Source organism: Amblyomma americanum, chromosome 2, assembly GCF_052857255.1.
Source record: "Amblyomma americanum isolate KBUSLIRL-KWMA chromosome 2, ASM5285725v1, whole genome shotgun sequence".
NCBI classification, from domain to species: Eukaryota; Metazoa; Arthropoda; class Arachnida; order Ixodida; family Ixodidae; genus Amblyomma; species Amblyomma americanum.
Genome location: NC_135498.1, coordinates 66189456 through 66260867, shown reverse-complemented (window position 1 = coordinate 66260867; position 71412 = coordinate 66189456). Strand labels below are relative to the sequence as shown.

The 71412-nt window shown below is 48.6% G+C and overlaps 8 non-coding genes across 8 annotated transcripts; 6 read left to right on the top strand and 2 right to left on the bottom strand.

Moving 5' to 3' along the window:
• Window positions 1-38805: 38805 nt before the first annotated feature.
• On the top strand, window positions 38806-38896 carry TRNAY-GUA (transfer RNA tyrosine (anticodon GUA)). The gene is given in 2 exon segments: window positions 38806-38842; window positions 38861-38896. It is a non-coding gene; the product is annotated as a tRNA-Tyr (tRNA).
• A 219-nt stretch (window positions 38897-39115) lies between these two features.
• Window positions 39116-39206, top strand: TRNAY-GUA (transfer RNA tyrosine (anticodon GUA)). The gene is given in 2 exon segments: window positions 39116-39152; window positions 39171-39206. It is a non-coding gene; the product is annotated as a tRNA-Tyr (tRNA).
• Window positions 39207-39425: 219 nt separating this feature from the next.
• TRNAF-GAA (transfer RNA phenylalanine (anticodon GAA)) lies at window positions 39426-39516 on the top strand. The gene is given in 2 exon segments: window positions 39426-39462; window positions 39481-39516. It is a non-coding gene; the product is annotated as a tRNA-Phe (tRNA).
• A 529-nt stretch (window positions 39517-40045) lies between these two features.
• On the top strand, window positions 40046-40136 carry TRNAY-GUA (transfer RNA tyrosine (anticodon GUA)). Its single transcript is given in 2 exon segments — window positions 40046-40082; window positions 40101-40136. It is a non-coding gene; the product is annotated as a tRNA-Tyr (tRNA).
• Window positions 40137-40355: 219 nt separating this feature from the next.
• TRNAY-GUA (transfer RNA tyrosine (anticodon GUA)) lies at window positions 40356-40446 on the top strand. The gene is given in 2 exon segments: window positions 40356-40392; window positions 40411-40446. It is a non-coding gene; the product is annotated as a tRNA-Tyr (tRNA).
• A 1545-nt stretch (window positions 40447-41991) lies between these two features.
• Window positions 41992-42083, top strand: TRNAY-GUA (transfer RNA tyrosine (anticodon GUA)). The gene is given in 2 exon segments: window positions 41992-42028; window positions 42048-42083. It is a non-coding gene; the product is annotated as a tRNA-Tyr (tRNA).
• Window positions 42084-45916: 3833 nt separating this feature from the next.
• Window positions 45917-46008, bottom strand: TRNAY-GUA (transfer RNA tyrosine (anticodon GUA)). Its single transcript is given in 2 exon segments — window positions 45917-45952; window positions 45972-46008. It is a non-coding gene; the product is annotated as a tRNA-Tyr (tRNA).
• A 5518-nt stretch (window positions 46009-51526) lies between these two features.
• On the bottom strand, window positions 51527-51599 carry TRNAK-CUU (transfer RNA lysine (anticodon CUU)). The gene has a single exon. It is a non-coding gene; the product is annotated as a tRNA-Lys (tRNA).
• Window positions 51600-71412: the final 19813 nt, after the last annotated feature.

The following is a 71412-nucleotide window of genomic DNA, read 5'->3' as shown; positions in this document are numbered from 1 at the left end:
ATAGAAAGGTTGTTACTAATTCGGGTGTCAGCCATTGTGGACCGCAAAAGTATCCTCAGCCCGTGCCAACTCGGTTTCCGGCCACGGTGTTCGATATGGAATGTACATGCTGATCTTGAGAGCAGAATTCTCCTTGCTCGTCGTCAACGCCTGATCGCGGCTTTGGTTACGTTAGATGTCGCCAAAGCTTACGACAGTGTAGAACACTCCATCCTGATACATAGGCTACAGTCTCTTCAATTTCCAGATTATATAGTTGCATGGATATCTGCATTTCTTCATAACAGGGAATTCTTTTGCGTCCATAATGGTGTTCATTCAGAGAGGTATAGACAAACGCGAGGTGTACCGCAAGGAGCTGTTCTTTCTCCTGTGCTCTTTAATATTCTGTTAAGCTCAATTCCTCTCCACCGCCATGTACGCACTTACGTCTATGCGGACGACATTGCGTTTTTTGCTGCTGCGCCGGATATACATTCTCTGTATGGTCTGTTGCAGTCATATTTGAATACACTTGAGCACTGGTTGAGCGCATTACACCTGAAGTTAAATGTTGGCAAGTGCGCCACTCTTGTTTTCCCTCTATTCACTCCTGTAGTGGTATCTCTCACTTGCCAGTTAAAAATAATACCGCAGGTTCAATCCCTAAAATAACTAGGGGTCATTTATGACAACAAACTCACCTGGCGACCTCACATTGACCATATCGCGGCGAAAGGGGCTCGTGCCGTGGGCATGTTACGGAGATTATGTCATCACCGGTACGGCATGCGCAGAGATGCGCTATTAATGATCTACATAATGTATGTCAGGCCAATTTTAGAATTTGGATCAGTGTTGTTTTCAGGCTCGGCTACATATAAACTTCGCCCTCTCGTCCTTTTAGAGAGGGAAGCACTTCGCATGTGCCTCGGCCTTCCAAAATTTGTGGCTATCAATGTGCTGTACCTTGAAGCCCGCATTCCGTCTCTCTTATCACGACTTCAAATTTTAACTGTGCAAACTTACCTCAGGATCTATGAATCCCATTTCCACCGTTCCCAAAGCATTTTCTGTTCTCAGCCGACCTCCTTTTTTGGTGTCCCCTGGTCTCGTTTCAATTCCCCTCAGGTAGTGTTTGTGCAAAGGTTACTTCAGTCTTTAGATGTAAACATTTATGATGTCCTTCCTGCGCTTCGGAATGGGCCCACTATCCACATTGTTTTCGACGACATATTCCCAAAAAATGCAAAACTTTTGCCACCGAGTATTCTAAATGGTCTTCTAGAAGATCATCTGAGGACCCTACCAACAGATATAGCAATAGCCACTGATGCATCGCAATGCAATGAAAAAGCAGGTGTGGGAATATTTTGCTCGCATTTAGGCTGGTCCTTTTCTCTGCGCCTTCCAGATTTCACCCCTATTTTTCAAGCAGAGTTTCTAGCAGTTGTACTTGCTCTACGCAAGCTAGACCCCTCTATTACAGCAGTTGCAGTAATTACTGATTCTTTATCTTTGTGTTCGTCTCTCGCTGCACAGGTTGACGGTCCCATTTTAACAACTTTCTTATCCCTACTTCCTCCGCATTTGAGCCTTGTTCATTTAGTATGGGTTCCCGGCCACAGCAGTGTGACAGTAAATGAGATTGCTGATAATCTCGCAAAGGCTTCCCTCAGCGGCCCCGTGTTGCCAATCATCCCGGCTACAGCCTACATTACAGCTTCTAGATTTCGGCGACGTGCGTTTTTAAGCACGCAAGACACATCACTTTTATCATCGGTGGATTATGAGCACCTTAAATATTATTGGAACAGGAAAATTTGTTGCTCTCGGCAGCTTGAAGTATCACTGACGAGGCTACGCTGCCGCATCCCCCCTCTTAATTTCTATTTACACAAGTCGGGTTTGGCGCTCTCTCCCCTTTGTGCATTTTGCCGTGAGCCAGAATCTATTGAACATTTTTGGCTGCATTGTCGCCGATTCAACTCACTGAGAAAAAGGTTGCTGGAGGAGCCCTTGCAGCATCTTGGCCTTAGTTTGAGCAGCCCGCTCTTGCTATCATTTGGCGCCACCACATTTGGGTTCAGCCACAGGTCTGTTTGCACCGCTGTTCAAAATTTCCTGATAGAATCTCACCGACTGCCTTGCTAAGTGTTCCAACCTTTTCTTTTCTATCAATTATTACATTTTGACTAAATCATTAATATTTAATCACTCTCTTTATATTATTCTTAAAATTTTAAAATCAAAACATTCATCCCTTTTCTGTTCATGACGAAAAATTCACCGGTGTTGCGCTCCCACGTGCTTTTCCTTTTTGTAAACTGCGTTCAGGTGAATAGCCACCCGATTCTTGGCCGATCCCCCAGTGTGGGTATGTGCCATCTTTTGATAGGCTAACAACAACAATAATTTCGACCACCTGGGGCGCGATTACGGATCAGTCTCAATCGAAACTGTCTCAAAAAGTGTCTCATATTGCCTCTCTCCTATTGGTCGGCGGCCATTTTGATTTTTTTCGTCACTGACTGACGTCGTAAATGGCGCAGAAGTGGTGACGTTGGCCATCTAATAATGCGGGCAGATTGAGACGATTTTTTGAGACTGGAAAAAGTAGTATCAACACGTTTGAGACAGAAAATGGCGGCTGTTTACATCGTCGTATACGCGGGTGACCGCGCGAGCAACGGTGTCGGAGGGTGCATGAAGACGACTTTGACGCGCGGGAGAGTTATTTCGAGGAGACTGCGCAGTGTCTGTGCGACGAACTCGCCGTTGAACTGGGAAGTGCGCGGGTGAGTGCGCTGTCAGTGGAGCGGCAGGTGCTGTGCGCGCTGCGCTTCTTCGCCTCCGGTGGGTTTCAAGGCGCCGTTGGAAATGAAGAAAACGTCGGCGCAGCCCAACCGACTGTGAACATGCCTTTGCGGCGGGCAGCGGAGACCAATGTCAACGTTGGGTAACAGAAGGGGGGTGTTCGCTTTCCGAGGAGACCCGAGGAGAAGGCGGCGGCGAAGGAGGGCGTCCTTTGCCTAAACGTTCGCCGCGGCAGCATCTCCGGCGTCGTCGGGTGTGTCGATTGGGCACTCATCACTATCAAGGAGTCTGGGGGCAGTGCTGCGAACGAGCCGCAAGCGGTTCTACGCTGCGGACGTAATAGTGAGTATACCTCGGCCACTGTTTTTGACCGCATGAGTTCAAGTGCTACAAGTGCATGAGCTACAAGTGCGGGCCTCGGCAGCGAGAGTGAGTACGGGCTGTGCTTGTTTTTTCTCAGATCTGTGGCGCGAACATGTGCATCCTGGCCGTGGACTCGCGCTGACCCGGATCCTTCCGCGACGCGTTTGTCTGGCGGCATTCCGAGGCGGAGGAAGGCCTGCTGGACGACGGTGATTTTTTTTTCTGGGTAAGCAGTAAAATAGCCGTGTCACCCGTCGGGCGAACTCAGTCACATCTATTGAGCTCCAGCACTATGCATTTGGTCGGATCTGCTAAAGCTACAAGAATCAGTCTGGACAGTTACACAAATGCAGACACTTTACAGTATGATACAGTGTATTGCCACCCTTTCCTTTTGTTAAATATAATTGCAGCAGAAACACAGGACACATATTACATTGTTGAAATGCATAGCCTTTCCTGTTGAAGAAACCAAAGCAAAATGCACCTGACAGCGCTTGTGTTTTGTAGGCAATCATAGCGCATCATTTATATGAATATGGTGGTAAAAGACTGACCTTACAGTAGTGCTCACTTATACATCTAAATCCTGCATGTATGTATGCTCTTGAATGTCATATTCAGCAAAGCCTGGATGTGGGCTACTTGGCGTGAGTTTTCTACTGTATAGCAGAGTGTCCTGTAATGCTGTTGAGATCACTGAGAAAGGACATGCTTAGCTGCATAATTTTTTGTTATGCAGGAGACTATGTCTACGCACTGGAGCCATGGCTGCCTGCACCAGTTGCATGACATTACAGATCTGACTCAGCAGAAGGCCTGTACAACACGCCACATGCTCTCACACAATTTGTGGCTGAGCGCTGTATTGGTGTGCCGAAGAGCTGCTTCCGTTGCTTTCAAGGACACCGGATGCACCAGTGCCAGTGGAAGTGGACAGTGCGCATCATCACCGCACGTGCTGCACTTCACAGCCTCTGTTTGGATGTGCCCATATCACCAGAGGGTGCAGGCGACACTACCTCTGACCCAGATAACAACGGGTCACCTCTAAATGGTGGCTGCCTCGTACAGACAGGATCCCTCCTCACCTGCCTCCTGAGAAGAGCATGCGGTGCTGTACTTTTGGCCTCTCTAGGACGACCCGTCTCCAGAGGAAGGCGTACCGAGGGATGGTGCAGCGGCAGTTGCGATGGAAAATCTAGCGTCCAGAGACGACTCACCATGCTGGCATAGAGAGTCATATCAGGCACTCTTCCCCTGTTGCCACTGTCATTTCCTTGTGTCATTGCACAACACACATCTGCAAGTGTGTGAGCAATTGTGTGATGTGGTTGTGCCCTTGGCCAACCTGTGTGCAGCGAGAAGCCAGCAGTGACAAACAAGTGCCCCCCACCGGCTGCCACTTCATTTTCAGTGTGTTTGCTAGTATATCTTCCAGTCCCTCAGCAGCGTGTTGCACAGTCTCTTCCTGAAGACGGAAAAGGTGTTGAAGCAGCTCGCCCAATTTCTGAAAAGCATCATTTTGAACTCTCTTTTGTCAATGCTTATGTCAGCCCACCTGCCCCTTCTCTGCTGTCTCCTTCCAGCTTGGTGGAGTGCCTGTGGTCATTACCTGTGTGACGAACATGCATGAACCAAACGTGTAGTGCTGGAATAAGGCATGAAATATTTGTGATGCTTGTTGGAATCAAAAAGCTGTTTTTTATTGCATCATACATTCAGTAAGCGCGTTTATTTTTTTAGGCACAGCATTTGACACGAGTGTTTCTATTGCAGAAAAGGCAGTGTACATACAAGCATACTTTACCTTGATGTACAATTACCGTATGGCATTTCTGAGTGCAGTTAAGAAAAAAAATCTGAAAAATTGAGTTCAAAGTGCATGTTTTCTTTCATAAAGAGGCTTCCTGTACAATAAATATGGCATAGTATAGTGTAGATGATGCATTTTCCGGGCTACAAAACATTTTGGCACATATAAGTAGTGTAAATACCAAAGGTAAGCTTTTAGCGTAATGGTGTGTGGCTAGGGGTTTCGCTCTGTGCTAAAAGCTGTACCTACTGCAAGGAAACCGCTGTACAACAATGCATAATAAAGATTGTAAGGTGCAGTGGCTACAATGACTGCTGAATGACTAGAACATCTTCACTGATAGACAAAGATGTGTAAACATCACAGACACATCATCAAGGAGATGGTGTGATTAGAGGTTAGTTTACAATCACAAATCATGCAACACCGTTACTGGAAATGCTCTACAGCTCTAAGAATATACAGGCAGCTCCATTGTGGGAAATTTTGAGCACTCGGTTATTGCCCCATAACTGACACCTAGCTTGGTTTGCGTAACACAGGGCTATGAAGTCTTGTCCATGATGACACGAGACGGTGACAATGCCGAATGGCCGGACAAGCTCCTTGTGCTATCATATAATATGTGTGATAAGTGCAACTGCTGTCAAGCTACTTTTGGCCTAGGTATTTAATGTCCTAGTCATTTTCAACTGGCTGTTCCCTTTCAAACTGGAGTGGCCTGTATACAGGGTGTCTTAGATATGATGGACCATAATTTAAAAAAAAAATAAGTGGTCTTCCAACCTGAAAGGAAGTGCATGTTAGAAGCTATATGCAAAGTATTTAAAGCCCTTCAAACACTGCCCTCACCAAACCCAGTTATACCAACATCACTCCGCCTGCTGAGCAAAATACAATATTACACATCACTGCCCTGTCCTACCTACCTCACTGCCCTGGATCATATGCAATTCAAGCGCTGTGTACCAGCAAACATGAACAAACTTGCTCAACTTTCTGCCCAGTTGCAATTAGCCTCTATACAAGCAAACTACTTCTTTCCAGATTGACCCTGGATCTACTACATGATCAGTAAATAACGTTAATGGAACAAGCTCGTTCTCTCCTCGGTGACAATAGCAAAGTTATCAAGTCAAGTGCTTCCTTTCTCTCTAAACAAAGTGGAGCATAAACATCACAATTTCTGCATCTTGCACAGGAAAAAAAAAAGAAACTACGGCAACAACTGAACATAAACCGAACGGAGCTACAAAAATACGAACGGAACATCAAGTGCTTAGCCCGATGTGGGCGGCAACACTTGGTTACGAGGCAGAAGAGTGCTGCCACAGAGGCAGGCCGTGTCGGCTCTCATTTCCCGCACCGAGATTGCAAGCTATCAGCAGCTGCACCTGTCTGTCGGCAGTTGCTTCTATGTGATGATTCATGGTTTTCTGGTATTTTCTAAAGAAAATAAACAGAACCACACGTCACTCGGCGATCGATAGGCGCCGACCGAGAACACAGACTAAAGTTGTCTTCGTCGATTTTCGAGCCGAGCGCTGCTTGTAAGTTGATCTCGGCAGGCCCGTAGCATTCACTGCCTTCAATCAGATTTTTCTGCGCACTTAAGACATCCGCAAAGTACCTTGATTTTAGACGACACGCGAAAAAACAGGAACTAGCCATGGAATCAGCTGTTTTCTTGCAGGCCGCCATGTTCACGTTATGCCACTGCCAGCGCGCCCTCATGGCAAGAGAAGTTAACCTGCAGCAAATTTAATTGCAAAACTGAGAATGCTTCTAATTTTCCCTCGTGTTGTTGAGATTGCAACACAGTTTACTACCAAAATAAAACATTACTTGTTTTCTTCATTGCGTTTTTGTTCATTTTCAGACTAACATGTTCACGCTATACCGCTGACAGCACACCTTCGCGGCAAAAAAAGTGACTGAACAGCAAACTTAATTGCAAAAATGAAAACACTGCTTCTTTTGCTTGGTGCTGTTGGGTTTGAATTACAGTTTCTTAGCAAAATAAAACATTACTCGTTTTTATTCACTGCGTCTTTACTGCAAAACATTAGTCTACGGTCCCTTGTCGTGCGAATAATGGTTTCGGGGCGGAGCCCACCGCAACCTTGCTCCGCATTGGCCGATTCGGCGGTCGGCATTACTCGGTGTCGTCATTTTGACGTCACGATCTCAAAATTGAGTCAGTTTTTTGAGACTGATCCGTAATCGCGCCCCTGGGGATCTTTAACGTGCCCTGACATCGCACAGCACACGGGCGCCTTAGCATTTTTCCTCCATAAAAACGTTGCCGCCGGGGTCGGGTTCGAACCAGGGAACTTCGGATCAGTAGCCGAGCGCCCGAACCACTGAGCCACCACGGCGTCTGTCGTGGAGACCGACACCCGAAACGCGCCCGTAAGGGAAAGTAGATGAAATGAAAATCGGTTTTAAGGAAAGGAAATTACGCCTGTCTCACATATCTCGGTGGACACGCGAGCCGCGTCTATGGAAACCGCCAGTCGCTCGACCACAAACGCAGCCAGGGAGATGCAGCTTTTTGCTTTGGACCAGGGTTAACCAGAGCTAAACCACCAGCAATTTTTCTCAAAACCCGCGGCCTCCTCGGTCTCGGCCCGAGGCGAGAAGACCCGGAATGATGTCCCGACCGAACATCCCCAACTACGACCGACCCACGGTGGGAGGACCGACGAGATTTTCGGCAGAATCTCAGATGGAAGAAGACATCGCGACGACTCCCGTGCAGCAGCAGCGGCAAGTCCCGGGCGGACCGGAGGCAGCGGCGATGGCGACGGGAACCAAGCCCTCGAAAGCAGCACCCCAACACAAATTTCACAAGTAAGAACCGACACCAACGCAGATTGGGAGATTGCCATGTCGAGACGGCAAAAAAGGCGCCAACAACGCGGCGAGCGGCAAGTTTTGGCGGGAAATTCCGGAAATCCGGCGCGAAAACCCGGGAATCCCCCCGAGGAATTCCCGAAGCGACAGGAAGCGCCGCTTAGGCGGAGACTTCCGCCGCTGCCGAGAGAAGACCTCAAAATAGTCCTGCGACCGAGGGGACTCGCAGTCAAGGATCTGCAGACGCACCAAGTGGCGCGGGCGGTGGTCATGGCCACCGGGCACGGATGCAAGGTGGAAGACTTGATCATCCGACTACGCAACGGCTCGAACATCATCATCGTGAGCACGAGTAACGAAGAAGCGGCCCAGAAGATCAGAAGCATAACGCTGTTGAACTTTGGAGGCAAGGACTACGCCATTAGTGCCCACGTGGCGGCACCGGAAGGCACGCTGCGTGGCGTTATCCACGGCGTGGACCAAGGAACCTCGCCGGAAGAACTCAAGACCAACCTCAGAACCCGCACGCAAGGAGTAAAGATCCTGGCGGCCCGCATGCTGGGCAACTCTAGCACGGCCGTCATAACCTTCGACGGACCTACGCTCCCGAAGCAAGTATTGTATTACGGCGGGGAGATGTGGTGTTACCCGTACCGGCCCACGAGGCAAGTGTGCTACGCCTGCGGCCAACAGGGGCACCGAATGGACGTCTGCCCGTTCTCGGAATCCAGAACCTGCCGGCAATGCGGTTGCCGAAACCCGGAGGACATGCACCAGTGCACGCCAAAATGCCTGCTGTGTAGCGGAGACCACGCGGTAGGCACCAAGGACTGCAAACAACGCCTCAAGCCGGCGAGCGAGCTGAGATGGGGCCCCAAACAACAGCAGCGACGCGGACACAGCCGCAGCCGCGGAAGACGGCCGCGATGGTTCCGGAACGAGAGCCAGGTCCGGAGCGAGTCGCGGAGCCGCAGCCGAAGCCGGAGCCGGGGACCACAAGGACGGGACGAGTCCTTCCCGCCCCTCGGCAAGCCGGGCCAGAAGAAACAGCAAAAAAAGAGCGACGGCACTAGGGTGAGCTGGAGAGACGGCCCTCCCAAATCGCTTTATGCTCCGCACTCAAACACAAGCACACAAGACAACCAATTTAGGGAAGAGATTAAGAACCTTAAGCGCGAGCTCGAGCAGAGCCGTAGAGAGTCGAACGAGCTGAGAAGACAGCTCAATGAGCTCATTAGAGAGAAACAGGAGGTGAGAACAGGGCGCTCACCACGTAGAACACCAACCCCTCCCCCTATGGAGACACAACAAAGCAACAATGAGGGAAACCTCGACAGCAAAATAGAAAATTTCATGGCTCAAATAATGGAGCAAATGAACCAAATGAAAAACGAAATTCAACAAACTCAACAAAAGTTTGCCCTACAAGAGCAAAGCTTTAGGAATTACGTAAAAATCAAAACACCCAAAGAGTCAATGACGCTAGAGACAGACTATTTAACGAACGAAGGTTCGGCACAGAAACCCAGAGTACAACCAACTTTAACCAATCATGGCAGAACACAAACAACAGCAATTAGAAATTTGGCAGTGGAACTGCAGGGGGTACAAACGCAAGCAAGGCCTCCTCCAGCAATTTATCCACACCCAAGCAACCCCACCAGACGTAATCATCCTGCAGGAAACTAACAACACCCCCGCACTAAGGGGCTATACATGTCAGGAAAACGGCCGTACGGCAACGCTCATAAGCAACAAAGTAGTAGCCATAGTGCACGACGAAATTAAAGATACCCAGATAGAACGCGTAATTACGGAAATAATACCCAAAAAGAAAAGGAAAGCCAACAGCACCTTTATCGTAAACCTATACAGCCCGCCCAGCCAGACCAAAGGGGACTTCATCAGACTCTTTGCGGAGGCGAAAAAGAAGGCGGGACAAACCGCATTGGTAATTGCGGGCGATTTTAACGCTAAAAGCCCAAACTGGGGCTACCCCAAAGAGGACAAAAAAGGGCGCGGCATATGCACGGCGGCAGAAAGCGTGGGCTGTGAACTTCTAACCGACGAAAATCAACCGACCAGACAGGGAAACAGCGTGAGTCCAGACACGTGTCCCGACCTAAGCTTCGTCAGGGGTGCCAAGAACGCAGAGTGGGGGAACCTGCTCGAGAACCTTGGCAGCGATCACTACATTCTAAGAATCAGCCTTACGGCGGAACAAGTCAGGAGGAAGATTGGCACGGCTCGGCTAACAGATTGGGACGCCTTTAGAGCGCACTGCAAGCAGCTCGAAGGAGGAACCATCGAATCGGCGGAAAACTGGAGCCAACAACTAAGACAAATCCAGGACCTCTACACCAAAGAGGTAGTTAGAACAGAACAGACACCCAAGGTGGACAAGCGGCTACTAAGGCTATGGGAGGCAAGACGCGGACTCACCAAGCGGTGGAAGAGACAAAAACTCAATAGACAACTCAAAAAAAAAATTGCGGACATTACCAGGCAGGCGGAGGAGTACGCGAACCAGCTGGCAAGACAGGGATGGCAACAGTTTAGCAACTCGCTGAACGGCACCCTCAGCACGGCTAGGACGTGGCAGATCCTCAAGGCCCTCTTGGATCCGAGCAAAAACAAATCGGAAAGCAGCAAAGCGATACAGCGGCTAACCCATCAATACCAAGGAACAGACGAGCAACTACTAGAGGAAGTCAAGGTCAAATGCTACGGCAAAGACCAAGTCGAAAGTTACAAAGAAGAATACCGCGGAGAAGACAACCCCACGATGGACAGACCCATCACGAGAGAAGAAGTGATGGAAGCGGTCGCGTCGGCAACAAAAAACACAGCGGCAGGAGCAGACAAGATCCTAAACTCCTTAATTCGCAACCTCAACGACGAGGCAATAGACCAACTGACCAAATATCTAAACACGCTATGGCAGGAAGGAAGAGTCCCGGCGGAATGGAAACACGCCGTCATCGTGATGATCCCGAAACCAGGCAAGAAACTACAGATAGAGAACCTCAGGCCGATATCACTCACGTCGTGCCTGGGGAAGCTCTATGAGAAAATAATAACCAGAAGAATCCAAAATCATCTTGAAAATGAGCAACTGTACCTGGACAGCACGTTTGGGTTCAGAGCCAACCTATCCACGCAAGACGTGCTACTCGAACTCAAGGAAGAAGTGCTCGAAACGATGCCGAAAGCGGGCGAAAACGTGGTCATGGCCATCGACATAAAGGGGGCCTTTGACAACGTGAGCCACGTGGCCATCATGGAGGGCCTGAACAACGCCAACTGCGGAAAGAGAACCCACGAATACGTCAGGGACTTTCTCAGCAACAGAACGGCAACGGTAGGGCTAGGCGAGCTAAGAAGCGACGTCTTCCACACCCCGTGTAAAGGCACACCTCAAGGCTCGGTCATCTCGCCTGTAGTCTTCAACGTGGCAATGATTGGACTAGCAAACAAACTAAAGAGGATCGAGGGAATTCAGCACGCGATGTACGCCGACGACATCATGGTCTGGACCACCGGGGATCCCTAGGCGAAAAACAAGAAAGGCTGCAAGAAGCTGCCACCTGCGTGGAAAATTACACAAAGCAAAGAGGACTGCGGTGCTCGACAGAGAAATCGGAGCTCCTCAGAATCGGCAGACATCCCACCCAAGCAACCCTGGATGTCACCCTCGAGGGTCAACTCATACCCGAAAAGAACATGATAAGAATCTTGGGCATGTGGCTACAAGGCAGCCGCAAATGCAGTCACACCATTAGCCTGCTAAGCAAAGCGGCAGAGCAGGTGCGCCGCATTATCAACCGCGTCTCTCAAATGAGATACGGCATGAGAGAGGAAGACACCCTCAAGCTAGTAAACAGCCTCATAGTCAGCCGAGTTACGTACTCCCTGCCGTACCACGCAACCACCAAGGCGAAAAGAGAACAAGCCGACACCATCCTGAGGAAGGCTTACAAGACGGCTCTCCACTTACCCAGAAACTCATGTCAACCGAGAAACTGCTACAATTAGGCATCAGCAACACTTTCGACGAACTCGCGGAAGCGCTGCTGGGAGCACAAAAAGTCAGACTAAGAGGCACTCCTGCGGGACGGGCGCTCCTGAAAAGGCTGGGTCGGGACACTCGCGGACTGACAGACAGATACGCGGAGATGCCGGACCACCTTAGAGAAACCTTTAACGTTAAGCCCATACTGAGAAATATGGACCCTAACCTTCACGCAAACCGACGCAAGGCTAGGGCGGAGTACGTAGAGAAAACGTTAGCCTCGGAAGAAAACACAGTATACACGGACGCTGCCGTCTACCCGTGCGGGTCAGAACACGCAGCCGCACTGGTAGTCGTAGACAGCAAAGTAAGAATGCTAACGAGCGCCGGAGCAAAAGTCGCGGGCGCAGCGGAGGCCAAGGAAATTGCCGTCGCGCTGGCGGCAGCAGAAGGCTACAGAACCGGTCGCCCACTCAACATACTCACAGATTCGAAAGAAACGTGCAAAAACTATACAAAGGGCAGAGTCAGCAAAACGGCCCTTAGGATACTCGGCGGGGTAGCCCCTGCAGGGTTGGAAAAACTCACACATAATTTAATTTGGATCCCAGAAAACGCGGGAATAGAGGGGAACGAAAGGGCAGACAGCTTAGCTCGAGGGGAAGCAATCCGAGCCGGGCAGTCACACGCCCCGGGTCTTCACCTTCAAGCCTGCGAGGGGGGATACACAGAACGTTTAAACCTATGCAAAGGCGTCAGGATTAGATACCCGCCACCACACAAAGCTCTGTCAAAGGAGGAGGCCACTGCATGGCGCAGATTGCAAACGAACTCCTACCCCAATTTATATATACAAAGCAAAATGTACCCATCGCAATACAGGGACACCTGTCCGTGGTGCGGAGCCACACCCACACTCTACCACATCACATGGGAATACGAACGTAACGAGGCATTTCACAAACACAAACACCCGAGTGCGGAGCAATGGGAGAGCCGTCTCACCAGCAGCGAGCTCACGGCCCAGAGGGCCTTTATAGAGCACGCGACCGGTGCAGCACGACTCAGTGGAGCCTTGGAATAGGGGCCCACGCTTGCTGAAAGAAGACTCTAGTCGCCGGCGCAAGCACGAAGACGACGGAGCCTTCGATCCGCGAATCCCTTTGGAAATCAATAAATGTTTTCACTCACTCACTCACTCAAAACCGACAGAGGTTTTATACCGCCCGGCCCTGGCATCGGACTCCCATCGGCGAAATCCGTGATGGCGGCTGCGAGTGCTATACAGTAAAAAACACCCTACTCATTCAAAGCCAGCAATAATGGTTACATTAGACGGAGCAGATACTTTACATTTTGATGTAAATATAGAGACATCTTCTGCCTCCATTGTTGGTTGAAAGAAGTAATCTAGCGCAGCCGGCGTAGTAGAAAGCTTCTTTAGCCTTGAAGAGAATCATCTCCTATTTTTCCGCGTAATGTTTACGTAAATCCGCGCAAAAGACTTGTTCGCTATCGATGGCCCTTTATCGGAACGTGAAAGCTCTTTAGGATGAATGCTCTGGCTCCATGCGCAGTAAACAAACCGACGTCACTGCTCTTTCTTACTCCGCATATTTCGATATATCTGCATAGGTCGAGCAATATCGGCAATCATATTTATTAATGAGAAACATTACTTGGCTGTGTCGGCGAGTGCGTATCCGCAAACCGTGTTGACAGCCGTTGTGTCGTTCTCAGAACAGTTACGATCAAACGAACGATAGTAATAGACAGGGTATTTTGTGAGGGTGATGGGATGAATAGTTAATTAATTAAAACAGAGAACCGGAAAATCGTCGAAATAGCGTGGACGTCGATAAAGTGAGAGGACGGGAAAACAACCGTGCATGGAAGAAAAGTGGACAAATAGTCAGAGTGGAAATAAAGTTTGAAATGGATTTAAATATTTGGTGAGTGATAAATAATTGGACTAAAAAGTCTCAAGGACAGAGTAATTTGTTAATCAATTAGAAGCAAAAGTCGTCGGACGGCACAGTACTCAAGACGGGAAACAGCAATGGCGCCAAATTTGAAAACCCAAAATATGTGATTAAGGAGAAAAGAGTAAATGTGAAAAATTAAGGCGATAAATTAAGGAAATAAAGTGATGCAATGAGTGTAAATGCGGTGGCGGCGAACCAATGCGGCTGCCATTGTAACACATGTTTTCGCGTTTGCACACGTGAGCAGAATTAAGAACCCTCATTATTATTTTTGAAGCCTGATTTATTCTTAAGTTTTTGGATAGTTTTACGATTGACAGAATTTTCGATTTTATAAATCCTCCAAACAAGGGGTTTCGTGCTTTCACACATTTTTGTGAATCAGGAGTAATACAAGGCTTTTGCGCTTTCTTTAACATACGTAAAGTTATTTTAGGAAAAGCGCAATGGTATAGATAGCTGTGATTTTCTCTATGAACATATAGTATAGGATATTAAACCCTTTCCTTAGAACGATACATTCCAATTTATATTGTACAAGTGCTGTCAAATAAAATAAAGGGTCATTGCTGACTGCGGCGTTGGCAGCACAATCTGAGTGCCTACCATGCCTACCAATGCTTTTATTAGCAAAGATCTCATTTTTATCTTGGACTTTTTTTCACTCTGTTTTTATATGTTACGGCATTAAAGCATCGAGTACAAGCTTCTCCTGGCCTGGTGCTCGGCGTATTCAGGGTGAAATGCTTGGGAAATGGGTCTTTGACCCCATCTTGAGCAAACGAAAGTATCTTGTGCCATGACGCTCTTTGGCCACAGATGCCCTTGCACCATAAAAGTCCATCATCATTATCAAAACAATTGAAGAGTCAAAGTGTACTAAGGACTGTCCGAGAAACTGCCCGATCAATTTTTTAACGGGCGAGCGTAAGGAGATGAGGGGCAGGCCAGGATATAGAGACGAAACAAGTAAACAGTGCCTGGCACAAATAAATATTTAGGAGAATGCACTATTTTTCTTTCCTGTTTGTGTTGATTACAGCGAAAAAATTAGTTGTTTAGGCGTCTAGGCAGAGAATAAATTCACACAGAGTAGAGGAAAAAGCACTAAAACACCGGCGCGATCCGAACCTACGCCCTCCGCATTTCGCAAGCAGCCCGTTGGTAGAGCACTGGACATGCTGAACTCATTAATTCGGATCTCACTAGTAATGTTGTCTTTTGGTCTATTTTCTCTGAAATTATATTGTAAGCGATTGCGCAAAAATTTTTATACAGTAATAAAGAAACAACAAAAATATTCGCAGTTACATCATGCTTTCTTTGTTTTCAGTGACAGCTGCCTTCTTTCTATGACAAATGTTTTGCGCTGCTGCCTGAGCAAGCCAAAATCAGCGTGTCCTGCTGCTCGAGGAAAATAGTCTTGGTGGGTGATGCTGACCTGTAATTTTGAGGAGCTCCAAGACCATCTCCTCGTGTACACCGACGGCTCAGTGGCCTGCGACAGCTGCTCCCTTGCTGCGGCGGCCACCATCCGCGCCCTGCGACTGCACAGCCAGCAACACGCAGCCTTCCTGGGCTCCTCCACCACGGCGGAGTTGATGGGGATCCGGCTCGGGCTGGACCTGCTGCTCACCCTCGGCCCTCCGCCGCCCAGGAGTGCTCTGCTGTGCGACTCCCGCGCCGCCCTCAGCCGCCTGCAATCTAATGGCCGCGGTATTCCACAAGTGCGGGAAATTCGCTCGCGCATCGAGCGCCTCGCGCAGAGAGGTTGTGCCGTGCGTGCACAGTGGGTGCCCGGTCACTGCGGCATCGCCGGCAACGAAGAAGCTGACGACCTCGCGACCGCTGCACACCAACTACCTGCCAGCGATCTGCCCCTTGCGCTGGAGGACGTGCGTGCGGCCATTCACGACCATCTCCGAAAGCAGCACCCCGACCCACGCATCGCGGGAGGTGAGCGCATCGACAGTGTCACCGGCTGTCGCGCACTTACACGGTCACAACGTGCAATGATCCTCCGCGCGCGCATTGGCTGCGTGTGGCCCGTGGAACGACGGGTGCGTCACGGAATCGCGACGAGTGATGTGTGTGACGGATGCGGTGCAGTGGAAACACTAGAACATCTGCTCCTTCGCTGCTCCGCGTTCGCCGATGCTCGTCGCGATATGCTCGCGGCCTATAAGGCGCAGGGCATACTACCAGACTCCATCAAGACGCTATTGTGGCCGCAGGGCAGTGCGCGCACTCGTGAGCGAACTTTGGGGAGCCTCTGTGCATTCCTCGAACACACGGGCTTGACGTCCCGTCTGTTCTCCGTCAGGTAGTTACACGCAGTGACCGAACGCTCCGCGAGTTCTACCTTGAACGATTAATAACTGGACGCCCCACTCCAGTTGTAACCTACACAGTGCTGTCCGCGTGTGTGATTTAATTCCTCTAAAATGAACTAATCACGCGCACAACCTGGACACATTTCTTATTGTGTAAATAGTTTGTACATATTACTTCTCCCCCTGTCCTCTATTCCTGTCCCCTCACCTCTTTCATTTCATTTCTCCATTCTGCCTGCTGTCCTTTATTTCCGCTGCCCCAGCTCAGGTGCTTCAGTATCGATGGCAGATGCCGGGGCTAGCAAAAATCTTTTCCTTCCTTTTTACTATTATTTTTAATAAAACCACTACCACCACCACAACCGCCATGTCATGCTCAGCAGACCACCAATTATCCCGCATAAGCACGTAAAAAACGTAATTTGCTACACTCACCAGAGGAAACTAAGCTTGGAGGCTAACGAAAAGGCTAGATACAGAATCAGCACGTCGCGGTAGCGAGCTGGTCAGCCTTGAGAATGGTGCCACCGCTCTAAATGAGTATTTCGCTTCAGTTTCCGCACTCGTGAAGCTCATCTTCATGAGTCGGATACGCACTTTTGTTCACAAGCAATGAAAGGAGTAAAACAATAAGGCAGACGTCGGCTTACCAAACTTTATTCGCTCACTTAGTCTGTCAACGTCACTTGCCTACGACAAAATCAATAATCAGACGCAGAAAAATACTGAATCACTGAAATATCAAATGCTATGACTAATATTTTCACCATTTCTCAGCACTGCTAACGTGCCTGACGACTGGAAAATAGCACTCAGGAAAATCAGGGGACCACAAAGACACCCTAAGTCAGTCAACTTCCATCCTCAACAGCACGGCCGTAGGAAGCTACTTTTATGCGCAACCCAGTTAACCACATTTACTCGTTTTATTACAATACGTGGCCGCTACCCCGTGACTGGTTCACATTTTAGGCTTCTCGAAGGACTTTGATCGTGTCTTCCATTACCACATATTCTTGAAGTTGTCCGGCCTTGTAGCTATACAAATTTTTTAAACGTAAGTAGCGCACTCCTTGAGAAGGAGTGTAATAATTAATAATTTGTAATCATAATTCTTCTTGAGAATAAATCCCGTGTTCCACAGGACGCGTGGCTGTTTACTTTATTTTTAGTAATACACATGAATGACCTGACTTCTTACACTGTTTAAACTGAGGTTGTTCGCTGACACTGTCTTCGTACATGACGCCTTAATTGAGCAAGAATTCATGAACGCACTCCAAAAACGCTTAAACGCTGTCACACGTGGCGTTAATCTTGCCTCACGCCATTATACTTTGCGAAATACAAGGCTAAGAAATTTTGCCGCCTTCACATTGCAACTCACACTACAATACCATCTCAGCTTTATGCTGGTTATCCACGCGCCATCATATAAATACAAATTTTCACGTGACATCATCGCTGTAATTGGTGGTACATATCGAAACGCTCTGATGCGAAGACTCGCCGAACTTGGGACTATGGCGTGATCTAGGCCACTCAGACCAAAGGTTGAATACGCTTAATCTTTCTGGAACACTTCGTAAGCATACCTCGCTGCTGTCTTTGCAGGCATTTATAACGGCGCTGCGCGGTTTTTCACCTCGGCCTGCAGAAAACAATTAAGCTTGACGTCACAAAAAGAAACCTTGAGCTCACATCCCTGGCATAGCGTCTCCTTTAGTCTTGTTCATGCCTTCACACATTTTAACACCACACACAGTACTGACATGCACTAAAAAAGACATCTAAGATCTCGTTTATGTTGCAGGTACTTTTTGCAGCGAGAGCTACACTGGGGCTGCCAGTCAAGCATTTCGCGATGGCCGGGGGAGGAAATTTGTGCGCAAGCGCCGTTACCATGGCAACCGGAGAGGAGCAGCAGGTGCGGCGTGCGCTTCGCCATCGCCGCGTCCGCTCCAGCGTCGGAGCCGCGCGTGACGTCACGCGGATGAGCAGTTGTGAGGACGTGCCGATACCATAGTAACAAGAGAGACCACACAGGCGCGCTTCGCAGCCACCTCGCCGCACGCCGCTCTATCACTCGAACCACGCGTCGCATGCGCAGCATTGCGTATAAAAAGCGGCGATGTAATGGGCGGCTGTATCACAACGTTTGGCAAGAAAGCACAGAAGGAGAGTCCAGCCTCTGCGAAACAGATGTATAGACAAGAGAAGATTAACTCTTCCGATCCTGAGGTTGTCGCCAGGCACTTGGGTACTCAACAAAGAGAGCATGAGTGTCAGAAGGCGAAGAGAGCAGCGGAGACACCCGAACAGAGAAACGGTTTACCAAACGAATATGCCAGAATGGCGAGCGTAATAGAGGGCGCAAAGCCGCAGAGATGGAGCATCAAAAAAAATGTGTATACAGAGTGTCTCTCATTGCTAAACATATAGTGACCACAACAAGTTCAGCCAGGGAAACGTACCTTTCGCTACGTATATCCTGGCATAGCCGAGCTAAGCCACTGACAATTTTTTAGTTAGCATTCTTATTGTGGCGCACATAAGGGAAGCCTTTAAATTCCGCGTAGTTGGTTAATTAGGTACGAATAGTTAATCAAATTTTCATGCCTGCGTCAATTTGCTTATTGGAGCGCTTTAAGGGCAGATTGAAATCTGTGAGCCGACTGCAACTAAGGGGTAGGAAATAGGGAAACAAAAGTCTAGGTTCGTGTTGCCTTGTGAAGAACCTGTTTCCCCCCTCCATTTCGACGCGGTCCATCTTCACCATCGTGCGTCAGGACAACACCAGCTGGAGGAGCATGAAAGTCTCCCTCATGGGGGAAGCGGAAACAGCGACGGGAACGCCACCTCATAGGTTACTCATAGGTTCCTCGGAGCCGTTGTGTGTTCCTTCGAGATAAGGCCAGCGTCACGAGCGTTTGCAGCTGCACGCTCTCCTCACCTTCCGCGGCCGGCGCACGCAGATCCGTCGTGCCTTGCCGCTGGACTTAAGGTTTCATGCAGCGAAGCGAGCGCCGCAAACGTGCGCTCTCGTCTCCTTCCCAAGCAAATGCTCGGGGGTGGCTTGGCTCCAAGAATGCGGCGCGCACGGGAAAACCCGGCCGGCATTGTCGGCGGAGAACATTTCTCCGAAGTCACGCCCCTGCCCCAGCGGATAAGTCGGAAGCCCTTCTTACGTAGCCTTCTATTTCCGAGGAATGCCTCGTTGATGCTCTGTAGCTAGGTGGCCAGCTCTATGTATTAATTGCAAGTGTAATAAATACGATATGAGTATTCACGGTTTGTCGTCCCTTCCTTTTGTTCCCACGAGCACGAACCCCTCCGCGGTTAGCGAGCGGGAACGCAGCATAAGAGGAGTGGGAGTGCGGGAGCTAAAAGCTGTCCCCCCCCCCCCCCCCCCCCAAATTTCCACAGCCTAGAGGATTAGGACCGGCATGTATTGCTGAAAGAAAAATAATCTGAATAAAAGAAAACGTTGCCGACAACAGGAGAAAAAAAATGTGGAAAAAGAGGCGCAACACTCAAGATGTGAAATTTTTTCGCAATATTTTTGGATTTAGCTCTCACCAAAAGCGCCTGTTTTTTCTGCCTCCTATCTCTCTACAAGGGCCCATAACGCACGCAAACATTTTCTCCCAGACGCGTGTGCGTCTTCGCTTCCTTCTCACCGTTACTTGCAGATATTTCACCATGGAACAAACTCCCTGCTCAGTTTATTTATCTACAGATACTATCAGCCCAAAATAGGGCCTCAGTAGGACTGGCTTGATACCACCTAACGTGAGGACGGAAAGACAAGAAAACCGTGCAGTGTAGACACGAAAAACACAGTGCAAAATTACATGAAAATGAAGTTCCACAATGCCCCGCCGTGGTGGCTCAGTGGTTAGGGCGCTCGACTACTGATCCGGAGTTCCCGGGTGCGAACCCGACCGCGGCGGCTGCGTTTTTATGGAGGAAAAACGCTAAGGCGCCCGTGTGCTGTGCAATGACAGTGCACGTTAAAGATCCCCAGGTGGTCGAAATTATTCCGGAGCCCTCCACTACGGCACCTCTCTCTTCCTTTCTTCTTTCACTCCCTCCTTTACCCTTCCCTTACGACGCGGTTCAGGTGTCCAACGATATATGAGACAGATACTGCGCCATTTCCTTTCCCCCAAAACCAATTTAAAAAAAAAGTTCCACAATACAGTATGCTGGGGGAGTCGGTTTTTAACTTCCATATCTACAGCGCTAAAGACGGGACAGAATGAACACACACGTCACACAACAGAGCGCTCTGTTGTGTGTGCTCCTTCCTTCCCGTCTTTAGCGCTGTAGATATGGAGGTTAAATCCGAACTCGCCCAGCATACTGTACTGTGGAACTTCATTTCTCTTTTGCGTGTGCTCTCGATCCTTCCCAAGTGCTACCAGTAGTCGCTGCGGCTACATGCAGAGCTCCCTCGCTCGGCTTTTGCATTCGGAAGAGAATCCTTCCACCCAACCTTTCCGCCCTATTTGGCTGTGTTCAACCCTCAGCAAGCCATGCAAGAAGACTCTGCAAGCTTCTCCGGTCAGAATGGCTGCAGCAAGTGCGAGCGTACAGGGAACGCCTGAAGGTTCTGGTACATTTCTATACGGCTCCAGATCATTCAACGATCATGTGGCACCTGTTATCAAGGTGTATTCAGCGTACCACTGAATTCCTTTGGCAGGAGACGATCCCCAGCACATCGTGCGCTACTTCCCAAGAAGACCCCTGCGACAGGACAACATATCCAAGTCAAGGAGGGTGTCTCCCTTCCACACAACATCAGACAAGTCCTATGCCAGGGGCCCAAGTTCGCTGTCGAGCCGAAAACATCAAGACCGGAACTATTGAGTATGGTGAGACAAGCTTCTCGGCGTGAAAAACAGCGCTCTGTTGTGTGACGTGTGTGTTCCTTCTGTCCCGTCTTTAGCGCTGTAGATATGAAAACATGAAAACGAGTGGAGTGTACAAAGTAATATGAGAACACAATGGGACCAGAAGAGTGCACATACAGTCCAGGCGCAACACAGAGCAAAATATCTCAATGGAAGTTGTTTGATACTGCCTAACAACCGGACGGAAAGGAAACAAAGCAATGCAGAACAGTTTCAACAAAGCACTACAAAGCACATCGATACCCCAATGATCAACCTTTATTAAACACATCCGATGAGAATGATGAGAACAGTTCGCCACTCTCAACACTTACAGCTTGTTGAGGCAGCTTGTTCCACGATGGCTATTTCGCTTTATGCGTGCTAGTTTCATTAATGTATTTGCCTTGGTTTTTCAGTGTTTTCTTATTCATAATAATATATAACAGATTTAACCATTTTATCTTTCTTCGAACCTCTTAGGGCGGTAAGTCGGCTCTATAGTACAATGGGTAAAGAAAATGCAACGCAGCGCACGTACTTGCAGATGTTCTGGTTTTGATGTTGCTAAAACCAATCGCGAAAAATTTTCCTCCGTGGTCGCTGACACTAGAAGCAAATTTAATCACCCTTTTGTGATTTATTTATTCCCTTGTCACAGTTTTATTCCGAAAGGTCAATTGCCTTCTTGTGGGTTTCTAGTCTTCGTTGTTCTTGCTTTTTTTGTTATATTTGAGCGCAAACACTGTGTTATGTTGGGGGACGTGCGAGCTCCATCTCATGTGTTTTATATCATTCCCACCTGCCCCTCATGTTATGCCCTTCAGGCCTTTACGGCTGTAGATAATGCAGATGACAGTGATCGTAGTTACCGTATATCTTCTGGCAATTTGATGACATTTTACTGCAATTTGGAACAGTTATTTAAGTCAGGAGTTCTTGAAAATTGAGTATCTGAACAATTTACAACTACAGGAGTCCACTTAAAAGGCAACTCAATAGGACGAAGAAACGCGGGTGAAAGCCAATCAGAACAATGGTGATGTAAAAAATTTCTTAGTGCGAAACGCGGGAAGGTGTGTTGCTGAGCAGTCCGCTTGGGGCCATTGTCTCGTCCCGCCGAATCCCGAAGGGAGGGCTGCTCTCGACGCTCCTGAGGAAAAGAAGCCGGCCTCAGCTTCGTCCCCGTCGATAGCTCATTTGGTAGAGCGGTGGAGTGTAGAGGTCTCGTGCTACGGACATCCACATGTCGCTGGTTGGAATCCGGCTCGACGGAGTATTCTTTTTCATATTTTTCAGCCAATCTAAGAGCAACCTACGGCTGTGAAATGATCTCCGGCAGGTTGACGTCGTCACATCAACATTTTGAATCGCAGTGCAGGCACCCCGGGGCCATTGTGTCGTCAAGAGAAAACCGTTACGTTTTGGCGCCGCCTCCCGAAGGAAGGGCTGCTCTGGGCACTTTTGCGGAAAAGAAACGCGGCCGCCGCAGCCGGGTTCGAACCCGGAATCTCCGGCCAAGTTCTTCCGGTGTACTACAGGTATATAAAACGCCCTTCAAGCGAAGGCGTCCGCACGAAGCTAGTAAATTATCGGGAAATAGAAGAGGATGACGACAGTTCGATGCACCACGGCGGCCAGTGATGGAGCGACTCAGACCAATGCGCGGCGTCCTTGATACCTGCTTGCTAGATGTGGTGTAACAACGGAAACAGTAAGTGTAAAGGGAAATCGCTACCGTAATTTCTCAAATCAAATTGCGTTTATTCCCAACATTCGTACAAAGCTAAAAAAATTTTTTCTTGGCTCCCTGAGTAACCTTGCGCAGTGAACAAGTGCTGTGATTACCTTCAGCAGTTATTATGGTCGTCCTATTACCATTTTTACTAAATTGGTTTACATTTGCGTTATGCCGCGAAATTCAGCTTCGGAAACAAAATTGCGGAGCTGTCATAATCATAAACGGCAAATATTTAATATTGAAACCCCTTGCGAACGTTGCCTTTTAGATCTATCAGCCGGAAGCTTGTTGAGCATGGGTGCCACTCGCATGCGTAGTTCGTTCCCCGTGCGGTAGCTGTGCAGCGCCGAGGCAGCCGCAAGCTAAAGCTTTCTACAAATAATAGTTGCGGAACACGTGCATGTCATTGTAGCTCCAGAAGGCAGCTCTACGCAGTAACGCTAATCTCAAACGCTCTGTAGACGTAGAAATCACGAAAAGCGAATCTGCAGCACGGTGTTTATTTATAAATTTATTTATAAATACTGCGGTCTTGAACAACAAGACCATCGCAGGTGGGTACATAATTTGTTTAACACCAAAGGACAAAAAAAAAAGGAAATACAGCAGACAAGGCGTCACAGCAACGAAATTAGTACATCAAACTGTACTGTATCGTTTCACAACCTCAGAATATATATATATACTGCTGTCATAGATCCAAGCATATAATTAAGTAAATCTCAACAAATTTCTCATCAACCGAACATTCAAAATTTCGTCACTTGTTGCAGCAGCGCCTCAAAATGGGACAAATTATTCTCTTCGACTATATGACCAGCAAGGTTGTTCCATTCGGTAATAGTTCAAGGGAAATAGGAATATTTGTACCAGTTCGTTTTTGTGGATAAAGGTTTTACGGAAAGAGAATGTCTCAGGCGTGTTGCATAACCACTAGAGTAACTGTCAATTTCCGAGATGTCAATGTTGTATTGCCCATGAATTAACTGGAAAAAGAATTTCAAACGACAGATACGGTTTCAATCAGTAACGGATGGTAGGCCACTCTTTTTCATAAGATTAGTGATAAAGTGCGACCATAGGAATTATAAATAAATCTTACTGCTTTCTTTTGAATCCTTTCTAATTTGTTAATGTTAAACTTGGTATATGGGTCTCAGATCATTACGGCATATTCTAAGATTGGCCCCGCCGCGGTGGCTCAGTGGTTAGGGCGCTCGACTACTGATCCGGAGTTCCCGGGTTCGAACACGAGCGCGGCGGCTGCGTTTCTATGGAGGAAAAACGCTAAGGCGCCCGTGTGCTGTGCGATGTCAGTGCACGTTAAAGATCCCCAGGTGGTCGAAATCATTCCGCAGCCCTCCACTACGGCACCTCTCCTTCCTTTCTTCTTTCACTCCCTCCTTTATCCCTTCCCTTACGGCGCGGTTCAGGTGTCCAACGATTTATGAGACAGATACTGCGCCAGTTCCTTTCCCCCAAAAACCAATTATTATTATTATTATTATTATTATTATTATTATTATTATTATTATTAGCACGGTGTTCACCTTACTCACAAATTATCGTAAACTAAAAAAGGCACAGTCTAACGTTGTCAGCTAATTGTTCTGTCTTGCTGTAGCGGGCGTTTTCAAATGACGGACTGCTGTTGCGGCTCTCTTGGCGCTGCCCTTTCCCATGAAAGTAAGAGCGCTGTGTTGCGCCGCGTAGCAGTATACATTTTTATGAAGCGACTTTCTGCATGGCTGCCGAGTGCATAAAGGCAAGGTTAAAGGCGAGGGAGTAAGGGAAAGAAGTCAGTGTGTCTGAAGCGAAAACACCGCCTTAGCTAGAGCTGTTTGCGTTGGAAGTAAACTGAGAGCCAAAATCTTAGGCAATACTACAGCAAATTCTTTTGAAATACAGCATGTGGCAGGAGTATCTGAAATAGTGACGCGCCGTTGGAAAATTCGACATTTTTGTTAATAACCACACAGTACTTCGATCTTGCAGCTGAAACGAAAACAAGTATGTGTCTGGTTTGTTTCTTGAGTGAATTAAAGGAAGAATGTCTTGATTTTGGATTGGTTTGGTTTGGTTTAGGGGGTAAACGTCCCAAAGCGACTCAGGTTGTGTGAGACGCTGTAGTGAAGGGATGCGGATAATATCGGCCATTTGGGGTGCTGTATCATGCCCTGACATCGGATGTATGCGGGTCGCTTTTATTTCGATGGAGTCGAAATGCGACTGCTGTAGCTGGGATCGAGCTCGCCTCTTTCGGGCCAGCGTCCGAGTGCCATAGCCACTGAGGCAGAGCGGTTGCTGAGAAAGGAAGTCATGGTAACCTAGAACCTAGATTCATGAGTGTGAGAATGAATGAAGCGTTTGTTGACTTAGCACTGGCTTTCAACAAAGGATGACGCACTTGATCAACGTTTTTAGAAGAGAGCAAAAATGGTTGCATCAAGCCTCATCTTGAACCTTGAAAAGTTCATGCGCAAAGGCGTTTCTACATGAAGGATCCCTTTGCTTGAATTAAGTTCCTTCGCAACCTTTCAAGAAGTTTGGAGGTTTGAACAACGTAGCTCGATGACACAAAAAAAGCCGCAGCCATGCTTCTCGAGGCATCTGTGCCAGAGGACTTCGTCATCGATCACGATCAGTTGTTTCTTCAACCGCCAGAGTAATAATTAGTCTAGGACGAACATTGCATGCAAATTGGAGGCGAATTTCTCCCTGAAGCAATCTTCCGGGGTGCTAACGTGGACGCGGCAGCGCTACTTGTTTCCTCCAGCCGAGTCGGTACACCCGCGATCTTTATCGAAGTCAGAGCGAAGTGTGGACTCGCGAGACGTCGGAGGCACGCCAGCGCCAGGTTAGTTGCCTCGTCTAGCTACCGACAAGGCACTTTCTTCGTTTTCTACGCTACTTCGCGTCTCCGTTTCTGGTTTCCGCTAGCACAGCTCCAGGTGCTGCACACGTTTGCTCGGTGAGGTTGCAGTTGTAGCACTGCCCTGCAGCGGCCGCTATAAGATCGGCAAATCAACTCTGGTGCACCCTTTGGCAAAGCTATAAAAGAATTGCCGCCTGACCGTGCAGCCAACCGATGCTACTCTGCCGCCTCGGCCGTTGCCCGGCTAGCTAAGTCTGTAGAGCATGAGACTCTTAATCTCAGGGTCATGGCTTCAAGCCCCACGTTGGGCGTAATGTATATTTATGCTCCTCTTTTTCTTTTAAGCGAAAAGCTTCACCACGCCAGCTTGTGGAGCTGTCAGCGGGGCCGCGAGTTCTTGAATGTAGCTAGAGGTCACGGTGGCCACAACTTTCACCTTGAATGTAGGCAGAGGTCAAACCATGAGCATAACTGGTGGTAGTCAGCTTCGACACATGACGTCAGCTACAGCAGCGACACCAGCGGCTGTTACACAATCTATCTCGACTTAGACCTTGACCTTTGATTTTTGCTCTTTGACTTTAACCTTTGACATTTTACCTTGATCTCCGGTCAAGCGGAAACGCTTCTGCCAGCATCACATGCGCAGGTCATGAAAGTGGGTTCTACATAAAACGCCGGCGCATTTTGGTGCGTTCAGCGGGAACGCTAGGTGTGATCGATGTGACGTAATAATAATAATTGGTTTTTGGGGAAAGGAAATGGCGCAGTATCTGTCTCATATATCGTTGGACACCTGAACCGCGCCGTAAGGGAAGGGATAAAGGAGGGAGTGAAAAAGAAAGGAAGAAGAGGTGCCGTAGTGGAGGGCTCCGGAATAATTTCGACCACCTGGGGATCTTTAACGTGCACTGACATCGCACAGCACATGGGCGCCTTAGCGTTTTTCCTCCATAAAAACGCTGCCGCCGCGGTCGGGTTCGAACCCCGGAACTCCGGATCAGTAGTCGAGCGCCCGAATCACTGAGCCACCGCGGCGTCTGTCGTTGAGACCGACACCCGAAACGCGCCCGTAAGGGAAAGTCAATCAAATGAAAATCGGTTTTAAGGAAAGGAAATTACGCCTATTTCACATATCTCGGTGGACACCCGAGCCGCGTCTATGGAAACCGCGAGTCGCTCGACCACAAACGCAGCCAGGGAGATGCAGCTTTTTGCTTTGGACCAGGGTTAACCAGAGCTAAGCCCCCAGCAATTTTTCTCAAAACCGACAGACGTTTTATACCGCCCGGCCCTGGCTTCGGACTCCCATCGGCGAAATCCGTGATGGCGGCTGGAAGTGCTATACAGTAAAAAACACCCCACTCATTCAAAGCCAGCAATAATGGTTACAGTAGACGGAGAAGATACTTTACATTTTGATGTAAATATAGAGACATCTTCTGCCTCCATTGTTGGTTGAAAGAAGTAATCTAGCGCAACCAGCGTAGTAGAAAGCTTCTTTAGCCTTAAAGAGAATCATCTCCTATTTTTCCGCGTAATGTTTACGTAAATCCGCGCAAAAATCTTGTTCGCTATAGATGGCCCTTTAACAGAACGTGAAAGCCCTTTAAGATGAATGCTCTGGCTCCATGCGCAGTTCAGAGATGGGCGTCACTGCTCTTTACTCCGCATATATATCTGCATAGGTCGAGCAACATCGGCAATCATATTTATTAACGAGAAACATTACTTGGCTGTGTCGGCGAGAGCGTGTCCGCAAACCATGTTGACTGCCGTTGTGTCGTTCTCAGAACAGTTACGATCAAATGAACGATAGTAATCGATAGGGTATTTTGTGAGGGTGATGTGCGACAAAATTTGTTGTCGATGGGATGAATAGTTAATTAAAACAGAGAACCGGAAAATCGTCGAAATAGCTTGGAGGTCGATAAAGTGAGAGGACGGGAAAACAACCCTGCATGGAAGAAAAGTGGACAAATAACCAGAGAGGAAATAAAGTTTGAAATGGATTTAAATATTTGATGAGTGATAATTAATTGGACTAAAAAGTCTGAGGGACAGAGTAATTTGTTAACGGACGGCACAGTACTCTAGACGGGAAACAGCAATGGCGCCAAATTTGAAAACCCAAAATATGTGATTAAGGAGAAAAGAGGAGTAAGTGTGAAAAATTAATGCGATAAATTAAGGAAATAAAGTGATGCAATGAGTGTAAATGCGGTGGCGGCGAACCAATGCGGCTGCCATTGTAACACATGTTTTCGCGTTTGCACACGTGAGCTGAATTAAGAGCCCTCATTATTATTTTTGAAGCCTGATTTATTCTTAAGTTTTTGGATAGTTTTACGATTGACAGACTTTTCGATTTTATAAATCTTCCAAACAACTGGTTTTGTGCTTTTACACATTTTTGTGAATCAGGAGTAATACAAGGCTTTCGCGCTTTCTTTAACATACGTAAAGTTATTTTAGGAAAAGCGCAATGGTATAGAGAGCTGTGATTTTCTCCATGAACATATAGTATAGGATATCAAACCCTTTTCGTAGAACGATACATTGCAATTTATATTGTACAAGTGCTGTCAAATAAAATAAAGGGTCATTGCTGACAGCGGCGTTGGCAGCACAATCTGAGTGCCTACCATGCCTACCAAGGCTTTTATTAGCAAAGATCTCATTTTGATCTTGGACCTTTTTCTCTCTCTTTTTATATGTTACGGCATTAAAACAAAGAGCACAAGCTTCTCCTGGCCTGGTGCTCGGCGTATTCAGGGTGAAATGCTTGGGAAATGGGTCTTTGACCCCATCTTGAGCAAACGAAAGTATCTTGTCCCATGGCGCTCTTCGGCCACAGATGCCCTTGCACCATAAAAATCCATCATCCTTATCAAAACAATTGAAGAGTCAAAGTGCACTAAGGAATGTCCGAGAAACGGTCCGATCAATTTTTTAACGGACGAGCGTAAGGAGATGAGGGGCAGGCCAGGATATAGAGACGAAACAAGTAAACAGTGCCTGGCACAAATAAATATTTAGGAGAATGCACTATTTTTCTTTCCTGTTTGTGTTGATTACAGCGAACAAATTAGTTGTTTAGGCGTCTATGCAGAGAATAAATTCACACAGAGTAGAGGAAAAAGCACTAAAACACCGGCGCGATCCGAACCTACGCCCTCCGCATTTCGCGAGCAGCCCGTTGGTAGAGCACTGGACATGCTGAACTCATTAATTCGGATCTCACTAGTAATGTTGTCTTTTGGTCTATTTTCTCTGAAATTATATTGTAAGCAATTGCGCAAAAATTTTTATACAGTAATAAAGAAACAACAAAAATAATCGCAGTTACATCATGCTTTCTTTGTTTTCAGTGACAGCTGCCTTCTTTCTATGACAAATGTTTTGTGCTGCTGCCTGAGCAAGCCAAATCAGCGTGTCCTGCTGCTCGAGGAAAATAGTCTTGGTGGGTGATGCTGACCTGTAATTTTGAGGAGCTCCAGGACCATGTCCTCGTGTACACCGACGGCTCAGTGGCCTGCGACAGCTGCTCCCTTGCTGCGGCGGCCACCATCCCCGCCCTGCGACTGCACAGCCAGCAACACGCAGCCTTCCTGGGCTCCTCCACCACGGCGGAGTTGAAGGGGATCCGGCTCGGGCTGGACCTGCTGCTAACCCTCGGCCCTCCGCCGCCCAGGAGTGCTCTGCTGTGCGACTCCCGCGCCGCCCTCAGCCGCCTGCAATCTAATGGCCGCGGTATTCCACAAGTGCGGGAAATTCGCTCGCGCATCGAGGGCCTCGCGCAGAGAGGTTGTGCCGTGCGTGCACAGTGGGTGCCCGGTCACTGCGGCATCGCCGGCAACGAAGAAGCTGACGACCTCGCGACCACTGCACACCAACTACCTGCCAGCGATCTGCCCCTTGCGCTGGAGGACGTGCGTGCGGCCATTCACGACCATCTCCGAAAGCAGCACCCCGACCCACGCATCGCGGGAGGTGAGCGCATCGACAGTGTCACCGGCTGTCGCGCACTTACACGGTCACAACGTGCAATGATCCTCCGCGCGCGCATTGGCTGCGTGTGGCCCGGGGAACGACGGGTGCGTCACGGAATCGCGACGAGTGATGTGTGTGACGGATGCGGTGCAGTGGAAACACTAGAACATCTGCTCCTTCGCTGCTCCGCGTTCACCGATGCTCGTCGCGATATGCTCGCGGCCTATAGGGCGCAGGGCATACTACCAGACTTCATCAAGACGCTATTGTGGCCGCAGGGCAGTGCGCGCACTCGTGAGCGAACTTTGGGGAGCCTCTGTGCATTCCTCGAACACACGGGCTTGACGTCCCGTCTGTTCTCCGTCAGGTAGTTACACGCAGTGACCGAACGCTCCGCGAGTTCTACCTTGAACGATTAATAACTGGACGCCACACTCCAGTTGTAACCTACACAGTGCTGTGCGCGTGTGTGATTTAATTCCTCTAAAATGAACTAATCACGCGCACAACCTGGACACATTTCTTATTGTGTAAATAGTTTGTACATATTACTTCTCCCCCTGTCCTCTATTCCTGTCCCCTCACCTCTTTCATTTCATTTCTCCATTCTGCCTGCTGTCCTTTATTTCCGCTGCCCCAGCTCAGGTGCTTCAGTATCGACGGCAGATGCCGGGGCTAGCAAAAATCTTTTCCTTCCTTTTTACTATCATTTTTAATAAAACCACTACCACCACCACCACCGCCATGTCATGCTCAGCAGACCACCAATTATCCCGCATAAGCACGTAAAAAACGTAATTTGCTATACTCACCAGAGGAAACTAAGCTTGGAGGCTAACGAAAAGGCTAGATACAGAACCAGCACGTCGCGTTAGCGAGCTGGTCAGCCTTGAGAATGGTGCCACCGCTCTAAATGAGTATTTCGCTTCAGTTTCCGCACTCGTGAAGCTCATCTTCATGAGTCGGATACGCACTTTTGTTCACAAGCAATGAAAGGAGTAAAACAATAAGGCAGACGTCGGCTTACCAAACTTTATTCGCTCACTTAGTCTGTCAACGTCACTTGCCTATGACAAAATCAATAATCAGACTTCAGAAAAATACTGAATCACTGAAATATCAAATGCTATGACTAATATTTTCACAATTTCTCAGCACTGCTAACGTGCCTGACGACTGGAAAATAGCACTCAGGAAAATCAGGGGACCACAAAGACACCCTAAGTCAGTCAACTTCCATCCTCAACAGCACGGCCGTAGGAAGCTACTTTTATGCGCAACCCAGTTAACCACATTTACTCGTTTTTTTACAATACGTGGCCGCTACCCCGTGACCGGTTCACATTTTAGTCTTCTCGAAGGACTTTGATCGTGTCTTCCATTACCACATATTCTTGAAGTTGTCCGGCCTTGTAGCTATACAAATTTTTTAAACGTAAGTAGCGCACTTCTTGAGGAGGAGTGTAATAATTAATAATTTGTAATCATAATTCTTCTTGAGAATAAATCCCGTGTTCCACAGGACGCGTGGCTGTTTATATTTAGTAATACACATGAATGACCTGACTTCTTACACTGTTTAAACTGAGGTAGTTCGCTGACACTGTCTTCGTACATGACGCCTTAATTGAGCAAGAATTCATGAACGCACTCCAAAAACGCTTAAACGCTGTCACACGTGGCGTTAATCTTGCCTCACGCCATTATACTTTGCGAAATACAAGGCTAAGAAATTTTGCCGCCTTCACATTGCAACTCACACTACAATACCATCTCAGCTTTATGCTGGTTATCCACGCGCCATCATATAAATACAAGTTTTCACGTGACATCATCGCTGTAATTGGTGGTACATATCGAAACGCTCTGATGCGTAGACTCGCCGAACTTGGGACTATGGCGTGATCTAGGCCACTCAGACCAAAGGTTGAATACGCTTAATCTTTCTGGAACACTTCGTAAGCATACCTCGCTGCTGTCTTTGCAGGCATCTATAACTGCGCTGCGCGATTGATCACCTCGGCCTGCTGAAAACAATTAAGCGTGACGTCACAAAAAGAAACCTTGAGCTCATATCCCTGGCATAGCGTCTCCTTTAGACTTGTTCATGCCTTCACACATTTTAACACCACACACAGTACTGACATGCACTAAAAAAGTCAGCTAAGATCTCGTTTAAGTTACAGGTACTTTTTGATGCGAGAGCTACACTGGGGCTGCCAGTCAAGCATTTCGCGATGGCCGGGGGAGGAAATTTGTGCACATGCGCCGTTACCATGGCAACAGGAGAGGAGCAGCAGGTGCGGCGTGCGCTTCGCCATTGCCGCGTCCGCTCCAGCGTCGGAGCCGCGCGTGACGTCACGCGGATGTGCAGTTGTGAGGACGTGCCGATACCATAGTAACAAGAGAGACCACACAGGCGCGCTTCGCCGCCACCTCGCCGCACGCCGCTCTATCACTCGAACCACGCGTCGCATGCGCAGCATTGCGTATAAAAAGCGGCGATGTAATGGGCGGCTGTATCACAACGTTTGGCAAGAAAGCACAGAAGGAGAGTCCAGCCTCTGCGAAACAGATGTATAGACAAGAGAAGATTAACTCTTCCGATCCTGAGGTTGTCGCCTGGCACTTGGGTACTCAACAAAGAGAGCATGAGTGTCAGAAGGCGAAGAGAGCAGCGGAGACACCCGAACAGAGAAACGGTTTACCAAACGAATATGCCAGAATGGCGAGCGTAATAGAGGGCGCATAGCCGCCGAGATGGAGCATCAAAAAAAAATGTGTATACAGAGTGTCTCTCATTGCTAAACATATAGTGACCACAACAAGTTCAGCCAGGGAAACGTACCTTTCGCTACGGATATCCTGGCATAGCCGAGCTAAGCCACTGACAATTTTTTAGAATTCTCATTGTGGCGCATATCAGAGAAGCTTTTAAATTCCGCGTAGTTGGTTTATTAGGTACGAATTGTTATTCAAATTTTCATGCATGTGTCAATTTGCTTATTGGAGCGCTTCAAGGGCAAATTGAAATCTGTGAGCCGACTGCAACCAACGAGTAGGAAATAGGGAAACAAAAGTGGTGGTGGTGGTGGTAGTGGTTTTATTAAAAAAATAATAGTAAAAAAGGAAGGAAAAGATTTTTGCTAGCCCCGGCATCTGCCATCGATACTGAAGCACCTGAGCTGGGGCAGCGGAAATAGAGGACAGCAGGCAGAATGGAGAAATGAAGTGAAAGAGGTGAGGGGACAGGAATAGAGGACAGGGGGAGAAGTAATAGTTCGTGTTGCCTTGTGGAGAACCTGTTTCCTCCCCTCCATTACGACGCGGTCCATCTTCACCATCGTGCGTCAGGACCGCACCAGCTGGAGGAGCAGGAAAGTCTCCCTCATGAGGGAAGCGGAAACAGCGACGGGAACGCAACCTCATAGGTTACTCATAGGTTCCTCGGAGCCGTTGTGTGTTCCTTAGAGATAAGGCCAGCGTCACGAGCGGTTGCAGCTGCACGCTCTCCTCACCTTCCGCGGCCGGCGCACGGAGATCCGTCGTGCCTTGCCGCTGGACTTATGGTTCCATTCAGCGAAGCGAGCGCCGCAAACGTGCGCTCTCTTGTCTCCTTTGAAACCAAATGCTTGGGGACGGCTTGGCTGCAAGAATGCGGCACGCACGGGAAAACCCGGCCGGCATTGTCGGCGCATACAAATGTTCGCCGCCGATATCTCCGAAGTGGCGCCTCTGCCCCTGCGGGTAAGTAGGAAGGCCTTCTTACGTAGCCTTCTATTTCCGAGGAATGCCTCGTTGGTGCTCTGTAGCTAGCTGGCCCGCTCTATGTATTAATTGCAAGTGTAATAAAGACGATATGAGTGTTCACACTTTGTCGTCTCTTCCCTTTGTTCCCACGAGCACGAACCCCTCCGCGGTTAGCGAGCGGGAACGCTGCATCCGCGGAGTGGGAGTTCGGGAGCGAAAGGCTGCCCCCCCCCCCCCTCCCTATCCGCCCCCATATTTCCACAGCCTAGAGGATTAGGACCGGCATGTTGCCGACAACAGGAGAAAAGAGAATATGGAAAAAGAGGCGCAACACTCAAGATGTAAACTTTTTTCACGATATATTTGGATTTAGCTCTCACCAAAAGCGCCTGTTTTGTCTGCCTCCTATCTCTCTTTCTATTAGAACCCATAACGCACGCAAACATTTTCTCCCAGACGCGTGTGCGTCTTCGCTTCCTTCTCACCATTACTTGCAGATATTTCAGCATGGAACAAACTCCCTGCTCCGTTTATTTATCTACAGATACTATCAGCCCAAAACAGGGCCTCAGTAGGACTTTCTTGATACCACCTAACGTGAGGACGGAAAGCAAAGAAAACAGTGCAGTGAAAACACGGAAAACACAGTGCAAAAATACATAAAAAATGAAGTTCCACAATACAGTATGCTGGGTGAGTCGGTTTTTAACTTTCATATCTACAGCGCTAAATACGGGACAGAAGGAACATACACGTCACACAACAGAGCGCTCGGTTGTGTGACGGTGTGACGTGTGTGTTCCTTCTCTCCCGTCTTTAGCGCTATAGATATGGAAGTTAAAAGCCAATTCGGCCAGCATACGGTATTGTGGAACTTCATTTCTAGTACAAAGGGCTCTTTTGCTTGTGCTCTTGATCCTTTCCAAGTGGTTCCAGTAGTCGCTGCGGCTACATGCAGAGCTCGCTCGCTCGGCTTTTGCATTCGGAAGAGAATCCTTCCACCCAACCTTTCCGCCCTATTTGGCAGTGTTCAACCCTCAGCCAGCCATGGAAGAAGACTCTGCAAGCTTCTCCGGTCGGAATGGCTGCAGCATGTGCGAGCGTACAGGGAACGCTTGAAGGTTCTGGTACATTTCTATGCGGGACCAGATCATTCAAAGATCCAGTGGCAGCAGTTATCAATGTGTATTCACCATACCACTGAATTCCTTTGGGAGTGGACGCTCCCAGCACTTCGTGCGCTACTTCCCAAGAAGACCCCAAACGACTGGACAACAGATCCACGTCAAGGAGGGTGTCTTCCTTCCACACAACATCACGCAAGTCCTATGCCAAGATGCCCAAGTTCGCAGTCGAGCCGAGTATATCTAGACCGGAACTACTGCGCATGGTGAGACAAGTTTCTCGGCGTGAAAAAGAGCGCTCTGTTGTTTGACGTGTGTGTTCCTTCTGTCCCGTCTTTAGCGCTGCAGATATGGAAACGTGAAAATGAGTGGATTGTACAAAGTAATATGAGAACAGAATGGAAACAAAAGAGTGCACATACTGTCCAGGCGCAACACAGAGCCAAATATCTGAATGGAAGTGGGTTCATATTGCCTAACATTCGAACGGAAAGGAAACAAAGCAATGCAGAACAGTTTCAACAATGCACTACAAAGCACATCGATACCCCTCAGATCAACCTTTATTAAATACATCCGATAAGAATGATGAGGACACTCCGCCACTCTCAAAAGTTAAAGCTTGTTCTGGCAGCTTGTTCCAGGATGCTTATTCCGCGTTATGGGTGCTAGTTTCATTAATGTATTCACGTTTGTTCTGCAGTGTTTTGTTATTGATAATAATATAAAAGAGATTTATCCATTTTATCTTCCTTCGAAACTTTTAGGGCGGTAAGTTGGCTCTATACTACCATGGGTAAGAAAAATGCAACGCAGCGCACGTCCTTGTAGATGTCCTAGTTTTGATGTTACTAAATCTAATCCCGAAACATTTTCCTCCGTGGTCGCTGACCCTTTAAATAATATTTAATTACCGTTTTGTGATTTAATCAGTCTTGTGTCACCGTTTTATTCCGAACGGTCAACTGCCTTCTTGAGGGTTTCTAGTTTTCGTTGTTCTTGCCTTATTTGTTAAATTCGTGCGCAAAAACTGCTATATTGGGCGACGTCCGCGCATCATCTCATGTGTTTTATATCATTCCCCTTGCCCCCTCATGTGGTGCCCTTTGAGCCTTTAAGGCTGTAGATAATGCAGCTGGCAGTGGTCATAGTTAGCGTATATCTTCCGGAAGTTTGATCACATGTTACTGCAGTTTAGAACACTTATTTGCGTCAGGAGTTTTTGAAAATGGGGTATCTGAACAAATTATAATAAATACAGCAGTCCACTGAAAAGAGAACACAATGGAAGGAAGAAACCCAAGGGAAGCAGCCAATCAGAACAATGGTGATGTAAAGAATTTCTTAGTGCGAAACGCGGGAAGGTGAGTTGCGGAGCAGGCCGCTTGGGGCCATTGTCTCGTCCCGCCGCATCGCCAAGGAAGGGCTGCTCTCGGCGCTCTTGAGGAAAAGTAGCCGGCGTCGCCTCCGTCCCCGTCGATAGCTCTGTTGGTAGTGTGGTGGACTGTAGAGGTCAACTGCTGCGGACATCCATATGTCGCTGGTTGGAATCCGGCTCGACGGAGTGTTCTTTTTATATTTTTCAGCCAATCTAAGAGCAACCCACAGCTGTGAAATGATCTCCGGCAGACTAACGTCGTCACATCAACATTTTGAATCGCAGTGCAGGCACCCCGGTGCCATTGTGTCGTCAAGAGAAAACCGTTAAGCTTTCGCGCCGCCTCCCGAAGGAAGGGCTGCTCTGGGCGCACTTGAGGAAAAGAAGCCGGCGTCGCCTCCGTCCCCGTCGATAGCTCTGTTGGTAGTGTGGTGGACTGTAGAGGTCAACTGCTGCGGACATCCATTTGTCGCTGGTTGGAATCCGGCTCGACGGAGTGTTCTTTTTATATTTTTCAGCCAATCTAAGAGCAACCCACAGCTGTGAAATGATCTCCGGCAGACTAACGTCGTCACATCAACATTTTGAATCGCAGTGCAGGCACCCCGGTGCCATTGTGTCGTCAAGAGAAAACCGTTAAGCTTTCGCGCCGCCTCCCGAAGGAAGGGCTGCTCTGGGCGCACTTGAGGAAAAGAAGCCGGCGTCGCCTCCGTCCCCGTCGATAGCTCTGTTGGTAGTGTGGTGGACTGTAGAGGTCAACTGCTGCGGACATCCATTTGTCGCTGGTTGGAATCCGGCTCGACGGAGTGTTCTTTTTATATTTTTCAGCCAATCTAAGAGCAACCCACGGCTGTGAAATGATCTCCGGCAGACTAACGTCGTCACATCAACATTTTGAATCGCAGTGCAGGCACCCCGGGGCCATTGTGTCGTCAAGAGAAAACCGTTACGCTTTCGCGCCGCCTCCCGAAGGAAGGGCTGCTCTGGGCGCACTTGAGGAAAAGAAGCCGGCGTCGCCTCCGTCCCCGTCGATAGCTCTGTTGGTAGTGTGGTGGACTGTAGAGGTCAACTGCTGCGGACATCCATTTGTCGCTGGTTGGAATCCGGCTCGACGGAGTGTTCTTTTTATATTTTTCAGCCAATCTAAGAGCAACCCACGGCTGTGAAATGATCTCCGGCAGACTAACGTCGTCACATCAACATTTTGAATCGCAGTGCAGGCACCCCGGGGCCATTGTGTCGTCAAGAGAAAACCGTTACGCTTTCGCGCCGCCTCCCGAAGGAAGGGCTGCTCTGGGCGCACTTGAGGAAAAGAAGCCGGCGTCGCCTCCGTCCCCGTCGATAGCTCTGTTGGTAGTGTGGTGGACTGTAGAGGTCAACTGCTGCGGACATCCATTTGTCGCTGGTTGGAATCCGGCTCGACGGAGTGTTCTTTTTATATTTTTCAGCCAATCTAAGAGCAACCCACGGCTGTGAAATGATCTCCGGCAGACTAACGTCGTCACATCAACATTTTGAATCGCAGTGCAGGCACCCCGGGGCCATTGTGTCGTCAAGAGAAAACCGTTACGCTTTCGCGCCGCCTCCCGAAGGAAGGGCTGCTCTGGGCGCACTTGAGGAAAAGAAGCCGGCGTCGCCTCCGTCCCCGTCGATAGCTCTGTTGGTAGTGTGGTGGACTGTAGAGGTCAACTGCTGCGGACATCCATTTGTCGCTGGTTGGAATCCGGCTCGACGGAGTGTTCTTTTTATATTTTTCAGCCAATCTAAGAGCAACCCACAGCTGTGAAATGATCTCCGGCAGACTAACGTCGTCACATCAACATTTTGAATCGCAGTGCAGGCACCCCGGGGCCATTGTGTCGTCAAGAGAAAACCGTTACGCTTTCGCGCCGCCTCCCGAAGGAAGGGCTGCTCTGGGCGCACTTGAGGAAAAGAAGCCGGCGTCGCCTCCGTCCCCGTCGATAGCTCTGTTGGTAGTGTGGTGGACTGTAGAGGTCAACTGCTGCGGACATCCATTTGTCGCTGGTTGGAATCCGGCTCGACGGAGTGTTCTTTTTATATTTTTCAGCCAATCTAAGAGCAACCCACAGCTGTGAAATGATCTCCGGCAGACTAACGTCGTCACATCAACATTTTGAATCGCAGTGCAGGCACCCCGGGGCCATTGTGTCGTCAAGAGAAAACCGTTACGCTTTCGCGCCGCCTCCCGAAGGAAGGGCTGCTCTGGGCGCACTTGAGGAAAAGAAGCCGGCGTCGCCTCCGTCCCCGTCGATAGCTCTGTTGGTAGTGTGGTGGACTGTAGAGGTCAACTGCTGCGGACATCCATTTGTCGCTGGTTGGAATCCGGCTCGACGGAGTGTTCTTTTTATATTTTTCAGCCAATCTAAGAGCAACCCACAGCTGTGAAATGATCTCCGGCAGACTAACGTCGTCACATCAACATTTTGAATCGCAGTGCAGGCACCCCGGGGCCATTGTGTCGTCAAGAGAAAACCGTTACGCTTTCGCGCCGCCTCCCGAAGGAAGGGCTGCTCTGGGCGCACTTGAGGAAAAGAAGCCGGCGTCGCCTCCGTCCCCGTCGATAGCTCTGTTGGTAGTGTGGTGGACTGTAGAGGTCAACTGCTGCGGACATCCATTTGTCGCTGGTTGGAATCCGGCTCGACGGAGTGTTCTTTTTATATTTTTCAGCCAATCTAAGAGCAACCCACAGCTGTGAAATGATCTCCGGCAGACTAACGTCGTCACATCAACATTTTGAATCGCAGTGCAGGCACCCCGGGGCCATTGTGTCGTCAAGAGAAAACCGTTACGCTTTCGCGCCGCCTCCCGAAGGAAGGGCTGCTCTGGGCGCACTTGAGGAAAAGAAGCCGGCGTCGCCTCCGTCCCCGTCGATAGCTCTGTTGGTAGAGCGGTGGACTGTAGAGGTCAACTGCTGCGGACATCCATTTGTCGCTGGTTGGAATCCGGCTCGACGGAGTGTTCTTTTTATATTTTTCAGCCAATCTAAGAGCAACCCACGGCTGTGAAATGATCTCCGGCAGACTAACGTCGTCACATCAACATTTTGAATCGCAGTGCAGGCACCCCGGGGCCATTGTGTCGTCAAGAGAAAACCGTTACGCTTTCGCGCCGCCTCCCGAAGGAAGGGCTGCTCTGGGCGCACTTGAGGAAAAGAAGCCGGCGTCGCCTCCGTCCCCGTCGATAGCTCTGTTGGTAGAGCGGTGGACTGTAGAGGTCAACTGCTGCGGACATCCATTTGTCGCTGGTTGGAATCCGGCTCGACGGAGTGTTCTTTTTATATTTTTCAGCCAATCTAAGAGCAACCCACAGCTGTGAAATGATCTCCGGCAGACTAACGTCGTCACATCAACATTTTGAATCGCAGTGCAGGCACCCCGGGGCCATTGTGTCGTCAAGAGAAAACCGTTACGCTTTCGCGCCGCCTCCCGAAGGAAGGGCTGCTCTGGGCGCACTTGAGGAAAAGAAGCCGGCGTCGCCTCCGTCCCCGTCGATAGCTCTGTTGGTAGAGCGGTGGACTGAAGAGGTCAACTGCTGCGGACATCCATTTGTCGCTGGTTGGAATCCGGCTCGACGGAGTGTTCTTTTTATATTTTTCAGCCAATCTAAGAGCAACCCACGGCTGTGAAATGATCTCCGGCAGACTAACGTCGTCACATCAACATTTTGAATCGCAGTGCAGGCACCCCGGGGCCATTGTGTCGTCAAGAGAAAACCGTTACGCTTTCGCGCCGCCTCCCGAAGGAAGGGCTGCTCTGGGCGCACTTGAGGAAAAGAAGCCGGCGTCGCCTCCGTCCCCGTCGATAGCTCTGTTGGTAGTGTGGTGGACTGTAGAGGTCAACTGCTGCGGACATCCATTTGTCGCTGGTTGGAATCCGGCTCGACGGAGTGTTCTTTTTATATTTTTCAGCCAATCTAAGAGCAACCCACGGCTGTGAAATGATCTCCGGCAGACTAACGTCGTCACATCAACATTTTGAATCGCAGTGCAGGCACCCCGGGGCCATTGTGTCGTCAAGAGAAAACCGTTACGCTTTCGCGCCGCCTCCCGAAGGAAGGGCTGCTCTGGGCGCACTTGAGGAAAAGAAGCCGGCGTCGCCTCCGTCCCCGTCGATAGCTCTGTTGGTAGAGCGGTGGACTGTAGAGGTCAACTGCTGCGGACATCCATTTGTCGCTGGTTGGAATCCGGCTCGACGGAGTGTTCGTTTTATATTTTTCAGCCAATCTAAGAGCAACCCACAGCTGTGAAATGATCTCCGGCAGACTAACGTCGTCACATCAACATTTTGAATCGCAGTGCAGGCACCCCGGTGCCATTGTGTCGTCAAGAGAAAACCGTTACGCTTTCGCGCCGCCTCCCGAAGGAAGGGCTGCTCTGGGCGCACTTGAGGAAAAGAAGCCGGCGTCGCCTCCGTCCCCGTCGATAGCTCTGTTGGTAGAGCGGTGGACTGTAGAGGTCAACTGCTGCGGACATCCATTTGTCGCTGGTTGGAATCCGGCTCGACGGAGTGTTCTTTTTATATTTTTCAGCCAATCTAAGAGCAACCCACAGCTGTGAAATGATCTCCGGCAGACTAACGTCGTCACATCAACATTTTGAATCGCAGTGCAGGCACCCCGGGGCCATTGTGTCGTCAAGAGAAAACCGTTACGCTTTCGCGCCGCCTCCCGAAGGAAGGGCTGCTCTGGGCGCACTTGAGGAAACGAAACGCGGCCGCCGCAGCCGAGTTCGAACCCAGGATCTCTGGCCAAGTTCTTCCGGTGTGCTACAGGTATATACAGTGCCCTTCAAGCAACGGCGTCTGCATGAAACTAGTAAATCATCGGTAAGTAGAAGAGGATGGGCACAGTTGGATGCGCCATGGCGGGCGGTGATGGAGCGACTCAGACCAATGAGCGTCGTCCTTGATGTGGTGCAACAACGCAAAGAGGAAAAGTAAAAAGAAATCGATAGCGTAATTTCTCAAATCAAATCGAGTTTATTCCAACATTCGTACAATGTTAAAAGCTCCTATTGCAGAAAGCGGTCAACAGACCTTGACTAGGCCGGGGAACAATTGTGTCAGCCGCGACGTCACAACATGGTGTAAGAACATATTCTTACACCATGCGTTCCATACGCAGTACAATGAGTTATGAACGAAATGGTAATAGTACTTCAAGAATTAGATTCAGATTCAAACGTACAATGCGAACAATACCATACATGCAGTCCGTTCATCAATATAAGTCAATTGCGCGAGTACATATCGCCAGACAATTCCAGCGCTGCACCAGCACAGCTAGACCAGCACTGTCCGTTGCGTGTTACTGAAGAGCTTTCCTCACAGCTCTAGTCCAGGGAAAGAAGAAACGGCCTCTTTTCCAGCGGTATGTGATAGCATTGCGTTCAGAAACCCCTTGTGGGCTCCTTCCCACAATGTGATGCTTGCGTAACGCGTTAGGTGGACATCACCATAGAGTACGTCAAAGTGCGATGTCAGTGCATGTTAAATACGAGCTGGACAGAGTCAAAGCCTGAAATTAGAGGGGACTTCACTTACCCCCTCCCATTACAGGTTTTAAATTAGAAAAGGCACTGCTACCGAGTTCGTGAAAATCGCCTCCTTGGACGGATAATAGCGATCGCATAAGTGCAAGGAAAAACGAATCCCTGCCTCAAAGGCCGCATTTAAACGGAGACAAAATGCAAAATACAAGCGCGTGTTGAAGAAACCCGGCCGGTGTAAATTAATCGGGAACCGCGAATACGACGCCTCTATCTCTTTCTGCCCTCCCCTTTATCAATTCCCTCATTGGCTGGTTAAATTGCCCAGCGAGAATGAAGCACCAATTGCGGCGCGTTTCCTTTTCTCTAAAACGGTCACATTTGCAGTAAAATAAAACGAGACACCAAAACACTCAGTGCACGAAGCGAAGAAAGTGAATAGCGGCGCAGGCCCCTCGAGGCCATTGTCGAGTCAAAAGTCAAGCGATACGCTGCCGCGATGGCTTTTCCTGCAAGGGCTGCACACGACGCATTTAAGGAAAAGAAGCCGCCTTCTTCTTCGTCCCCGTCGATAGCTCAGTTGGTAGAGCGGTGGACTGTAGGAGGCTTTGCACTATGGGCATCCATAGGTCGCTGGTTCGAATCCGGCTCGACGGAGAAGTTTTTTTTCCCGTAGCTCTCCGAGTATCCTCGCGCTGTGAACAAGTGCTGTGATTACCTTCAGCAGTTATTGCGGTCGTCCTTTTACCATTTTTACTAAATTGCTTTACATTTGCGTTATGGTGCGAAATTCAGCTTCGGAAACAAAATTGCGGAGCTGTCATAATCATAAGCGGCGAATATTGAATATTGAAACCCCTTTCGAACGTTGCCTTTTAGATCTGTCAGCCAGAAGCTGGTTACGCATGCGGGCGACACGCATGGGTAGTTCGTTCCCTGTGCGGCAACTATGCAGTACCGAGGTAGCCTCAAGCTAAAGCTTTCCGCAAATAATACTCTCGAAACACGTGCCATGGTAGCTCCCGGAGAAAGCGGTACATGGCAAGGCTAATCTCAAACGCTCTGTAAACGTAGAAATCACGAAGAGCAAATCCGGTCTTCACCACACGCACAAATTATTGTAAACTAAAAAGGACGCAGCGTTACGTTGTCAGCCAATTGTTATACCTTAAGCAATTGGCGTTGTCAAGTGAGGATTTCTGTTGCTGCTCTCGTGGCGCTGCCCTTTCTCCATGAAGGTATAAGAGCGTGGTGTTGCGCCGCGTAGCAGCACACTCACAGCTTTACATTTTTATGAAGCGACTTTCTGCATGGCTGCCGGGAGCACGAATGCGTGATTAAAGGCGAGGGAATGATGAGAAAGGAGTCAGTTTGCCAAAGCAAAAGCACCACCTGAGCTTAAGCTCTCAGCGCTCGAAGTAAACTAAGAGAAAATCATGGGCAACACTACGAGAAATTTAACTACAAACGCTTGTCATGTCCTCGCCTCGTCCTCTGTAGTTACCGCGCTATACTTTTGTTGTAACGATGAACCAACACTCCCAGCATATTCCCTCCCGAAGTACAACGTCTAACAGCAGTATTTGAACGAGGGACGCGCTGCGTTACGGTAAAATCTGCCGATGTCGGTACCGTCACCGCGAGTCGTATCATTTTCGCTAGCTAGCACGCAGTACTTCGGTCTTCGAGCAGAAAGGAAAAATAATGTGCGGCTGGTTGCTTCCTTGGGTGAATCTTTGTAACTTATATTCTTTAAGAGTGCGAATGAATGAATGAATGAATATGCATTAGTCATTTGTTCACTTAAGACCGGCATGAAACAAAGTACAACATATTTGAACAACGCCTTTAGAAAGCAGTAAAATCTTTACGCCTCATCCTAAGCCTTGAGAATTACAGATGCGCTTAGATGTTTTTTCATCCGGGCTGCCTTACCCTGAGTAATATGCCATGAATAATTTCCTTCGTATAACCACTCAAAAAGATTAGTGGTGGAGGTTTCAATCACTTAGCTCGCCGATACGCGAAAAGTTGTTTCCTTGATGCCAGAGAAAATTATATGCAAATTGGGGGCACAGTTCTCCCTGAGCTCATCTGCCGTGCCGCTAACGTGGACGCGACTGCGGCCGGTAAGCCCGCAATCTTAATCTAAATCAGCGCAAAGTGTGGACGAGACGTCGGACTGCACGCGAGCGCCATATTGGTCGCCTCATCGAGCCACCGAGAAGACTTGCTGTTATCCCTCGTTCTTTGCTGTTCCGTTTTAGAGTTTCTGGTTTCGGCTGGCGCAGCACCAGGTGCCGCACACATCTGCTTGGCGGGGTTGCAGCAGTACTGGTGCTTTGCGGCGCAGCTAAGACATTGGCCAATGAAGTTGAGTTCAGTTGAGGTGTTGAATACTAAAGGTGGGATTAGCCTTGCTGTTTCTGCCGGCAATTGCTCCACCGTAGCGTCCCTTCTATGTTAATAATGTCCTAAACCTGTCGCATCTACCCCGCTATGCGCACAGTATCTTATAATAGCACACATTCCTCTCACGCAGTCGCCATTTATGCACACAATCACTCAAGACAGTCCACATCACAGTCCACTCCAGAAGTCACCATCTATGCACATATTCAGTCACAATAGAACATAGTCCATTGTAGTGCCACAATTCATACACTTATACTACCAAACCTGCCAACAGGCCCGAGTGTTTTGCGTACTGTTTTGCCTGGCGACGTCAGAGCTAGGCCATATGGCGTTGTAAACTTGTAGTCTAAGCGCATCTGTAATTCTCAAGGCTTAGGATGAGGCGTAAAGATTTTTGTTGCTTTCTAAAGGCGTTGTTCAAATATGTCGTCCTTTGTTTCATGCCGATCTTAAGTGAACAGATGACTAATGCACATTCATTCATTCATTCATTCATTCATTCATTCATTCATTCATTCATTCATTCATTCATTCATTCATTCATTCATTCATTCGCACTGTTTAAGAATCAAAGTTACCAAGATTCACCCAAAGAAGCAACCAGCCGCCCATTATTTTTCGTTTCTGCTCGATGACCGATGTACTGCGTGCTAGCTAACGAAAATGATACAACTCGCGGTGGCGATGCCGACATCGGCAGATTTTACCGGTAACGCGGCGCGTCCCTCGTTCAAATACTGCTGTTAGATGTTGTACTTCAGGAAAGAATATCTTTGGGAGTGTTGGTTGATCGTTACGTCAAAAGTATAGCGTGGTAACTACAGAGGACAAGGAGAGCACATGACAAGCGCGTGTTATTAATTAAATTTCATGTAGTGTTGCCCATGATTTTGTATCTGAGTTTACTTCGAGCGCAGAGAGCTTTCGCCCAGGTGGTGCTTTTGCTTTTTCGACTACTGATCCGGAGTTCCCGGGTTCGAACCCGACCGCGGCGGCTGCGTTTTTATGGAGGCAAAAACGCTAAGGCGCCCGTGTGCTGTGCGATGTCAGTGCACGTTAAAGATCCCCAGGTGGACGAAATTATGCCGGAGCCCTCCACTACGGCACCTATTTCTCTATTTCTTCTTTCACTCCCTCCTTCATCCCTTCCCTTACGGCGCGGTTCAGGTGTCCAACGATATATGAGACAGATACTGTGCCATTTCCTTTCCCCACAAAAAAAACAAGTATTATTATTTGACAAACTGACTCCTTTCCCACCAACCACTAGCCTTTAATCACGCATTCGTATTCCCGGCAGACATGCAGAAAGTCGCTTCATAAAAATGTAAAGCCGTGAGAATGCTGTTACGCAGCGCAACACCACGCTCTTATACCTTCACGGGGAAAGGGCAGCCCCATTTGAGCAGCAATAATAATAATAATAATAATTGGTTTTGGGGGAAAGGAAATGGCGCAGTATCTGTCTCATATATCGTTGGACACCTGAACCGCTATATATGAGACAGGTACTGCGCCATTTCCTTTCCCCAAAAGCAACGCCAATCCTCATTTGAGAACGCCCATTGCTGAAGGTATAACAATTGGCTGACAATGTAACACTACACTCGTTTTAGTTCACGATAATTTGTGCGTAAGGTGAAGACCGGATTCGATTATCGTGATTTCTACGTTTACAGAGCGTTTGAGATTAGCCTTACCAAGTACCGCTTGCTCCGGGAGCTGCCATGGCACGTGTTTCGCGAGTATTATTTGCGGAAAGCTTTAGCTTGAGACCACCTCGGCACTGCATAGTTGCCGCACGGGGAACGAAATACGCATGCGAGTGGCACCCATGCTCAACCAGCTTCCAGCTGATAGACCTAAAAGGCAACGTTCGCTATGGGTGCCCAATATTCAATATCCGCCGTTTATCATTACGGAAGCTCCGCTATTTTGTTTCCCAAGCTGAATTTCGCGCCCTAAGACAAATGTAGTAAACATGGTAACAGGACGACCGTAATAACTGCTGAAGGTAATCACAGCGCTTGTTCACTGCGCGAGAATACTCGGTGAGCTACGGGGAAAAAAATTTCTCCGTCGAGCTGGATTCGAACCAGCGACCTATGGATGCCCATAGTGCGAAGCCTCCTACAGTCCACCGCTCTACCAACTGAGCTATCGACGGGGACGAGGACGAAACCGGCTTCTTTTCCTTAAATGCGTCGTTTGCAGCCCTGCCATGGAAAAGCCATCGCGGCAGCGTATTGCTTTACTTTAGACGGGACAATGGCCTCGAGGGGCCTGCGCCGCTATTCCCTTCATTTGCTTTCTGCACAGAGGGTTTTTGCTCTGCATCATTTTGTTTTACTGCAAATATGAATGTTTTTGAGAAACGGAAATACATCGCAATTGGTGCCTCACTCTCGCTTGACACCTTAACCAGCCAATGAAGGAGTTGGTAAAGTAGAGGTCAGATAGACATAGTGGCACGGTATTCGTCGTTCCCGATTAATTTAGACCGCCCGGGTTTCTTCAACACTCGCTTGTATTTTGCATTTTTCTCCGCTTAAATGCGACCATTTCCTTGCACCTATGCGATCGCTATTATCCGTCCAAAGACGCGATTTTCGCGAACTCAGTAGCAGTGCCTTTTCTAATTTAAAACCGGTAATGGGAGGGGGTAAGTGAAGCCCCATTTCATTCCAGGCTTTGACTCTGTTCAGCTCATATTTAACATGCGTTGACATCGCACTTTGACGTACTCTATGGTGATGTCCACCTAACGCGTTACGCAAGCATGACATTGTGGGAAGCAGCCCACACGGAGTTTCTGAACGCTATGCTGTCCTATACCGCTGCAAAAGAGGCCGTTTCCTCTTTCCCTGGGCTAGAGCTGTGAGCAAAGCTCTTCGGTAACCCTCAATTGCAGTGCTGGTCTAGCTGTGCTGGTGCAGCGCTGGAATTGTCTGGCATTATGTACTCGCGCAATTAACTTATGTTGATGAACAGACTGCATGTATGGCATTGTTTGCATTGTACGTTTGAATCTCAATTTAATTCTTCTAGCACTATTACCATTTTGTTCGTAACTCATTGTACTGCGTATGGGACGCATGGTGTAAGAATATGTTCTTAAACCATGATGTGACGTCGCGGCTGCAAAAATTGTTCCCCGGCCTAGTCAAGGTCTGTTGACCGCTTTCTGCCATAGGAGCTTTTAACATTGTACAAATGTTGGGAATAAACTCGAATTTATTTGAGAAATTACGCTAGCTATTTCTTTTTACTTTTACTGTTTGCGTTGTGACACCACACCCAGCAAGCAGTTATCAAGGACGCAGCGCATTGGTCTGGGATCGCTCCATCACCGGCCGCCGTGGTGCATCCAACTGTCGCCATCATCGTCAACTTCCCGATGATTTACTTGTTTCGTGCGGTCGCCGTTGCTTCAAGGGCGCTGTATATGCCTGTAGTACACCGGAAGAACTTGGGCCGAGATCCCGGGTTCGAACCCGGCTGCGGCTGCCGCGTTTCTTTTCCTCAAGAGCACCCAGAGCAGCCATTCCTTCTGGAGGCGGGCAAATATACGTCGGTTAGCTCTTGACAAGACAATGGCCCCAGGGTGCCTGCACTGCAATTCAAAATGTTCATGTGACGACGTTAACCTGCCGGAGATCATTTTGCAACTATAGGCTGCTCCTCCATGGGATGAAAAATATGAAGAAAAAAAAACACTCCTTCGAGCCGGATTCGAAGCAGCGACCTAAGGATGTCTGTAGCACGAAACCTCTACAGTCCACTGCTCTACCAACTGACCTATCGACGGGGGTGGAGGTGAGGCCGGCTTCTTTTCCTCAAGAGCGTCGAGAGCAGCGCTTCCTTCGGGATGCGGCTGGATGCGACCATGGCCCCCAAGCGTCCTGCTCGGCAGCTCACCTTTCCGCCTTGCGCACTAATAAATTGTTTACATCACCATTTTTCTGATTGGCTGCGTCCCTCGGGTTTCTTCGTCCCATTGTGTTCTCTTTTCAGTTGACTCCTGTAGGTTTTATAATTAGTTCAGATACGCCACCTTCAAGAACTTCTGGCTCAAATAAGTGTTCCAAATTGCAGTAAAATGTGATTAAAGTGCCGGAAGATATACGGTAACTATGATCACTGTCATATGCATTATCTACAGCCTTAAAGGCCCAAAGGGCATCACATAAGGAGGCAGGGGGGAATGATATAAAACACATGAGATGGCGCCCGGACGTCGCCCAACAATAGCACAGTTTTTGCGCGCAAATATAACAAATAATGCAAGAACAACGAAAACTAGAAAGCCGCAAGAAGGCAATTGACAGTTCGGAATGAAACGGTTACTCAAGAATGATTAAATCAAGAAACGGTAAGTAAATATTTTTTAAAATGTCAGAGGCCACGGAGGAAAACTTTTCGGGATTAGTTTTAGTAGCATCAAAACCAGAACATCTCCAAGGACGTGCGCTGCACTGCATTTTCTTCATCCATTGTACTAAAGAGCCGACTTACCACCCTAAGAGGTTCGAAGGAAGAAAAAATGGTTAAATCTGTTTTATAATATTATCAATAACAAAACACTGAGAAACAAACGCAAATACATTAATGAAACTAGCAGGCATAACGTAGAATAGGCATCCCGGAACAAGCTGCCAGAACCAGCTGTAATTGTTGAGAGTGGCGGAGTGTTCTCATCCTTCTTATGAGATGCATTTAATAAAGGTTGATTTTTGGGGTTCCGATGTGCTTTGAAGTGCTTTGTTAAAACTGTTCTCCATTTGTTTTGTTTCCTTTCCGTTCTTATATTAGGAAGTTTGAAACCACTTCCATTGATATTTTGCACTGTATTCTGCCAGGATCCTATGTGCACTCTTTTGTTTCTATTCTGTTCTCATATTACTTTGACCAAATCCACTCCTGTTCATGCATTTTTTTCACTGCTTTTTTTGTTTGCTTTGCACTGTTTTTTTTTTCGTTTATATCCTGGCCTGCCCCTCATCTCCTTACGCTCGTCGGTTAAAAAATTGATCGGGCCGTTTCTCGGACAGTCCTTAGTGCACTTTGGCTCTTCAATTGCTTTGATAAGGATGATAGATTTTTATGGTGCAAGGGCATCTGTGGCCAAAGAGCGCCATGGCACAGGGTACTTTCGTTTGCTCAAGATGGGGTCAAAGACCCATTTCCGAAGCATCTCACCCTGAATACGTCGAGCAGCTGGCGAGGGGAAGCTTGTACTCATTGTTTTAATGCCGTAACATATAAAAACAGAGAGAAAAAAGTCCAAGATCAAAATGAGATCATTGCTAATAAAAGCCATGGTAGGCACTCTCAGATTGTGCTGCCAACGCCGCTGTCAGCATTGTCCCATTATTTTATTTGACAGCACTTATACAATATAAATTGGAACGTATCGTTCTGCGAAAAGGCTTTAATATCCTATACTATATGTTCATAGAAAAAATCACAGCTATCTATACCATTGCGCTTTTCCTAAATAACTTTACGTATGTTAAAGAAAGCGCGAAAGCCTTGTATTACTCGTGATTCACAAAAGTTTGTAAAAGCACGAAACCAGTTGTTTGGAAGATTTATAAAATCGAAAAATCAAACAATCGTAAACATATCCAAAAACTTGAGTAAATCAGGCTTCAAAAATAAATATGAAGGCACTTAATTCTGCTCACGTGTGCAAATGCGAAAACATGTGTTACTATGGCAGCCGCATTGGTTCGCCGCCACCGCGTTTACACTCATTGGATCACTTTTTTTCCTTAATTTATCGCCTTAATTTCTCACAGTTACTCCTCTTTTCTCCTTTATCACATATTTTGGTTTTTCAAATTTGGCGCCATTGCTGTTTCCCGTCTAGACTACTGTGCCGTCCGACGACTTTTGCTTCTAATTGATTAACAAATTACTCTATGTTCTTGAAACTTTTTAGTTCAATTAATTATCACTCATCAAACACATTTAAACCTATTTATTTCCACTCTGACTATTTGTCCACTTTTCTTCCATGCACGGTTGTTTTCCCGTCCTCTCACTTTATCGACGTCCACGCTATTTCGACGATTTTCGGTTCTCTGTTTTAATTAATTAACCATTCATCCCATCGACAACAAATTTTGCCGCACATCACCCTCACAAAATACCCTGTCGATTACTTTCGTTCGTTTGATCGTAACTGTTCTGAGAACGACACGACGGCTGTCAACACGGTTTGCGGACACGCACTCGCCGATACAGCCAAGTAACGTTTCTCCTTAATAAATATGATTGCCGATGTTGCTCGACCTATGCAGATATATCGAAATATGCGGAGTAAGAGCAGTGCCGTGCGTCTGTATACTGCGCATGGAGCCAGAGCATTAATCCTAAAGAGCTTTCACGGTCCGTTAAAGGGCCATCTATAGCGAACAAGTTTTTTGCGCGGATTTACGTAAACATTACGCGGAAAAATAGGAGATGATTCTCTTTAAGGCTAAAGAAGCTTTCTACTACGCTGGTTGCGCTAGATTACTTCTTTCAACCAAGAATGGAGGCAGAAGATGTCTCTATATTTACATCAAAATGTAAAGTATCTGCCCCGTCTACTGTAACCATTATTGCTGGTTTTGAATGAGTGGGGTGTTTTTTACTTTATAGCACTTCCAGCCGCCGTCACGGATTTCGCTGATGGGAGTCCGAAGCCAGGGCCGGGCGGTATAAAACCTCTGTCGGTTTTGAGAAAAATTGCTGGTGGTTAAGCTCTGGTTAACCCTGGTCCAAAGCAAAAAGCTGCATCTCCCTGGCTGCGTTTGTGGTCGAGCGACTGGCGGCTTCCATAGACGCGGCTCGGGTGTCCACTGAGATATGTGAGACAGGCGTAATTTCCTTTCCTTAAAACCGACTTTCATTTCATTTACTTTCCCTTACGGGCGCGTTTCGGGTGTCGGTCTCCACGACAGACGGCGCGGTGGCTCAGTGGTTCGGGCGCTCGACTACTGATCCGGAGTTCACGGGTTCGAACCCGACCGCGGCGGCTGCGTTTTTATGGAGGAAAAACGTTAAGGCGCCCGTGTGCTGTGCGATGTCAGTGCACGTTAAAGATCCCCAGGTGGTCGAAATTATTCCGGAGCCATCCAACGCGATTATTATTATTATTCCTTTCTTCTTTCACTCCCTCCTTTATCCCTTCCCTTACGGCGCGGTTCAGGTGTCCAACGATATATGAGACAGATACTGCGCCATTTCCTTTCCCCAAAAACCAATTAATATTATTACGTCACATCAATCACACCTAGCGTTCCCGCTGAACGCACCAAAATGCGCCGGCGTTTTATGTAGAACCCACTTTCATGACCTGCGCATGTGATGCCGGCAGAAGCGTTTCCGCTTGACCGGAGGTCAAGGTAAAATGTCAAAGGTTAAAGTCAAAGGGCAAAAATCAAAGGTCAAGGTCAAAGTCGAGGTAGATTCTGTAACAGCCGCTGGTGTCGCTGCTGTAGCTGACGTCATGTATCGAAGCTGACTACCACCAGTTATGCTCATGGTTTGACCTCTGCCTACATTCAAGGTGATAGTTGTGGCCACCGTGACCTCTATAGCTAAATTCAAGAACTTGCGGCCCCGCTGACAGCTCCAAAAGGTGGCGTAGTGAAGCTTTTCGCTTAAAAGAAAAAGAGGGGCATATAAATACATTACGCCCAACGTGGGGCTTGAAGCCATGACCCTGAGATTAAGAGTCTCATGCTCTACAGACTGAGCTAGCCGGACAACGGCCGAGGCGGCAGAGTAGCATCGGTTGGCTGCACGGTCAGGCGGCAATTCTTTTGTACCTTTGCCAAGGGGTGCACCAGAGTTGATTTGCCGATGTTATAGCGGCCGCCACAGAGCAGTGCTACAACTGCAACCTCGACGAGCAAACGTGTGCAGCACCTGGAGCTGTGCCAGCGGAAACAAGAAACGGAGACGCGAAGTAGCGTAGAAAACGAAGAAAGTGACTTGTCGGTAGCTAGACGAGGCAACTAACCTGGCGCTGGCGTGCCTCCGACGTCTCGAGAGTCCACACTTCGCTCTGACTTCGATAAAGATCGCGGGTGTACCGACTCGGCTGGATGAAACAAGCAGCGCTGCCGCGTCCACGTTAGCACCCCGGAAGATTGCTTCAGGGAGAAATTCACCTCCAATTTGCATGCAATGTTCGTCCTAGACAAATGATTACTCTGGCGGTTGAAGAAACAACTGGTCGCGATCGATGACGAAGTCCTCTGGCACAGATGCCTCGAGAAGCCTGGCTGCAACTTTCTGCTGTCATCGAGCTAAGTGGTTCAAACCTCCAAACTTTTTGAAAGGTTGCGAAGGAACTTAAATCAGGCAAAGGGAGCTTTCATGTCTTTGCGCATGAACTTTTCAAGGTTCAAGATGAGGCTTGATGCAACCATTTTTGCTCTCTTCTAAAGACGTTGTTCAAGTGCGTCATCCTTTGTTGAAAGCCAGTGCTAAGTCAACAAACGCTTCATTCATTCTCACAGTTATGAATCAAGGTTACCATGACTTCCTTTCTCAGCAACCGCTCTGGCTCGGTGGTAATGGTACTCGTCATCTGACCTGATACAGTTTGCCTCAGTATTGGCTACGGCAGTCGCATTTCGATGAAAGCAACCCGTGTGCTGTGCGATGTCAGGGTATGTTAAATAATCCCAGGTGGCCGAAATTATCCGCAGTCCTCCGCTATAGCGTCCCTGAAAACCTTAGTCGCGGTGGCCAAGTGGTTGAGCATCCGCCTCGTATGCGGGAGGTGCGGGGTTCGATCCCCAGTGCCGCCGGGTACCCACCGGTGATACAATGGGTACAAGCTTTCCCCTGGTCTGGTGCTTGGCTTATTTAGGGTGAAATGCTTGGGAAATGGGTCTCTGACCCCACCTTAAGAAAAAGAAAAAATACCTTGTGACATGGCGCTCTTTGGCCATAGCTGCCCTTGCGCCATAAAATCCATAATCATCATCATCAAAACAGGTCACATATACAGAGTTATATAACCACAAAATGCGAGACAGAAGGCAATTACAATTTACTGAAGTATTCGTGTAGCTTTTTGCACCAAAATGTATTCATTGTTGTTGAGTTGGACCTACCTTTCCTCTTAGAACCACATACCCCAGTTGTGCACCGTCTCTGTACTGCCGAGTTCACCCGTTTACCACCTGCAGCCGCTACTTACATTTTGTTTAAATCTGTTCCACCTCTTCCCTATGGCCAGTATGTCATCACTCCTGGCCTTGATTTGCCCGTCACGAAGAATGCTGCCCTTGCACACACAGTTGGCACAGTATCGGCAAACAACGCATGTCTACCTGTTCTCAACTTCAGTACGCACGTCCAGACGCTTCCTCAAGGCAGGTGCCTCGCCACGCTGTCCCCGACCGACGAGTACGTGATCTCCGCAGTCACAAACTGTCTATCGCCCCCTTCGGACGGTCATTTCACAGCTATTTAGAGACCTGACCATTATGCCAATATGATCGCTTCCGATCTCTCCGCAGACCAAGCACAGACGCTTACCCATTTACTGCCATCCTTTCAGCACATATTTGATTTCAATGACCGCCCTTAGCGCGTACGTCTATTGTGCAGCATCGTATCAACACCGGTGACGCCGCTCCTCAGCGCCGCCGTCCTTACAGGGTGTCCAGTTCCGAACGCCAAGTGATACAAAAGGAAGTCCAAAAGATGCTCGCTAATGACATCATCGAACCGTCCTCCAGTCCTTGGGCCTCTTCCGACGTACTTGTTGAAAAGGAAGGCGACAGTTGGCGTTTCTGCTTTGATTACCGCCACCTGAACCGCATCATAAGAAGAGACGTGTACCCACTCGCAAGGATAGATGACGTTCTCGACGGCCTCCACGAATCTCAATACTATTCTTCCATTGATCTTCATTCCGGTTATTGGCAAATCGCATTTGATGAGCAGAAACGCGAAAAAACAACTTTTGTCACACCTTACGGTTTATAACAGTTCAAAGTCATCCCTTTCGGACTTCGTAATACACCAGCTACCTTCGAAAGGATGATAGACTCGCTCTTTCGCGGATTTAAGTGGACTACGTGTATGTGTTACCTCGACGATGTTGTTGTCTTCTCGCCCAACTTTGCCTCGCACCTTGAGCGTCTCAGCAGTATCCTGACTGTATTTCGTACGGCTGGGCTACAGCTCAACTCGTCCAAATGCCGATTCGACCGCCAGCAACTCACCATTCTTGGAGATCTCGTCGACGCCTCCGGCGTACGTCCAGATCCTGCTAAAATTGAAGCCGTGCAACATTTCCCTCGACCACAGTCCCAGAAGGACGTGCGCAGTTTTCTTGAGCTGTGTTCCTACTTTCGCCGTTTTATTCAAGATTTTTCCCTTATCGCTCGTCCCCTCACTGACCTACTGAAGACCGACACCGAGTTTACTTGGGGCCCTGATCAACAAAATGCGTTTTCCATGCTTGTCCGCCTGCTGACGTCATCACCGATTCTGGCACATTTTGATCCCGCGGCCCCTACTGAACTCCGCACAGACGCCTGCGGCTACGGGAGCGGAGCAGTGCTCGCACAAAGGTCCCGGGGTCCAGACCGCGTCGTTGCGTATGCTAGCCGCCTGCTTTCACCTGCCGAGCGAAATTACTCGATTACCGAACGGGAGTGCCTCGCCCTTGTTTTGGCTGTAGCTAAATTCCGGCCATACTTGTTCGGGCGTGCTTTTTCTGTTGTCATGGACCACCATGCCCTTTGCTGGCTGTCCTCGCTGAAAGGCCCCTCTATGCGTCTTGGGCGCTGGGCTCTACGCCTTCAGGAGTATTCGTACACTGTTGTGTACAAGTCTGGACGTCTTCGACAAGACGCTGACTGCCTGTCTCGGTACCCTGTCGAGCCCCCTCATCTCAGTGACACTGACGAAATCCCTTCTCTATTTGGAATTTCTGATCTACACAATATCGCTGAGGAGCAGCGCAAGGACCCATGTTTGCAAACTATCATTGAGGGACTCAGCTCTGGAACCTCGAAGCGCTACCTGCAGCTCTTCGATACCAAGACAGACGGAAACATTCCACAAGAATGGAAACATGCAAAGATTACATTCATTCCAAAGCCAGGCAAGAAATTGTGTATAGAGAATCTACGCCCAATCTCTTTAACATCCTGCTTAGGAAAGTTAATGGAACATATAATTCTCAATCGGCTACAAGAATACGCTGAGGAATATAACTTACTCTTTCACTCCATGCTAGGCTTCAGGGCTAATCTTTCTACCCAAGATGTTATGCAGCAACTCAAGGCAGACATAATAGACATGGAACGCAGCAGAGGAACTAAAGCCATATTAGGCTTGGATTTGAACAAGGCGTTTGATAATGTCACGCACGATGCTATCTTAAGGAATCTCTCGGACATCAACCCAGAGGAAAGAACTTTCCAGTACATCAAGACATTTCTCAGTAACAGAACGGCAGAGATAGCAGTGGGAGAGATTAAATCACACTCTATCTATCTTGGAGGTAAAGGAACGCCACAGGGCTCAGTCCTGTCACACTTCCTTTTTAATCTCTCACTAATTAAAATTCCTTCTAAATTAGCAGCCATTCCGGGGCTGCAACACACATTCTACGCAAATGATATCACTTTATGGACCACAACTGGCAGCGATGGTCAGATAGAGGATACCCTGCAACAAGCTGTAGACATAATACAAGACCTGGCGGGTAAAACAGGGCTAACCTGCTCGCCCTCCAAGTCCGAATTATTTCTAATCAGATACAAACCAAGGGGCCCTCGAGCAAAAGTTACAAACCTCCGCCTCCACTGAAAATCTGGGTGGAAGGGCTCCCTGTAAAGGAAGTTCAAAATATAAGAATCCTAGGACTCTTCCTTCAGTCGAACCGGAAGAACAAGGAAACATTACAAAAACTCCAGACAACCGTCAATATGACGGTAAGACTACTTAGACGAATTGCAAGCAAAAGGAAGGGAGTGAAGCAGACAGAACTTTGCAAAATAGTACAAGCATTTGTAATAAGCAGGCTTGTCTACGCACTCCCATACTTAAAATTAGACTAGTGAAAAAACCAAAGTAGAGTCTATGATTAGAACAGCATACATGGTAGCATTAGGGCTACCGAACTGTACCTGCACCGAAAGGTTTCTGGGCTTGGGAGTACACAACACCTTAGACGAGCTTACAGAGGCACACTTAACAATGCAGAGAGGCCGGCTTTCCCGCACCAAAGCAGGAAGAACCATACTTGGTCGTTTAGGCCTAGGCATACAGTTTCCACCCCAAGATACCAAAACACAGATACCTAAACGCATCGCTAAGGTAATAAGAGTTAAGCCACTAGCTAAGAATATGCATCCTGCTCACCACGTGGGGAGAAGGGCTAGGGCAAAAGCTCTACACAACATATACAACCAAGATGAACATGCAGTATATGTAGATGCCGCAGAATATCCCCAGAAACAAGCGTTCGCACTAACGGCGGTGGATACGCAAGGTAAACTGATAGTCTTCGGCACTACCATAACGAAATCCTCGGAAACGGCAGAAGAGGCGACAATCGCCCTTGCTATCATTAACACAGAAGCTACTACCATACTCAGCGACTCTAAATTTGCCATACGCAATTATGCGAGGGGCAGAATTTCTCAGGCAGCAATGAGCATATTGGGTCAAACCAAAGACTTAGACAGAATTATTGAATTGATATGGGTCCCGGCTCACTAGGGAACCCTGGTAACGAAGCGGCACACATTACAGCTCGAGGATTCGTCAGCCGAGCAGGGGACGCTGTCGTTGCTGAGAGTTTTTCGAAGGACGGCCTATCATCTTTTCACGATATTACTAATCATTTTAAACTTGAAAGGAGGATATTCCCTCCTCCAGACAAAGCCTTTAATAAGGAGCAGGAGACCACTTGGAGACGACTCCAGACGCGATCCTTCATGACGCCTTACCTGTTGTCAAAATTCTACCCCGGTGAATACGACCCTGCATGTACATTATGTGGTGATTTAGCCACTTATGATCACCTATTGTGGAATTGTAAAGAGGAGCCGCCCCCGAAATCTCTAATAGAGGTTCCCACTCTCGTGCAGTGGGAGGCCGTGTTGGTCAGCTCAGACTTGGGAGTTCAAACCCGGGTCATTGAATGGGCTACCCAGGTCGCTGACAGCCGTGGACTGATAGCCACCTAACACGGATCGTCTGCATTCTGCCTTTTCTGACGAACTAAATGTTTTCCAATCCAATCCATACCAAACATGGCATCCTCTATCGCCGCAACTTCCGTCCTGACAGGCCCTCCCACCTTCTAGTCATTCCTCAGCAGCTGCGCTCTTCCATAACCGCAGAACACCATGACCTGCTTGCAGCTTGACACCTTGGTGTGGCAAGAACCTACGGCCGAATACGGCGCCGATTCTTTTGGCCTGGCTTATACCGTACAGTCCAGCGTTACTTCACCACTTGCGAGCTCTGTCAACGCAGCAAGAAGCCTTCGGCACTACCTCCCGGTCTTCTGCACCCTATAGACGCACCCGAGTGTTTTAACCTGACATTAACAGACATGTAGTCTATGTACATCTGCCCCGACCACAAAGACTGGGATCTCGAATTGCCCTACGTGACATTCGCTTACAACACCTCCCGGCATGACACAACTGATTACTCTCCGTTCTATCTCTTATATGGGAGGCACGCCATCCTGTCTTTGGACACACTTGTCCCATCCGCTGACCGTCCCGTCACCGCCTTCGCCCGTTACGCCATTGTTCAAGCTGCAGACGCTCACCAAGTCGCCCGTGGTCGGCTCCAAGCGTCCGTGCAAGCACAGAAGTCTGTGCGACCATCGCCATCGCCATGTCACCTACTAACCGGGGTCGCTCGTTCTTCTGTGGTCTCCTTCCCGCCGCGTCGGCCTCTCTGAGAAACTTTGTCCTCTACCATGGCCCTTATCGTGTGGTGCGTCAGGTCAACGACATCACGTATGAAGTTGCTCCTCATACGCCTGCATCCTCATCATGTAGGCCATGCACCCACCTATATTGCTCACGCCATGCGCCTCAAGCAATACCACGTTGCTTCTCGACCACCGGCGTAGCGCCGAGACGGCGCTCGTGCCGCCGGGAGTCATGTTACGACGAAGTGGCAGTGGAAGACGAAGTGGCCTTTCGCGTGAGAGGACGAACGAAGAGGATGTTAATGCAGCAGCTCCCTGTTCGCGTTGGTGCTCCCTGCTAGGAACTCTTTTTTCTAACCCCCAACACTTGTAAATAACTGTAAATAGTATTTCCCCGTAACAATAGCTTTATGCCGATTTAATACAACTGGTAGATTGTGCTTTATGGACTGCAACGTATATAATCGGTGCAAAAATGAGGAATGAGCAGAGGGCCGGTGTTACGGGTACCAACATTGAGTTCATGGCGTGTCAATGAAGATACATGTTACAAGAAAGGTTCCAACTCTTTTGTGGAAAAGAGACATCACTTTAAGATGAGATACTCATAAAAGTGATGGATTGGGATAATAATGTAGTCAGGAAAACTATCGGTGGTGATCAAGCCAGGATCAATATTTGCTATGGGGCGCATAATTTTATTTTGAAGGACACTGATTTTGTTTACATTGGTTTTTGTTGTGGTAAGCTAAACTAGGTTGCAATAGTTTATTTGAGAGAAACATAAGCCATAACATAACATAACATAACACTTGAAGCTTAGCTTTTGCAGGCAGTAGCATTCGACAGCGGGATAGCGCCCCAGCAACGACCGAAAGCTTTTTACAGTTGCAGCCGATATGACCGTTTCAGCTCAAATCGCTGTGAAACTTTACACCTAGAATTTTATGTTGTTGGACAAGTTAGGTAGGTTGGCCTAAATATCGTAGTGTACTATTCACCTTAAATATATTATTTCGGGTGCGAAATAATATCGCTTTGGTTTTGCTAGCATTAAGTTTAAGAAAAATTGGAGTGCAACCGCACGCCCAGTTTATCGAGAATTTCATTACATTTTAGGATTTATGTCCTCCGCAGCCACGCAGAAAGCCGCCTCATAAAAATGTATACCGGTGAGCGGGTGGTGAACACATTAATAATCATAGAGAGAGGTGTTGGGGGTCGTGACCTGAAGGGTCACGCCCAGTGAGTGGGGCAACGCGGCGCAACACTACACTGTTACCTTCAAGGCAACTGGGTAGCGCCGAGACAGCTGCAACTACTGTCCGTCATTTGACAGCGCAAATTCTTGAAGACATAACAATTAGCTGACAACGTTACACTGCGCCCTTTTCAGTTTACGATCATTTGTGCGTACGGTGAAGACCGTGATACAGATTCCCTTTTCGTGAATTCTACGTTCATTGAGCGTGTGAGATTAGCGTTACTGCGTACACTGCCTTCCGAAGCTTCCATGGCACGTGTTCCGCGAGTATTATTTGTAGAAAGCTTTAGCTTGCGGCTACCTCGGTACTGCACAGTTACCGGGCTGGGAACGAACTACGTATGCGAGTGGCACCCATGCGCACCCAGCTTCCGGCTGATAGATCTAAAAGGCAACGTTCGATACGCGTGCTTAATATTCAATATCCGCCTTTTATGTTTATGCCAACTCCGCAAATTCGAACCTAAAGCTGCAATTTCGAACCCTAACGCAAATGGAAAACACTTTAGTAAAAGTTGTAATAGGACGGCATAAATAACTGCTGAATATAATCAGCGCTTGTTCACTGCGCAAGGTTACTCAGGAAGCCAGGAAAAAAATTTATCCTTCGAGCCGGATTCGAAACAGCGCTCTATGGATGTCCATAGTGCGAAGCCTCCTACAGTCCTCCGCTCTACCAACTGAGCTATCGACGGGGACGGAGGCAAACGGGGCTTCTTTTCCTTAAGAGCGTTGTGAGCAGGCCTTGCAGGAAAACCCATCGCGGCAGCGTATCGTTTTAATTTTCACGGGACAATGGCCTCGAGGGGCCTGCGCCGCTATCCACTTTCCTCGCTTTGTGCACTGAGTGTTTTCTTGTCTCGTTTTATTTTACTGCAAATGTGAATGTTTTAGAGAACAAGAAACACGCCGCAACTGGTGCCTCATTCTCGCTGGACACTTTAACCAGCCAACGAAGGAATTGATAAAGAAGAGGGTAGAAAGAGATAGAGGCGCCATAGTTACTGGATCCCTATTAATTTCGGGCACGTAGAGATTTTCAAAACTCGCTAGAATTTCGCATCTTGTCGCCGCTTGAAGGCGGCCATCGCGGCAGGGATTCTTTTTTTCTGCGCACTTCTGCGTTCGCTACTATCTGTCCGATTAGCCGATTATGACGAACTCGGTAGCAGCGCCTTTTATAACTGAATACCAGTAAAAAGAAAGCGTTAATGAAGCCCCCTCCCATTTCAACCTTTGACTCTGTCGAGCTCGCTAGCCTTTGTGCCTGCCTCGCGCGTACAATGACACGGGGCTAGAGTGCCCAGTAAGTATCACCCATAGTCCGATGATGTCACGAGAAGTGGGCGAATAAATTGTTTTGTCCCTTTTCGCGGGGTAGCGCTTTGTAAAGGATCATTACGTCGTCACCACAGGACTAAGCTGGTGCCTCACGTTGACATTTTTATGGAGAGACTTTCTGCATGGCTGCCGGCAACGCGAATGCGTGAATAAAGGCAGGGGGGTTATGCGAAAGGAATCAATTTGTAAAAGCAAAAACGCCGCCTGAGCTAAAGCTCTCTGCGCTCGAAGCAAACTGAGAGACAAATTCATATGGGCAACACTCCAGGAATTTTTATTAACTACCAGCTCTTGTCATGTCCTTGCCTCGTCCTCTGTTGTTACCGTGCTATGCTTTTTGTGTAACAATGAACCAACTCGCCCAAACATATTCCCTCCCGAAGTGCAACATTTAGCAGCAGTATCTGAACGAGGGACTCGCCTTAGGTAAATTTGCCGATGTCGCCATCATCAGCGCGAGATGTCGTCAGGTTTTGTAGCGATAGGTACATTACGGTAGCATTTCGAGCCTTGAGCGTGGCTGCGCCGCCACGCTGTCACGTGGTTGGTCACGTGGTGCGGAGAAGCTCTGGGTGCGCCGCGCCGTGGCTGATCACGTGGTTAGTCACGTGGTTGGCATGTGACCAAGTTCCACTCGGCCAGCTGTAGCTATCGCGTCACTCCAGGTGTAACCAGAGCTAAACCACCGCCATTTTTTTTTTGTTAGCAAGCACACATGTACGTACATCAACCTTGAAGCAAAAACGGAAAATAATGTGGGGCTGGTTGGTTTTTTGGGTGGATCCTGGTAACCTAGATTCTTTAAGAGTGAGAATGAATGTATGGAAGCATTTCTTCACATAAAACCAGCAATACACAAAACACGACATATTGGAACAGCGTCTTTAGAACGCAGCGAGAATCGTTACACCGAGCCTCATGCTATGCCTTGAAAACTATAGATGCGCTTACATGTTTTCTTCATCCGGGCTCCCTTACCTTGAATAATACACCCTGAATATTTTCTTTCGTATAATCATTAAGAAAGGAGTGGAACAATAATATAATTTAGGAAGCCGCATTCACAAATGTGTTTTACACGAACTATATCAAAAACCTAAGAGCACTTATTTTAGTGGCTATAGGTTCAACATTCCCAATAATGCGAATTATTCGTTTCTGAATCGTGAGGAGTCTGTTTAAATTTCCTTTTGGGGCTGCACACCAAATAAAGGTACAATAAAAAAAATGAGTGCTAAACAATGCTTGATGCTCTGAACTTCTGTCTTCCGGGGAATTATGCTTGGATAGCGTGACAAACCTCCCGTAATCGAAGATAGTTCCTTTTATAGATCATTAATATGAGTGTCCCAGCTTGAATTTGACGAAAAATATACACCAAGGTTTTTATTGTCGTGAAGGATTTCTGTTTACTGGTAATTAAGCTGAAATGAGTGGTTAGCTGCAACTTGTTAATTTCTAGCTCAGGAATTACTTTCTTTTTGTTTTGGCCGCATTAACTTCAATTCGATTTAATTTTGACAATCTTGCCAACTTTTACAGAACCTCGTTGCATTTAAGTACTGAAGCCTTAATGTTCAAACAACAAATTTACAAAGTGCTCTCATGAGCACAATAATAAATTGTATTGTACTATCTGCACTTTCAATATCATTGAATGTCTGCCCTGCGGGACACCGTATTTAACTGTGAGAAGCGATGAGTTATGATTATATAGGTGTACAAAATAAGATCTATTTTTAAGGTAAGAATTTATTCAGCCTTACCACCGCCCTCGAATTCCATATAAATGGAGTTTTTTTATTAGAATATGGTAGTCAATGCTGTCAAACAGTGAAATGCTTTACTGAAGTTCAGGAAAAAAGTTACTGTAGCGTTGGAGGTTTTAATCATTTAGCTCGTCGATACCCTGAAGGTTGTATCCTTGATGGCGGAGAAAATTGTATGCAAACTGGAGGCACCGTTCACCCCGAGCTCATCTGCCGTGGCGCTAACGTGGACGGGACATCGGTCGATGCGCCCGCTATCTTAATCTAAAACAGCGCAAAGTGTGGACGAGACGTCGGACCGCACGCGAGCGCCAGGTTGGTTACCTCATCGAGCCACCGAGAAGACTTGCTATTTTCCCTCGTTTTCTACTATGTTTTGTGCCTGCTTTTCTGGTTTCGGCTGGCACAACTCAAAGTGCTGCACCATTTTCTCGGCGAGGTTGCAGCAGTACCGCTGCTCTGCGGCGGCTGCTAAGACATCGGCTAATGAACTCTGCCACGCCCCTTGGCAAGACTCCAGAAGGGTTGCCGCCTGACCGGCCAGCTAGCATGTGCGTTAATACATGTTTCTCCGCCCCGTCGCCCAAAGCCCGGCTAGCTCAGTCGCTAGAGCATGAGACTCTTAATCTCAGGGTCGTGGGTTCGAGCCTCACGTTGTTCGTAGTGTTCTCTTTATGCTTGTCATTTTTTCGCGTTTTGTTTACTGCTTTCCAGCCGCTTTGTTCTTGATTTGTATCCGACTACATCTACAAGCGACCACGCAAGACAAGAACTACTTCGAAAGAGTATATTTTTTCAAGCAACATAAAGCGGACCCAAAGGACTTCACACCGATCACACTGATGAGCGTCGTTCGTGTCGCCTGTCGGGATCCCTAGCATTTCTTGTTTCTGGATAACTTTGGAATGCCCAGTAGCATGCCGTCTAATCTTCCTGCTGAACCACAGCCACATGCAAATTTGTTTCAAGAAACACATCCTCAGCAACAATCTGAGGCAGCGTTGGTTGGCAAATTACAAATGCATAGTGAATGCACGTCTTAACACATCTGGATGTCAGCACACGCCGCGTTACGTTTCCATTTCTGATGCACTGCTATTATGCCACGAATCACAATGAAAGCTGCCTCTCGATTTCCTGGAAAATTGTTGCGAGGCACCAGAATTTAGCAGCTGGTATCGTAATCTTCTTTGCAAAATCAAGAAACGTCCGAGATTTAAAGGCATTCCACGAGAAGCGATACTAGCATGAACTCGTCATGCAGTACTGGCGCCTTTACCGACTGTTACTAGCCACCACCACAGGGCTGTACGACTGGAAAATGGAGGAAAATATACTCGAAATAAATCTGTGAGAGGGATCTGCCCGAGCAACGTAAGCAAGCAGAGTTAGTGAAACACTATATACCACGTATTTTCTTTAGAAGGTACAAAACGTTTAAAAATAGGCTTTTTGAGCTTAAGAGAAGCTTTTTGCACATAGTAATACCTGTTTTAGCGGACGTCAAAAAAAAAACAGGTGAATCATGCTAACTGGCAAAGTGATTAACTATTCTAATAATGAACTTTCTAGCTATTACCGACTGGCACTGATTGAAATCGGACATCTGTATGCTGACGTTATTAATAGCCATATCGGTTCATAGAATTTCGAAAACGCAGTTGCCCTCGCCGCCATGGCTCGACTATAATATTGGCCATTTTTCTCGCGGCATTTGAAAACCGCGCTTTTGCATGGAGAGCGTAGAGCGACGTCAATCAAATCGCACCCTCCTTGACGCGCATACAAAAAAGGTGACATTCTTTGCCCCGCCCGCGCTGGAGCAGCGAAGGAGTGAGAAACACGGAGGACGGCAGCACGGGCAGAGCTGAAACTGTCACGTGGTGTGTGCGTCACGGACGGCCCCGATGTGAATGACGTCTGTTCGCACCCTCCCGCAAGCGCATGGTTTTTGAATGGCACGAGAAATATTAGTTGAGCCACAGAGGCGAAGTGTTACGTTTCGCCTACGACGGGCGGTATAGCCTGCGCGTATGCAACGGACGCCGGGGCTTCGTTCAAAGTGGCGGTCATTTTGGCCCGTTCAGCGCTGCCGCAACGCCTCTCGTCAAGCGCGTCCAGGCAGGTTTCAATGCCACGTGTCTTCGTGTGTGCGTGCGTGCGTGCGTGCGTGCGCGCGCGCGCGCGCGCGCGCGCGTGTGTGTGTGTGTGTGTGTGTGTGTGTGTGTGTGTGTGTGTGTGTGTGTGTGTGTGTTGGTGCCCACGCTTGTCAAAGCGCGGCAGCCGGGGAGAGGAGCTCCCCAACTGGGAGGCGAGGAGGTCTGACCGGCGCCGGCCCGGCGGACGCGTCACGTCACGTCTCAACATGTCCGTGCGTCGCCGTCTCGTGCGCCTCATCCCGAGCCGTTTCTTCTTGCCCTCGACTCCGAGGGTATAAAGGCAGCTGGCCCGGACGCCAAAGAGAGACTTCGATTTCTTCCGTCAAGTAACGTGGTCGCCCTGACCGGCTGCTCTTTTGCGATGCTAGAATAAACAAGTTGTTCTGTTGGCAGTCGACTCATCCTTTGCCAGGACCTTCGGATGTTTCGAGCTGTGCCCCAGGCCGCCAGGCCAACGCTACCGTTGAGGCTTGCGACCCATTTGGAACAACTGGTTGCTAGCTGTGAGATCGCGACAACGGAGGCCAGCAGCGAAGATATGCGGTCGACTGTATGCTGAGCAGCACAACGACCACCCGGGAGCAGTGCAACGAGCCCTGTGTGATGACTGGTTGCCTGCAGCGGAACGACTGCGCTGAATTCTTGGCTGCGAGGTTTGGTGAGTGCGGGACTTTCTTCTTCTGAGTTTTGGCAGGCTTTTGTTAGTGTCAGAAACAGAGCTGGTAATTGTGGTTGTCGTTGCTGCCGGGTTAGTTTGCGGCAAGACAATAGTAGGCAGTAGAGAAAGCAGCATTCGGAGCAGCCATGGATTTGAAGTCGTTGCGCAAACCGATATTGCTGGAGCTTGCAAGAGAGTTGGGTCTGGATGTCTCAGACAAACTCAGAAAACCAGAACTGCTAAAGGCTATTCTTGAGTTTGAGGCTGAGGATGACGAGCTGTCGGAATGCCTTGAGACCATTGAGGAGAGGGCAAAAAGACAGGAGCGCGAACGTAAAGAGCAAAAAGCGAAAGACGAGCGCGAACGTAAAGTGCAAAAAGAGAAAGACGAGCGCGAACGTAAAGAACAAAAAGATAAAGAGAAAGAACAGCGCGACCGTCAACACGCTTTGGAAATGAAGCGTCTCGAGGTAGAGATGGAACGCGCTCGTAATGGAAGTCAGGCACACGGTGCAGGATAACGAGTATCGTTCAAAATGACTGACCTGATGCGGCCGTTTAAGCTTGGAGAGGACATTGGTTTGTTCCCGGTTAACTTTGAGCGAACGTGCGAGAAGCAGGGGTTCTCTCGTGAAACGTGGTCACAGCGCTTGCTCACTTTGTTACCCGGCGAGGCGGCCGACGTAGTCGCTCGCTTGAAGAGAGAGGAGGCAGAGGATTTCGACCAAGTGAAATCGAGTCTGCTAAAAAAGTACAGGCTGTCAGCGGAGGCGTTCCGTCGGAAGTTTCGGGAAAATGAAAAAGGCAGAAGTGAGTCATATACAGAGTTTGCCTACAGGCTTATGTCAAACATGCAGGAGTGGCTCAAAGAAGAGAAAGCGTTTGGTGACCACGAGAAAATTCTGCAGTGTTTCGGGCTGGAACAGTTTTATAGTCGGTTACCTGAGAACGTGCGGTACTGGGTCTTGGATAGGCCAGACGTTAGTACAGTGGCTAAAGCCGCCGAGCTAGCCGAGGAGTTTGTGACGCGTCGGGCTCGCGGAGCTAAGGACGGTCAAAAGGGTGAATTTGGCTCCAAGTCTGAGAGGCCGAAGTTCACACCCATGAGAGCAAGGGGGGACACGCGTAGTGCGGATGAGAGTGAAAGCAGTCCGACCGAACGTAAGGAGACGGCGGCAGCCGAAGCCGAACGCAGAAAGCGGTTCGAGACAAGGCAAGCGCGCGTGTGTTATACGTGCCAGAAGCCGGGTCACTTTTCGGCGCAGTGTCCAGAAACAAAAACAAAAGTCGTGTTTTTGTCATTATGCAGCACTGACGAGAACATGAAGCTTCTCGAGCCTTACATGCGAGACTTCCTCGTGAACGGGAAAGAGTGCCGAGTGCTTCGTGATTCCGCAGCTACAATGGATGTAGTTCACCCCTCTTACGTAGAACCCGATATGTTCACGGGCGAGTGCGCATGGATCAAGCAAGCCGTGGGAGCTCATAGCGTGTGTCTGCCTGTAGCAAAAGTGCTTATTGAAAGACCTTTCGGAGCAATTGAGACGGAGGCCGCAGTGTCATCTATGCTGCCCCCCAGTACCCGTACCTATTTTCGAACAGGTCCGATCACCTCCTGCGCGAGAAGGGGCTTTTGCTTGGTGAGGCAGCGTTCAGGCCTTAACCAGATCGAGAGTTCGGGAGCTCGCTGCAAAGGCGGTAGTTGCGGGGCCGACGTTGTCGAACAATGAGAAAGGGTCGGAGGCGCAGCAAGCTGATATTCAGAGCACGTCCGAACTGAATAAAATTGAGCCCGTAGCGTTGAAGGCACCAGGTACTGGAGAGGAAATGCCCGACACGGGAAAGTTAGAAGAGCTATCTGCAGATTTGCTCATCGCGCGTACGTCATATGGACTTAATAGGTTGCTAAAAGTCAGCCGGTCGGCTTTGATAGCCGAGCAAAAAAAGGATGGCAGCCTAGAAAACATGCGCTGCAATGTCAAGGATGGTATCGCCAAGAAAAATGCTCGTTTTGTGGAAAGAGGTGGGGTCCTGTACCGGAAGTATCTAGACCGCAGGGGAGTGGAGTTCGATCAGCTGATCGTGCCTCAGTGCTACCGTCAGGATCTGTTGCGCTTGTCGCATGGCGGTTCGTGGTCCGGACACCTAGGGGTTAAGAAGACTAAGGACCGTCTCTTGCAAGAGTAATATTGGCCAGGGTGTTTTCGTGACGCAGAACACTTTGTGAGGACATGTGACACCTGTCAGCGGGTTGGCAAACCAGGGGACAAATCGAGGGCGCCGTTGAAGTTGGTACCTATCGTTACGGAGCCTTTTAGACGGCTCGTTATGGATACAGTGGGACCTCTGCCGGTAACAGCCACGGGGTACAGACACATTTTGACTGTGATCTGCCCAGCGACAAAGTTCCCTGAAGCAGTGCCGCTTAAAGAACTCAGCTCAGTTGAGATAGTCAATGCACTACTGTATATATTTGCGCGAGTTGGTTTTCCTGCGGAAATCCAGTCAGATCAGGGCACAGTGTTTACTAGCGCTTTGACGACAGCCTTTCTCGAAAGGTGTGGGGTAAAGCTGTTACACAGCTCAGTGTACCACCCACAGTCGAATTCCGTTGAGAAGCTCCACTCCGTCATGAAGCGCGTGTTGAGAGCATTGTGTTTTGAACAACAAAGTGATTGGGAGCTGTGTCTGCCTGGGGTGATGTTTGCATTAAGGACCGCGCCGCATGCGGCTACGGGGTTTTCGCCAGCTGAGCTGGTGTACGGTCGCTCGCTGCGGTCTCCGCTTCGCATGCTTCGAGACTCGTGGGAAGGCAGGGGCGACGACCCAGTCGTGGTCGAGTACGTGCTTAGGCTCCTCGAACGCTTAAGAAGGGCACAGGAGTTGCCAGGTGAAGCAATGGCAAAGGCCCAGCAGAGGGCCAAGGTTTATTATGATCGGACAGCCAGGGCCCGTCGTTTTGAAGTGGGCGATGAGGTAATGATATTGCGCACATCGCTAAAAAACAAACTCGACGTGCAGTGGGAGGGCCCAGCACGGATTGTTCAAAAACTGTCGGACGTTAACTACGTGGTGAGTCTGCCAGGAAAACGGAAAGCACAGCAAGTTTACCACTGTAATCTGCTCAAACCCTATAGACAACGGGAAGCAGTGGTGTGTATGATGGTAAACGTTCCCGAAGAGCTTCCGGGACTAGGCTCAGTGACGAACAGGGAAGACACCGATCAGGTCATTAGTGACTTAGTAAAGCACCGCTGTCGCCTGAGCAGAAAACCGAACTACACCAACCCTTACAAGAGTTTCAAGGTCAGTTCTCTGAGAGGCCTGGTAGAACTTCTGTCCTTACTCATGAAATAGAACTTACCTCCCCAGAGCCAGTACGATCCAAGGCGTACCGGGTGTCACCCCGCCAGCGCGATATTATGGAGGCTGAGGTAAAGAAAATGCTACAGCTCGGTGTTATTGAGGCGGGTGAGAGTGATTATACCTCCCCTTTGATTTTAGTTGAGGTACCGGGCAAGGAACCTCGTCCTTGCGTCGACTACCGCAGGCTTAATTCCATCACTAAGGATCAAATTTATCCGATCCCTAACATCGAGGAGCGCCTTGAGAAAGTTAGTAGCGCTCAGATTATTTTCACCCTAGATCTTGTCAGGGGTTATTGGCAGGTTCCACTTACAGAAGAGGCTAGTAGGTATGCGGCGTTAATTTCACCAATGGGAACATTCCGTCCTAAAGTTTTGAGTTTTGGTTTGAAGAATGCGCCATACTGCTTTTCAAGCCTCATGGACAAAGTGTTGCGGGGACAGGAAGAATTCGCTTTTTACAGTATTTAGACGACGTAGCGATATTCTCCGCATCCTGGTCTGAGCATAAGGCACACTTGCGGGCAGTGCTAACCCGCCTGCGCGAAGCGGGCTTGACAGTCAAGGCTCCCAAGTGCCAATTAGCACAGGCCGAGGTTGTCTACCTCGGTCACTTGATTGGACAGGGTCGTCGCCGCCCCTCTGAAATAAGGGTGGCCGCTGTGCGAGACTTCCCGCAACCGCGCACGAAGACCGATATTCGGTCGTTCTTAGGTGTCGCCGGCTACTATCAGAGGTACATCCCCAGGTACTGCGATATCGCGGCTCCCCTGACGGATGCTCTAAGAAAAACAGAGCCCCAAACAGTCGTCTGGGGCGAGACAAAGGAAAGAGCTTTTAGCGCCCTAAAGAGCGCCCTAACAAGCCAGCCTGTGCTACGATCGCCAGACTACACAAAAGGGTTCGTTGTTCAGTGCGATGCTAGTGAGCGAGGCATGGGCGTTGTACTGTGCCAACGGGAAAATGAAGAAGTGGAACACCCCGTCCTGTATGCTAGTCGTAAGCTGACCTGTCGTGAGCAGGCGTACAGCGCCACCGAGAAAGAGTGTGCGTGTCTCGTGTGGGCCGTTCAGAAATTGTCATGCTACCTAGCCGGCTCGAGGTTTATCATTGAGACGGATCACTGCCCTCTCCAATGGCTGCAGACCATCTCTCCCAAAAATGGCCGCCTCCTGCGCTGGAGCCTCGCTTGGCAACAATATTCCGTTGAGGTGCGTTACAAGAAGGGGAGTCTCAACGGTAACGCCGATGGCTTAAGTCGAGGCCCCTAACGTAGGAATCCGCCTTAAAGTTGTTTGTTACTGATGTTTTCTTCCTGAGGCAGGATTTTTAACATATTGCTTTTGTTTAGTGTTTCAAAGTGATTATGTGCTTTCTAGTGCAATTTTCCCATTTGTGGACGCGTTCTGAGTGCTGCTTGACTACTGTAAGGAACTAGGCGGTAGTATAAAAGGGGAAAGAGACCGGCAGAGCTTAGTGAGCGTTGAGTCGTGCTTGCTGACTGAGCGGTTGCGTTTCGGCGTAGTTCTAACGCTTGCTGGGAACGAGAACAAAAATGGCAACTCTCCCGAAGTCACTTTGCAGTGTCCTGTGTGAACCTGAACCTGAGAACGAGGCCTTCTCTGTGCGCTGCGCTCAAGCAACGCCGAGGGACGACCGATTTCGATTACGAGCATCATCGAGCGACATCCCTCCGGACAGCGGATGCAGTCCCCTGACCATCGGGATCTCCTTCTCCCGGCGGGGCGGTCTGTTACGTTTCGCCTACGACGCGCGGTATAGCCTGCGCGGATGCAACGGACGCCGGGGCTTCGTTCAAAGTGGCGGTCATTTTGGCCCGTTCAGCGCTGCCGCAACGCCTCCCGCCAAGCGCGTCCAGGCAGGTTTCAATGCCACGTGTCTTCGTGTGTGTGTGTGTGTGTGTGTGTGTGTGCGTGCGTGCGTGTGTGTGTGTGTGTGCGTGTGTGTGTGTTGTGTGTGTGTGTGTGTGTGTGTGTGTGTGTGTGTGTGTGTGTGTGTGTGTGTGTGTGTGTGTGTGTGTGTGTGTGTGTGTGTGTGTGTGTGTGTGTGTGTGTGTGTGTGTGTGTGTGTGTGTGTGTGTGTGTGTGTGTGTGTGTGTGTGTGTGTGTGTGTGTGTGTGTGTGTGTGTGTGTGTGTGTGTGTGTGTGTGTGTGTGTGTGTGTGTGTGTGTGTGTGTGTGTGCCCACCCTTGTCAAAGCGCGGCAGCCGGGGAGAGGAGCTCCCCAACTGGGAGGCGAGGAGGTCTGACCGGCGCCGGCCCGGCGGACGCGTCACGTCACGTCTCAACATGTCCGTGCGTCGCCGTCTCGTGCGCCTCATCCCGAGCCGTTCCTTCTTGCCCTCGACTCAAAGGGTGTAAAGGCAGCTGGCCCGGACGCCAAAGAGAGACTTCGATTTCTTCCGTCGAGTAACGTGGTCGTCCTGACCGGCTGCTCTTTTGCGATGCTAGAATAAACAAGTTGTTCTGTTGGCAGTCGACTCATCCTTTGCCAGGACCTTCGGATGTTTCCAGCTGTGCCCCAGGCCGCCAGGCCAACGCTACCCTTGGGGCTTGCGACCCATCTGCAACAGAAGGCAATCGTGTTTTTGAAATACTTAAATAAAATTATATGACTATTACTAACGGTGGCTACTATTCTTTTTTGTTTTTACCTTTAAAAAATTTAGACTTTCTAACAAAAACCACCCGCTATATCGAACTATTGCAAAGCCGTTGTACAGGCCTGGTCTTTCCCCTAAGAGTTTATACAATTTTTAAAATTAGGCTTTTGAGTTAAAGTAGCGCTTTTTTCGGCATAGCATTGCTAGCGGTGTATAGTACACCACAAAAGAGCTTAGACGTGCCAACTAGCAGTCTGGTGAGCTAATATTGAATATTTAACCTTTTAACTATTAACGTTAGTTTATTGAGAGGCGTGCAGCCCACCGTAGGTAATATCCATATCAGTTTTTAGAATTCCGGAAGCGGGAATACCCAGAGCGCTGGGGTCGAAGAAATTTTGGTTATTTCGACGAGCTACGTGCACTGGAGGAGGAGGAGGAGGAGGAGGAGGAGGAGGAGGAAAGGCAG